Raw genomic sequence first — 72,089 nt, 5'->3', positions numbered from 1 at the left:
CATATCCATTTTGCAGTAATAATTGTACTTTCAGATCTTGGTTATGTCATCAAAACAAATTGAGAATGCTCTTGTTATTTCACTGAAGAATGTGACCCAGAGATGCTACACTTTGATACAGTCATCATCATGTCACTCAGAGAATCTTAAATAATGTCTGGAGAGTTGCAACCTGCTAAGAGAAGTTGCAATGATGTGATTTGCTCAAATCAAGGGATAATTCAGAAGTAGTTGATGGTTGATGTAAAGTTTTCAGTTACAAAATCCACATTTGTTCAGGTCATCTTAACTCTCACTGACCTTGCCAGTACTACAGGGGTGTATTTTTCTCTGAGCTATTTTTAAATAACCACTCCAGTGAACTGAGGACATGATTTTTAATAGCAGACTTACTGCCATACTTGTAATTTCTCTTTTTTCAAAAGAGTCTTTTAAAAAAACCAACCACAGCTATTGTGGAGAATAGTACGTAGGATCCAGGACACTCTGTTTTTCTGTCCTTGCTCTGAGACTAAACAAAATACACTTCAATATTTCCTCATATACTGGAACTCTTAGGTCATGGAGGCTGCAGTAATGTCAGGTTATCAAACATGGTGGAGGACTGTGAACAAGCTCAGTTAGCAATTCCCTGTACATTTGAGACTAATCATAATATCCTGTATAATATCTATAGTATAATTAAAACAAAGGTTTGTTGTTTTTGGTTTTTTTTTTGAATAATGAAAAGTATCTTTTTTCCCATAGATCTGGATGAGGATCTCTTTCCTCTGTATTGCAGGTGGATGGTTCACAGAACTACTTCCCAAAGAATATACCCGAAACCTTATTGCACTGGAGCCCTTAAAAGTAACTACATGTTTCTAGGCATGTGCAGGATGTATGCCAAGAAAATCTACTGCAAAGGCAATGATTAGACATGTATTTACAGATTGTTGTGAATTTTTAATTATTATCTTAGCACTTTTGTCAGATGTTTTATAGGATCATCTCTGGAAATTCTTACTATTCAAGAGCACTGCATACCTTGAGATTTAAAGAAGTGCACAAAAAGTACATTTGGCATTGCTTTGCACCCTAATATTGCTGAAAATAACTCAAGTTTTGACAATCACAGCTGATAATACAGTAGAGCAGAAAAAATTATATATGGTATAAAAAGAAGCAGAGAAGCTAGAATAAATAGAGTCAAGCTTTGAGAGGAGGAGTGCAAAAAATGTGAAAGAGATAAATTTAGAAACCTGACAGGCCATCAACACAACAGTATGGGAAGGAAGAGTGAAAAATGACACTTCGAAGATATGACCGCAACAGCCATAATAAAATGCACAAATGGGCATTCTTCCCATACAGTCTTCTCCTTCCTATATTTTAGCTCTATATGTCAAAACCATGTAATTACTGCAGTTAAAAAAACCCAAAAAAACCAAAGAAGAAAGGCTAGTTAAACTAAAACCTATTCAAGAATATGATATATCACTCTCCAATGGAGAATTACAGTGTGTAGCTATTTCATCTGAGTGAGTGAGAGTCAAAAGGGAAAAAATGAAACGAGAAGGAAATGAAGCTAAGTAATTGGAGGAAAAAGAGATGTCATGAATTGGAAATGAGTTTTGCTTTGAGGTGCTGACTCAGATGCATAGCTCTCTATAAAAGCTACAGTAAGAATAAAAATAGAGCAGAATTTTAGTTATGAATAATAATAAAAGAGACTTTTATTTGCTTCATGTGCTTCAGAAATATCCAATTCTTCTGCTTATGAATAGGAAAATAGAAAAGCTGTGCATTCCTTCTTTCAGACTTTGAGCCTTAGCCTTAAATCTGAAACCTATAAATAGAAAATAAAACATATAATACCAAACTTGCTTATTTCATCTTTATTTACAGCTATTCAGATGGATGACAAAAGAAATGAAATTTGGGTGGAAAAAGGGAGATCACCTATGTGCATTTTTTATAGAGATGATCAAATAGATAAGTACGAGACCCTTCCTTCAGGCTTCATTTAATAAATTTCTCAAAAAGAAGCAGTTCACATGGATGGTAAAGAAAATAATCAAATGCAATGTTAGGGAAACTGTTGGTCATGAATACTTAATACCTTTTGCTATTGTCTTCCCCATATCAGGATTTATAATATTGCTTTTAAATTTGAACTATATTTTTGGACTTTGGTTTCTTTGTTTCTGTTTTCCAAATCTTTTCTCCTGAAAGTTCATTATTATTCTGTCATTGTGTGATATTGTGTCTCCAGCTTTTTTTCCATTATTGTTCAAAATTCCTTTTAGTATTTTTCATCTACTGTGTTATATGTCTGCCAGTTTTACAATCCTATTCACAGGGTGGATTGCACAAAGGATGTCAGGAGAGATTCACCTGCACACAGTTATATTAGCAGGGATAACAGCTGATGGCACACATGGATTGTTAACGGAGAAAGTTATAAAAGCAGGGGAGAAAGCTAGAGATGGAGGGGGGGAAAAAGAAGGAAGGAAGGAAAGGAAGGAAAGGAAGGAAAGGAAGGAAAGGAAGGAAAGGAAGGAAAGGAAGGAAGGAAGGAAGGAAGGAAGGAAGGAAGGAAGGAAGGAAGGAAGGAAGGAAGGAAGGAAGGAAGGAAGGAAGGAAGGAAGGAAGGAAGGAAGGAAGGAAGGAAGGAAGGAAGGAAGGAAGGAAGGAAGGAAGGAAGGAAGGAAGGAAGGAAGGAAGGAAGGAAGGAAGGAAGGAAGGAAGGAAGGAAGGAAGGAAGGAAGGAAGGAAGGAAGGAAGGAAGGAAGGAAGGAAGGAAGGAAGGAAGGAAGGAAGGAAGGCTTTGTAGTATTCAATCAAAGAGCAGCAATAAGATCCTCTAGCAGAGAAGAAATGAACATTCTCTTCTGAGGGTGCTCTTCTAACAAAGCAGGTGATGGTGGTTAAGGAAGGAGGGTGCCTACAGACTTGTGCAAAAGTCACCTGCCACTCTTACAAAAAATATCTAAGCCACTTCTTGTCAGGGCCTTTGGTCTTCCTCAGAACTGCTCTGCCAAAGAGTTCATTGCTCCAAAAGAGATAATTATTCTTTTCTGTGGTTACCAGGAGGTCTTGACTTCAAGAGGCAGCAAAGCTCTGCATCAGTCCTGCTGAGGAAGACCACTAATAACTGGAGTGAAATATTTTCCAGGTATTGTTGACTTCCCTTATTTTCTGATGCTTTTACTTTCCAAGTTGCCTTTTTTCCCCATCACCTCTCATGGCATATTTTCCTTGTCGCAGAGATTGCAGAATGAGGTCCACTGTAGCAACATATCCCTCCTGCACTAGGTGCAGCATGTGCACAAATGCAGACAATTTCTATGACTTGCAGGGAATTATAATATAATTGTCGTTTGACATTAGTCAAACTGCCAAAAAATACACATCTTGGGAGTTAAAACTGTGTTCTTCGAACATTGCTTCAGATCTTCTCTACAGACAATTTCAGGATAACCCCTCCTTTTGAAAGAGTCAGTGTTGGATGTGATTTTGAGGACTTAATCTTCCTGACAATTATTTAAAATATCAAATAAGGGAAAGGGAGGAGGGAGAGAAAAGAAAAAAAAAAAAAAAGAAAAGTGGAGTATTGTTTAGACTGAGAAATATTTTAGTGTTATCAAGTATTTTTATGCTATCTGGTAAGTGGAAATTTCTTCTTCTTTGACTGATGCCTTTTCAGAGTATGTGTTTTATTAAAGATATCCAGTATAGCTGGATATTACAATTTCAACAAATCAGTCCCTCAGTGAGAAACACAGCTGAGAGATAAATTTTTATTGTCCCAAATAAGAGTGACAGAGCATTCTGAAATGTGAAGTCAGCTTATAAGCATTTGGTATAGAATCTTGTTACACAAAGCCTTCTTTCCCCAAAAATGAGGTGCTGGAACCCTTCAAAGTTGCAGTTCTATTTTTGGCTGACTCAGAGCAGGGATTTGAATTAATTTATCCTGCCCAGAAGAACACCTGAAAAAGCAGGCCATGAAGTCATTTTATGTTATCCTCTTGTCCCATGAATATTTAAATAGGCTGTGCAGAATATCATGGCTCTGACAGAAAAGACTGAGGGAGAGCTACCTTTATCAAAATATTCGAGACTGCTTTATGAGCTGTGAATGGTCAGATCCCTACATCAAGAAAAGTCTTGACCTTGTGCATTTCGAAACTTTATATGAATCCCCTGAGCACTGGGTTATTAGACAAAAATGAAAAACTAGGTTACATTTTTTCTTATCTAAAATGTTATTGCTTTTGCTTTTTATTTCAAATATGCCAAAATAAAATATTCTGTTTCAGACTGAACAAAATATTTTGCACGAACCCCAAGTGACTAGGTTTTCTTTTCAGCAAAAAGGAAAAATAATTATACAAACCAGAATGAAAAAAATGACCCAAAATGAAATATTTATATTTCAATCCAGCTTTCAGATAAAAGCATACATTTCTTGAATGGTTCTAACACATAGGTCTGATTTGAAGAGCTGCTGAATATCTCCTCTCTAATTGACTTTAACCCAGGTGCCTCGCCAAAAGCTGAAACACTATGTAGCTCTGAGAGTCACCTCTGGAACATTAAAAAGCTGGCGGTGCAAATGTCAGCAAGTTTAAGTAAACAAAGAGTTATGCTGATTTATAATAAAAAAGCTCCGCATAGTGCTTGTTGCTAGGCTCAAGAAAGTATTCCAAGGTTTGGTTACTTCTTGTTTTAATTTTATACTTTAAATGAAGAAGGTTAATAATTCCCAAGTGAAACCATGGCTGGTAGCATAGAGTAAAAGTAAAAAAGAAAAAAGCATTGTGGCTTTTGCATTTCTAAACTAATTACTCAGTATTAATTCCACAGGCATCTGAGACAGGTGCTTTGCTGTGTTATTGCTACAACAGAGGAATTTGAATGTTAAAACAAATATATCTGTAAGATAAATTATACCTTCAGTTGTACTAAAAACAAAGTTTGATCCTATTGCTTTTATTCTATAATTGCACAAAAATAGAAAATAAATTATTGTGAGTGTGTCAGTGAAGTTTATTACATATTGCTACATCTGCTTAGGGGGACAAAAGTATCTCCTCAGGCATAACCTTCTGGCCACCCTAAATTCACAACAATATATAGATGGCACTGAGGAATACATTAAAAATTAGTAACTAAATTGTGGATAAATTAATGTAATGAGAAAATTAATAATACTGACACAGGAAGAGATTGCAAAGATGATAAAGGAGCAGGCATAACTGCTGGGCATGACAGTAAAATTTAGGCTGTATGAAGTAGATCTTTTAGCTTTTATGCAGGCTTATATACTTAGTGAAAGGACTTGCATGTCTCTCCATGTGATACTTTGGTTACCCATTGTATACAAAGGAAGAGTTGTCTACTTACATTTAAATATGAAGAAGGGACTGAAGAGAGGATAATGCTTAGGATCTAGTCCTGAAAATACTAATCTGTTTATCTAGCGAACATTTGCTTATCTGTGGAGACTGCTGGGAGGTGCAGATACTGCTGAGAAAGATTTTGGGATTCAGAAACACAAGAGAATTGATGCTAATGAAGATGACAGTTTGAATGCCTGGCTGCTGCATAAAAGGAAAGCACAACTGCTTAAATGTCCCAGGCTAAAGCCTTGTCTTACAAACTGTGTTGGACAAATATGAGACAGACTCTGCATGTGATATGATGTTAGCATCTCCAGAAAAAGTCTGAATAATTGAATCTAAAAGATCAGAAGAGAACTCCTTTAAAGCACTCATGACTTTGTGGATGACTTTGAAATGCAATCTGTTAGGACATAAAGTTGCATAAATACTTCTAATCAAATAGAGCTTGTGTATCTCTTCCTTGATTTTTCTTAATTAACAAAGGAAAATTGAATGAGGATTTTAATAAACCCCAGACTGTCTCAGCTCTTTCCTTTATCCTAAAAAGGCAATCAAGATAGATGGAGAAAGTGAAGATACCCTCAGTTCTTTTGTTTTCCAAACAATATTTCCTTCATTGTACCTTATTTGGTTCCAAATGTTTGAATGTGGATATTTTTTCTGGTATCCTGTGTGATAGTTTTGATTCTTTCTGCCCTGCTACTTCTACTATTAGTCTTTCTATTTTTTCCCTTCCTCTTACCTTTTCCACTCCAAAGATATTTGTTGGAATTCATGAATACAAGAGCTATTTAGTTGCTATCTGCAGTTTTCACTAGTGGTACCAGATAATTTTGTCAGAACCTCTCTCCAGCAGTGTAACGTTACAGATGAGGGGTATCACCTGAGGTGTTACTGGTCCTCAGACTCACTAGCTGTGAAACATGCTAAGAAAACATGGCCTGAATCCTGAGACAACCATATGACATTTGGGGTGGAGAGGCCACTGGGAAGACTACATAGCTCCATTCTATTGCTTCTCAGTTAGAAACAAAATAATTAGTTCCTGTCAGATCTCCCCTGAGGTGTTCATTACCAGGCAAAGATAAGGATGAAAACGATGTGCAGTTTTTCTAGAAAAATAAAAGATTATGTTCTTGATTACAAAATATTAGACCTTGTTTGAAAAAGACCCCAGGCTAATCTTAAAATAAACCCCACAGTCTTGGATAATGTTTCTATGGGTGATCCTATAAGCTATGTCCCCATATCTTTTCTAGTGTAGGTAACACTTACGGGGTTGATTTAAATTCTTTGTCTATAATTAATATATTTTTCCTTATCTCTTGTGCCTTCTGTTGCTCACATATGTACAACTGAAGCATCGTTTGACCTGGGGAGTCTTCTAACAGTTCATCTGCTTTCATTAAAGCTGCACCCTCTTGGGGTTTTCTTTCTTCTGGACGAAGGTGCAAATGGATTATCTCCTGGTTTCCCTTATGTTTCCCATCACACCTTTTATTGCCATCTGTCTCTCTCTCTCCCTCCCTTCCACTTATTTTAGGAACTTAATTTTAGTTTTTCATCCAAGACTGATTGTTATAGGGAGGAAGGGAAGGAGGAAGGAAGGCAGGCAGGCAAATCAATCTCTGGATTTACGTTTCTGTGACTGTTTTTACTTATCACATTTTTTTCTAGATCCATATTGCTTAGTACCACAATATTTTCAAGACTGTAGAAGAGGGAATCAATACTGTACTCTTTAGGAGTATTCATTTTACAGGTATGTTTCCATATTGTGGAAATTCTGCATTTCTGTGTACTTCTCAAGGCTAACCCTAAAACTGTAGAACTTGGAAATGTCTTTCAAAAATCAGACAAGACTTGGAAATAATTTTGTGGTCTGTGTTCAGGGCCCAGATACATCTTGATTATACATAAGAACGATAGGCCAAGTTATAGAACACCCTTACAATTTTTTTGCTTTTCTGCCCCCCATATAATTTCTTCTGCAGCCCAGGTTTACTCAACATACAGAGGATTACAGCATTCTCTGTTTGGAATTGCTGAGAACATTTAGGCATAACCAGAGAAACCACATTCAATTTATTCATAACAAAGATGACACTGTTACTGCTTTCTGTGCTTTTTCTAAATTCCTAACCTTATTTGCCCTTTTGGAATCTGTGTAAAATGGTTGTTTTAGTCCAGTAGTTCTTTCCCATTCCCACTAGCCTTTCCCCTTCTCTTTTAGAGTCTCTAAAAGAACCTGCTTTCAAAAATAAAATCACTGCACTGGTTTGTAGGACATGAGTTTTCTGGTGCCAACCAGGCATAAAACTGTTTTCAAGTATGTTACTATTGCAGTATTGTTTATTTTGGATTTATGGCTATTTCCTCATTGAAAACTTCAAAAGGTCAGTTTTATCTCAGTAAGAAACAGGGAAACTTTTGAAATCTCAGTCTGGAAAAAAATTTTCTTGCCCATTTCTATTTTTACATAAAATTTCTCCAACTCTTAAGATTTTGGAGTCAACTAATCTGGAATCAAAAGCGCAAATATCTCACTGACACAGCTATCTCTTCTGCTTAAACTACCAGATGTGAACCTGAAACCAGTGCATGAGGACCTAAATTAAGTTCTAGACCCTAAATTAATGTCAGAAAGCAAAAATTCCTGTTGACAGATCTGCATTATCCTCTTGTCACCTTGACTTCCTCAGACGTCAGGTGATTAATCACATTAAATTCAGGACCCCACCAAAACATAAGGAAAAGCCTCAAATCATCATTATAATGGCTGAAAAAATTATATTTGAACAGCTAAAACAAGAAATATGAAAAAAAACCTGCATTCATGGGAAATCATACATGTAACAAAATCATTACGTTTATATGTAGATTACAATGGCACAGAAAGAAATAAATTACCTCTATTTTCTGTAGAATTTATATACATAACACCAAGAGTAAAATTCAAAGAAACACTTAACAAAGACATTTCTCTTTAGGTTGGGAACTTTACTTGTTTTACAGAAGTTCAGAAATGAAGTTTAAAAAAAATCAGATATCTTTATGTGGGAAGCTGTGCTTCAGTTTAATCCAGGTATGATTATGATTGTAACATTTTGTCATCATCTGAATAAGGGGAAAGCATATTGGCTACTGGAAGCATTTCCTCTAATCTTTTGCCCTTGGAAGTCCCTGACTCCTCTAATTTCTGCTTAGGCTAACTAAAGCTAATATATCAAAGATGCTTATAATAGTGACTCACAGAGCAAACTGCTGCTCATATTCATTACTTATTCTAATCGCTGTCTTCTATTATAGTAAGTATTATACCTAGGCATATGGAGACTGCTGACCAAGAAAAACAAATATAGTCATCCATACAAAATGTTGGTATAGACTGCTGAGGTATGAATTCAATGCAGAATTAATTTTTCCATAATTTCAGAGAAGAAAATCGTACCTTTCACTTGGGGGTGAAGAAGGGAGAGTCAGATGGAAACTAGCAGTAGAAAAGTGAATCCTGTCTAGTTTCTGCATAAGTATTTTATATTTGTACTAAACGAACATGGAGAAGAGTGAATACCTTCACTCACTGTTCTTTACCAGTACAAATTGCTTTCAACAGTTTCAGCCGTTTGAGACCAGTGAGGAATCCTGTTGCAAGGAAGATTTACCTCCAGTGGAAGAGGATCATGTCAAGGAACACTTAAACAAACAGAGTCCAGAGGACCTAGCAGGATGCACCCATGAGACCTGAGGAAGCTGGCCACTGTCATTTGCAAGATTAAACTCAGTTATCTTTGAAAGGTCAGAAGAGCTACAGACTGGTCAGCGTCAGCTGAGACTAGCTCAGCTGCTCAGAGCATGGTACAAATAACACCAAGGTTGTGGGTTCCATCCTTATGTGGGCCATTCCCTTCAGAGCTGGACTTGATCCTTGTGGGTCCCTTCCAACTCAAAATGTTTTCTCTGTGATCTTAGTCCCTGGGAAGGTTAGAGTGGAAATCTACCTGGAAGCCATTTCCAAATGTATAAAAGTCAAAAAGGAAATTTGGATTAGTCAGCATGAGTTTATTAAGTTTTCTGCTTAACCAATCCAACAGCTTTCTATTGTATAGTGACCAGGTCCATAGGCAAGGGCTGACATGTAGCTGACATCGTTTATTTTGATTTTATTGAGGCTTTCAGCATTGTCCTCTATAACGTTCTTACAAACAAACAGACGAAGTACAGAGTAGAAAAATGTACAGAGATGGGCTGAATCAGACAAGAAGAACAAAGCCAAATACCAAAGTATGTGTAAGACAGAAAAGCAGGCCTTGAGACAAGGAAACTGTTATTGAACTGTCAGGCTCAAAGGCTGTCAATCAACAGAACAAAGTCCAGCTGGAGACCACTCACTAGAGGTGTAGCCGAGGGGTTTGTAGCACAGGATTCTGTCTGAGTGGACACTAAGCTGCCCAAGAGACACCAATGTACCCTTGCATCAAAATTCGACAAACTCTGGTTTCATTAAGAGAAATCTTTCCAGTAAGATGAAGGAAATTATGATTCCTCTCCACTTTGCCTGGGTGAGACTTATCTGGAGTGCTAGGCCCAGTTTTGAGCTTCCCAGAGAAAGAAAGACATGGTGTGAGTCCAGGAAAAGGTTACAAAAATTTAGATATTGGAGATTCTGTCACAAAACAAAATAGAGAGGCTCTGTTCAGCCTGAAGTTGAAAAGACTCAGGGGGATTATGTCAATGTAAAAAAATACCTGACCAGAAGAGGATGAGACTATTAGTGGTGCCCTGTGCCAAGAGGCAATAGCCACTAATAAAGTTACTTCCCTTTAAACATTAGAAAAATGTATTCTGTAAATCAAATTAGAATATGTTTACTGAAAACGAGGTCATATTCAGGTTTTCCAGAGAGGTTTTAAAGCCTGCATCCTTAGAGATATTAAAACCTCACCTAACATGGGCCTGACGAACATTTGAGAAGAGGATTGGCCTAGATAATCTTGAGAGCTTCCTTCCTGTCACAGCTGTTTTGTGATACGAGAACAATATCCATCTTAAAAACAGGACCATGAGTCTTGTTAGGTCTTGTATGGGCATATACATAAGGCTTTGATCCCAGCTAGAAAAACAGTTAAAGTCTAAATTTTATTCAGTGCTAATTTTAAAAAGGATATTTTCTCAGGAGATGTTTAGAATGTAGTACAAATAGTTTGAAGTTTCTGGGATCAGATTAGCAAAATTGTACAGGAATTCCATAGAAAAAATGCAGCAGATAATGGTCTGTGGTGTTTTTCTGCTTCCTAGTTTGATGTTAGACACCGCCTTAGAACTTTATCACTCATTAAGAGACCTTTGTCTTCTGTCTTCTTTAAGCCAACAATGCCAGCTTTCAGAACTGTTGAATCTGAGACTATCTTCTTTTTCTACAGTGTCCTTCACCACTTCCCAAGATTTAGTAAGCTTTACTTAACAAACTTCCACTGCATAGAAAGGCTTTTACCACTCATTTATGTGCCATGCATATTTCTCCCTGCCTTTTTCTTTTTTTTTCTTTTTTTTTGCTTTCCCTGAATGATTATATTTCTTTTATATAAAAAGCATAATATATAATCCATTCTGTTTCCCCTTTCCTTCACACACACACAAAGTCTTCCTTCCTTTCTGAGTGTTTGAAAGCAAAAAGTAATGTATTCATCTGAACAGCTGGGTAACTTTCATGTTACATGCAAATCGGTTTAAAAAGTAACAAACCTCGGGAAAATGCAACAAAAACCTACAATAGCTCAAATTGTAGTTCCGATACAAATCTCTCACTGTTCAGAAAATTGTGTTCATTGTCTTCTATTTTTAGAAAATTCATTACAAGAATTTAAAAAAGGAGATGTACTCTTCTGCATTGTAGCATATTCAGGAATTCCATTTTTATCCTGTAACTCTATTCATTTGGGAACATGCAGTGAACCAGCAGGATGAGGCTCATTTCAGAAACATGGCAAAGTAGGACAGTGTCCTACCAATGACAAAGAAAAACATAAATAAATTTAAAGAGGCATACTTCCAGTTTTCTATTGACTTGTGTTCTTGCTTTTATAATACTGTAAAATATATCATTTTTAAATGAGCCCTGGCTAGCAAAATTAAACTAAACATACAAATACTGCATTTTAATGCACAAAGTTTGTTTCTCATGTGGAAATACACATGGAGTATGGACTTTCTCCTTGGAAAACAAACAAAAGGAAATAAATATTACATATACAGCAGTTTGGAATGATGGATTTAAATTTTTTCTCATTATAGTATTGAAAATATTGCCATTTCCCTGAGTCAATGCCAGTGTAATTTGAATATGAATTACAATCATGACAGGTTAAAAAAACGAGGCTAATCTGCCAGACATTGCTATTAAGTAAAGATTTTACTGGCCCAAATTAATTGCTCTCAAAAATATTTCTATTTTCTAAATAAATCCAGACACTAGGAAATGCTAAGCTTTTTTTCTTTTTTTAAGAAAGACATTTTTGCATCCTCCTCTTTTTTTCAGAAAGTAGCATAAGAATTCTGAAGGGGAAATCAAGATAATCAGGTCTAAGTGTTCACAGTCCAAGCATATACCCAGGAGTGCAAATTACCTGGTGATATTTTTCTAATTATTAACCCTTTCAAGTGTGACACTTCTCATAAGTGTAGCTCAGTTCTTCTAGCCAGACTTAAAAAAAATCAGCACCTATTTTTGTCATTGCCATAGTACCCAGTTAATAGCAGTGGCAAGAATGAAGAATTGAATATCTTTAGACTTTTGAAATACTTGTTTAAAGAAATGCGTGTTTTAATGTTTGATTAAGAAATACATTTACCAATGTCATTAGGTTTCTATAGGGAGAAATTCTGTCCAGGTGGATAGGAATGAAGCAACCAGGTTCTTCCATCTAATTTAACTTGTTAAAGTGATCAGCTGTGGCTTGTTCAGGACTATAACCTTTCAAAAATCTGAAACCTTACCTGCTGATCCAGCCAAAATAAAGGGGCAGAGAAGAACTGGGACAATGGTAGAAACCTATTTATTAATATTTAAATAAATATTTTAAAAAGTAAGTTAATCATTATCACTCTTTATGAGTGCTGTATTTTATCCACTACAAATAGTGTAAAAAATGTTCACTGTGCAGACTTCATCTGTGAGCTTTGCATCAAAATGATAGAACATTTGGCTTACAAAATTTAAGAACTGGACTACATTTTTGTTTTTGTCAGAAGCCGTAGAAGCTTCTGATTTACGTTATCTTTCTGCAAAAAGTTTTTCAACAGAATTCAGCAGAATGACTAGGCTGGAAGAGACCTCTGAAATCATCGAGTCCAACCCATGCCCTAACACCAAAAACTTGACCATGGCACTGAGTGCCACATCCAGTCTTTTTTTTTAATATGTCCAGTGATGGTGACTCCACCACCTGCCCAGGCAGACCATTCCAGTACTTAATCACCCTTTCTGTAAAAACTTTTTCTCGATATCCCACCAATATTTCCTTTGGTGCAGCTTGAGACTGTGTCCTCTCGTTCTGTCAGTTACTGCCTTTACTCAAGTTTGCTTTTATTAATAGGCTAAATTTAATGATATTTAGTTTCACTAGATGGGTTAGATGTATTTTCAAGAATTATACCTGCAGTGGCTTTTATTGTTTTATGGTTTTACAGTCACATTTCCTGTAACCTCTGTGTGTCTGAAATGCTTTTTATTACATAGTACCCCTCATTTCTCTAGCAAGACTGGCAATCTGACTTTCACAGATGCCAAATACAGGTACAGGCTCAAACTATTGATCTCCTGCTTAACACTTTTTGTTAGAGGTCAAGTCCCAGATGGAGACTTGTCACAGATTGACGTCCTCTGCAGAGCAGACAGTGTTCCATAGCATGAACACAAATTCAGGTAAGCACAAATAACAGTGGGATTTTTTTAAACAAATTCAAGTCAGTGGCAGAAGCTTCAATTTTCATGACTTGTACTGCAGTTTAGGGATAACCTAAATTATTAAAGGTGTGGTTTATGGAAATCCTATTTAACCACCTTATGATCATATATGTTTTGGTAGCTGTGTTTGTTTTTCTTGTGATTCCTGAGGTGGACACTCAGCTGCACTCACTCCATCCATGTTCAGCATTACGTGAAAACAAATTAAGGATCTATCTACATATTCCCCAGCTTTCTCCCTCTTTCACCTTCTTCAGAAAACAATGAAAAGGCGTGACATTTCTAGACAGTGATTCAAGTCTATTACTCAAGGTATTATTTTATTACCTAAAATTAGGCTGGGGAAGATCAGACCTTGTTGATTAAGCAGCAAGAGAGGTGGTCCTTTAAAAATAAGTTGCTGGTGAGTGACAAACTACATGCTTATTCATTTTATAATAACAACTGTAATTAGTCAGAAGTAGAAACATGATACAGTTCAGCAAAACATTTTGGGTTGGAAAATAATATTTTGGCAAGAATCTGCTTAAAGCCAGTGTAATTAAGTCCACTGCAATTATTGCAGTGGTATTGCGCAGGATCATGCCAAAGGACTTTTAAAGTAGTAGTGCATGCTCAGTCACAGGGGAGTTCTCACTTTGTTGAAAAATAAATACACAAAGTTCAAGATATTCACCCTTCATGGAGAGATTTTTAGACATGACAAGGCATATCACCATTCATATGGTCTCATATTTGCATGAGACCAATTGTCCTTTGAAAAATTCAATTTTCTCCCAAGAAAGGAAAAATTTGCCAAAAAGATCCTTAGACAACTAGCTTAGATGCAGACTATCAGCTTCAGATGTCTCTATACAAAGTGAAATGCATTCAACAATAACTGTTTGTACCCTAAGAGCTTATAACCTCAGGGGGAATTTAAAGGCATTTAGAAGTAAGATTTGGGCTCCTGATTCCCACAAGTTTCTAGCTTCTATTCATCATTGTACTCTGTGAATACCTTCTAGTGGTCATAAAATGAATCACATTGGATGTGTGCTGAATGATCTCCCAGATCATAAATTTTTGTTTTTCAATATTATCAAAATTTCACCTTTTCCATTGCTCTAGTAAATCTCAGGAGTAATGATGTTAATCATTAAGTAGATTTTTTACTTCATTAAAATTTGATGCATTAATGTTGGTGATCTGTTTTTTTCACATGAGAATAAGAAGACATAGTATACACAGAAATAAAACTGTGGGATATAACTGATAATAAAAATCACTTTTTTTTTAAAGTTATATACTCCAAATACAGGTCTTAGATTGCTTATATTTTTATTGAGTTGCGTAGGAAATGAAGGCAGAGAATCATAGAGTGGTGTGGGTTGGAGGGGACTTTAAAGACCATCCAGTTCCAAACCCTCTAACATGGGCAGTGACACTTTCCATTAGACCAGGTTGCTCAAAGTCCCATCCAATCTGGTCTTGAGCTGTTCCAGGCATGGGGTATCCAGAACTTCTCTGGCAACCAGTTCAAGTGCCTTAGTACCCTGACAGTAAGCCAATGAAACAATACCAGCAGGAATTTTTATTTTTTAAAAATATTTTGTTCTTTTTATTTTAATTTGTTTTCTTGAAACCACAATGAAAGAATTCAAAAGAATATATTTATATTCCATGTGTCTGTACTTGCACTTCAAAGATGCATTTTACAGAATAGATATTTAATTAATTTATTAACACTAACTCTGCCACCTGCCCTTCACTCTGAAGCAGATTCTAGCTAATTTACTGTTGAGGTGGATTTTGTTTGTATGTATTTTTAAGTGGCTGTCATATTTCTGTATATCTAAATCATTCACAGTTCGTCCTAGTGAGAAGAGTGGAGGAAAAGCATAGCCAGGTTCCTGCTAAAAGCTGCTGAGAAGGAGGCGTATTGGATTTGGATGTCAGGGTTTTGCCAGCGAGGGCCTACAGTAGTGGCTTCTGTGAGAGGCTTCCCCTGTGTCCAGTGAAACCATTGACAGCTTGCTTCCAGACAGATCTGCCACTGGCCAAGGATGAGCCCATCAGGGGTGGTGGTAGCACTTTCCCTTTTAAGAAGGGGAAAAAGCTGCTGAAGAACAGCAAAGAGAGGACTGAGAATATGTGAGAGGAACAGTCCTGCAGACACCAAGGTCAGTGGAGGAGGTGAAGGAGGTGCATGCAGCCTATGGTAAGACTGGCTGTCTTCCAGCAGCTCATGATGGTCCATGGTTGACAAGGTATCCACCTGCAGGCAGTGAGGACACACCCCATGGGGCAGGTGGATGCTCAAAGGCAGCTGTGGCTCTGTTGGAAGGCTTTGCTGGAGTAGGCTCCTGGCAGCACATGTGGCTCCACAGAGAGGGGAACCCACTGGAGTAGGTTTGCTGTCAGGACTTGTGACCCTGCAGGGGACCCACACTGGAGCTGTGAGTTCCTGAGGGACTGCATTCCACGGAAGACACCCATGCTGGGGCAGTTTTTGAAGAGCTGCAGCCTGTGTCTAAGACTCATGTTGGAAATTCATGGAGAAATGTGCCCTGTGGAAGGGAGCTCACATTGGAGCAAGGGAAGAATGTGGAGTCCTCCCTCCGAGGAGGAAATAACAGAGACAACATATGAACTGACCACAACACCCATTCTCCATCTCTCTGTGCTACTTGGAAGGATGAGGGAGAGAAAATCAGAAGTAATGGTAAGCCTGGGAAGAAGAGAGGGGCCAACCGAAAGTGTTTTAAGATTTGATTTTATTTCTCTTTTTCCTCTTGTCACTTGCTTGGTGAAAAATTAGGTTAATTTCCCCAAGTCTGTTTTGCCCATAATTAGTGAGCAATCTCTTCCTGACCTTACTGTGACCCATAAGTCTTCCATTATATTTTCTCTTCTCTCACCAGCTGAGGAGGGGGGTGGTAGGGTGGCTTTGGTGGTACGTGGTGTCCAGCTGAGTGACCCTATTGCTGGAGAACAGAATCCTGTTGGTTGAGATGAGTTTTGTGGATCTGTATGATGGGAAGAGTCTGGAGGCCATGATAAGAGAGTAAAGCCCGCTTTATGATGAATAAAACATCAAGGCTGCCATTTACTTAGGGTAAAAATCACTCCTTGGGAATATCTGTTCCTGAGCAACAGTCTTCTGGCTCAACTAATATTTTTTTTGACTGTATTTGTTTATCAAAAGAATTTTTGGCATCAGATTCACCGTGTCTTGAGACCTTTCAGACCAATGTTTTGTTTTGTTTCCCGTTTTAAAATACACCAGGTGCATGCAACAATCTGCTTTATAGCAACAAAATCAACAAAAACCCTCCTAAATTTTCTGGTTTCAGATTAATCTTGGGATTTGGAAACAAATAATAAAAAAAAAGTGTTTTTTTTCCAGTAAAATGAATACCCATAAACGAGAGGTTAAAAAATCAAACCGCCCCTGAACAATAAAACATTGACCATGTATCAGAAGCCCCACTATGAGCCAAAAATGCAGTGGCTTGTCAATAAATATTACCAATATACTGGTGGGAGTGATAATGAATTAACGTAGTAATTACTATGGGACTTGAGTTAACAGAGCCACATATAGACAAATATGCAACATAAGTAAAAGTGATAAATTTATTTTAATCAACGTTCAGGAGTTTTATAAAGATTCAAGAAACTGATAGGGTTTTTGGCTATCTGCTCAGTTCTGGCATATTAATAAGCAAACATAGGATTTTCTGTTTCAAATATGAAGAGAATAAATTCATGTGAATACTGGCATTGAGTCCTGCTGATTCTTTTGACACTACACAATTTAGAGTTAAGCCAACCTCCCTGCTGCTTTGCAATGCAAACTGAATGGGAAAATTAAGGGTAAATTACCACCAGCCTGCATGATATTGTGGACAGTCTAAAAATCTGCTCCTGGATGCAAGATAAAAGCATTTTACTTTCAGCAGATGTAACAGGAGGCCATTATAAACACTTGCCTAATGAACCGTGTCCAGCTCCATGAACCATATCTAATTGTGCAAGTTTTGAAAATACTGTGCAGAACAGTCCCTCACAAAGATATGCTGAAGATGGGATTTTTCTCCCAGTAATATTACTTTTTATCTCTGGAATCCTCACCAGTCCAAAACTTGAATTACTCCAGCAAACTGCGTGAAGACTGCCAGCTCTGAGTGTGGGGATACACGATGACACCTGCACTGCTATACTTGATAGTATAGAGAGCAGGTTGCTCTCTGAAATGCTGCTTTCTGGCTTCCCACTCCTCCCCAGAGAATGGCACCCTCAGTTTATCAAAAGCACAGTGAGTCACCACTGTCTCATCCCTTGATAGCTTCTTGCTGAACATTTTTCTTGCAATGCTGTGGAATGGCCTCCTTGCAGTATTCTGCTTCTACAGTAGGCACTGGTTAGAACTTCCCTTCTCTGCACAGCAGATAAAACAGTTTTGAATCGTGCAGCTGTGCTTTCATGAGAAGCCTTTAGACAGGTAACATGTGCAAGATTATGGCATGGACTGTGCCACTCTCTGAGTCTGTTTTAAACATTTTTGGGTTTTTACCTCAGTGGAGGTGGCTGTTAACCAGTTTTCTTCCCAAAGAAGTATGATCAAAGTTCAGACTTAATTTCTGCAAGCAGTTGAATGGGCAAGAGCAGTTGTTCTAAAAGGGGCCCACATTTGCTCTCCTTGTACTAATTTCAGGTTCACTGCACAGTGACAGGCTCAAATCTGCATGAGAATGCGGCCTTGGCAGCTTACCCCAGCCCATCAGGGCTACCTTGCCCTGGCATCATCTCAGCTCTGCAACCAGGACATTCTTCTGGACTGGAAAACCTCTCCCTCCTGCTGAGTAGTGATTTCACAGCAGCCCATGAATATCATTTCACCAGTCAAGCTCCCCCTGCAAATGTCATCCTGTGCTACTGAGCTCTCTGAAGGTTTGCAATCCCCAAGAAGTGCATCTGTCTGCCCGTAGCAACTGCTTGAGAGTTGTCAGTTTGGATAGAAGTCAACCTGCAAATGGGACTCTGTCACACAACTTCACATTTTGCCACTGCTGAGCCATAGACAGTCAGAAGATGCAGACTGCTGAATGTGGAGCTGCACAATGCATCATCTCCTCCTCCTTGTCAGTAGAACTTTGGGTTTAGTCAAGTAATTGTTCATTTCTGCAGTGAAGTTGGAGGCCCTATAAGTGTAGCCTCTTGAATTCCTGACATACTTGAGCATAAAGGATCAGACAATTTCACCACAGTTTGATTTCAAGACAGTGCTGCCATTTTGTAGAGATTTGTCATGTCATAGGTTTCATTTGAATAAAATTGAGCATTATTTCTCTGTTTAGTTACAGTTCAATATTAGTTTCACACTAAGCCTCTGATTTACAGTTAAAACATGCACCAATATTTAGCCCCCAAAAAGGAAAGGAGAAAAACACAGGGCCCATGCATCCTACAGGACTGTAAAAACAAACAGTCATTATGAGTTTTAAAGACAGATAAATTTTTCAGGTGGGGTGAGGCTTTTTTTTTTGGTCTTTTTGCCTCCTCCTAACAGTCACCAAATTTTTGAGAAATTATTTTAAATTATCCAGAATAAACATATTTTAAGTAAGCCTATTTTAAAAATCCACTGATAAGAAAGATTAGAAAGATAACCAGGTGCAATTATTCAGCCATCATTTGGTGGTGACAATAAGAAGAGGAAAGGGGGAAACTGATGGAGCTGTTTAAAGTTCTGGGTTCTTTGAGAATTGCTCTTTTAGATCACACAAATTTGTAATGCTAGATTACATATATATATGTATTTGTGCATGACTGTGTATATCTCAATGATCCTTCTGGGTCCCTTCCACCTCAAGACATTCTGTGATTCTGTGCTATCTATATATGTGTAGGTCTGTGTCAATGCAGAATATTTACTATATTTTTTCTTTTATCTTCAAATATGGATGCTCAGCAGAATGTATAATACATTCTGTTATGATTCATGTTCATATATATATATATAATTTATATTTCTTTTCTTGACTGTTTTCCTGATGAATTAAACTGTTTCTTTCCTTAAAAAAAGTTGGAAGGAGGCATTTCATTATATTTTAAATCTCATTTATTTCAGTCTTAAAAGTATGACAAATGCCCAGATATCAAATGACCTCAAATAAAACTATGTGGGAAATTTATTATTGATCAAGAATCGCTTGCAGAAATAATAGGCTTTCATTTTGTAAAGTAATAAAACACATCCCTCTTGGAAGATGAAGATTGAGCAGAAGAGAAAGGGTGAATTTAACAAGAAAATTCTTTTGTCCAGTCTGACCTTTCTATAGAAAAAAAATTATATTATCCCTTTGTACTAAGTGCTTTCTTTTCCATATTTGCATTCAGAATTGGGAGCATCGAATTGACTTCTTTCTAATTCTCAGGACACATTTTTATAAAAATGAAATGCCTAATTATTTGCATGGGAAAGATGTTTTTAGAGAATGTACAAAGTGATGAATATTTAGCAAATCATAGCTTTATAATGTCTTGGGTGCCATCCAGATATTTTTTAATGTTAACATCTTAAATTAAACAGTGCTTTATTAAATTTAAGATAAGTCTGTGCCAGAACTTGTGACTTGAATGTCCTTCACATTTGGAGCTTCACGAGACTGAGTTTAATTTTGATACCCAAATGTGATATGACACAGTGAATCCATCTGCACAGAACTCTTTATTTCTGTTTGATACTGGAGATGCTCCCTGAGTCTCTATGTTAAGACTGTAAAAGTATTTTGTATCTGGGACATGTCTCTCTCTGTCATCTTTTTGCCTCCTTTTGTTCTGTAATATTTTCCGTGCTGCAGTTTCAAAGGAGGGTGATCCAAGGTGACATCACAGGGTTGTTAAATAATGATGATCCTCTTTTCAGGTGGAAGGTCCTTTGGACAAAATGTTGACTTCTGTTCAGGACAAAGCAGTTTGTCAAGTCATAACTCCAGGGAGTTGGTAACTAAGCAACAGATCAACTGTTGGAAAACTTTGATCTCCTAAAGATGCTCATTTGGGAACCTTCTGACAGGGAATTCTCAGAGGGCTGGTGAGTTATAACGAAGAATCTAGCATCAGAAATCTTAAAATAAAATCTGTCAGGAGACACAAAGGGAAGGAAGGCTTTTTGAGGGTGTTTGGGTTTGATTTTTTATTTCCTCCTTTTGGCTATATGCAAAAACTCATGTTTATTTTTTGATTGGTTTTGTGATTATTTTATATTAAAGGTGATATTTTCAATTGTAAGAAGAAGCAAACTAGTTGGACACATCGTAGATAGACTCCATTTTTCATAAGAAATCCATGAGTAGAATCATGAATCACTTGTGGAACACGACTTTTAGCCCATTACTATATTTCTTGAAGACTTGGTATGGAATAATGGGGTAAATATATATATTCTATAGATTGAGAGATCAAGTTAAATCTTTGTATATTTGTTTTTCCATCATGAATGTCCAAACTAAATTTTTATTATCTATATGATTTATTATATGTTTAGTAGACATTATTAGATATTCTTTTTGTTTTAAATATAACTCATGCTGTTCATTGCTTGACAGCAAGCAGTGAACAAAGCCTTTGCATAAGACTTAAAATTATCTCAGAATTTTATAGAATTTTTTCCTAGGGATGACAGACACATACCTAGAAAAAAGAATGAGAAATAAAACCATAAAAACCACACAACACAAAAATCTTGAAAGAGGAAAATATAGTAGATGGGAATGGATTGACCTAGCAAAAATACATTCTCAAGGCACTTTAGCTTTAAAAGAATCCAAAATATTTCAAGTTTTCATATAGAACAAAGAGAAGAAAACTGTGATGAAAATTCCAAGTGATAATATTTTTTTTTTTTTTTTGTTTTTTTTGTTATTTTTGGAAATATCAGCAACATAATGGACATATTGTCTCTGGAAGAATTCCTTCTTACCTCTGTCATTAGACCTCCACAGCTGTAACAGCTGTACTATATTAATAATGTAAACTGAATGTATGTTGATCATTTCAATATATTATAAAGAATATGAAAGCTAGAGAGAGAAATTTTGGAAATACAGTACTAAGGACATTTTATGGCTGGAAGAATACTTCCTTTCTATAAATAGTCTTGAATCAAGAGAGTTCCTAGTCATGTTCACTGAAGACTTTAGAAAACTTGTTTAAAAATGTAAGAGAGAGATGTGTTATAAAGAATCTTAGAGATATGCCTCTATGGAAGGTAATTCAAAGAGCCAGTCTTTAAAACAGTAAGTTATATAGCATGACCTCTAGCTTACACATATGAAATAACTCATGAGACTGCTTGTACATTTCTAAATATAGAGTAATCCTACTAAATTTGTCAATGAATAATTTGCTGTGTGGATTTCATCAGAAGCTGATGTTTATAGATATAAAGGTCTGAAAAGTCCATTAAAGAAATGAATTTCATTTTTAGTACAATATGAGATGGAGAACTTTACTGAATACTTTTTTGATTTGAGAATGGAATATTTTCATCAAGTTGCACAGTCTTGATTTAAAATGACAAAGACTTCATCACATCTTGTGATAGGTTATGCCAGTATTTAATTTTCTTCCAGGTGGAAAAATGCAACTATTTCCACTCAGTCTGATTGTGCACAGTATAAAAATCTGATCTGTGCCCTTTTATTTCACATGAGAACTCTCTCTTACCTTAATACCTCTTTTGAGGTAAACCTTTTTGGGGGGGAAAATAGAATAGATTGATTTTTAAAATTTTTACACTTAAAGTCATAGTTTATTTGAGTTCTATATTTATGCCAAGTTTTGTTGATTTTTATGTCACATTTGCTCTGAATTTATTTATAATTTCTGCTTTTTGTTCTAGTTTCTCTGTTCTGAAATGAATTTTCAAGCTGACAACAACTTGAATTTTTCTAATAGTCTCACTAATTACATTTACAGAAGTAAATGAAAGAATTTCACTACCTAACTATGGAAGGTTACATTTGCTTTGTAGCAAAACCTTTGGTTTGAAAGTATCTTGCCCATAGGCAATGAATATCTTTTAAAGCAAGATTTCCTTTTCTGCTTCAGATATATACCTATGGCTGCAAAAGAATCTATTGTTCACAAAGCCTAAGGAATTCAGTTTTGCCTATCAAAATGATCCAAACTCATCATTACTTATCACCCTTTTCTCCTGTCATATATGTTGAGTAACAATACAGTCTATTATTCATCACTAGAAAGTAATGTGCAATTTGACAAGAGAAGGATAACTGAAAAGTCACTTTCAGGAAGTGGTATTTCCAAAACCTTTGCACTGATCTCTTGGAATTAAATATCTTTGGTAGATGATCAGATGAGCAGGTAATCAGAAAGGGTAGATTAAATAGAGAAAGATGGATTGTATTTCTTCTTAAATGTGTACAATGCAAGAAGGTCATATGGGATTGTTCTCTTTGCTCCTGAAGGAACACAGGAATCGTGTAGGAAGCAAAGAACAAAGTGAGCCTAGGCTCTCTTACATTATGTATTAATAAATGTCTCTGGGAAAAACAGAATAGTTGTCAGTGAACAAAGGCTGCTCGTCCCTGTATGACTGAGTTGCTTTAGGAAAAGCTTCTGTGTCTCAGCTCAGCCTCAGACAGCTCTAGCTAGTACAGTGTAACCTTGCTAATTTATTAGCTTTTCTGTTCAGAATTGACTAAACTGTAAAATACAGTAAAACATCCTCATCTCAGCTGTGGCATTCTGCTCTTATATTGATGAAATAATGCATGTTGAAAAACAGGAGAGCATCCTGTTCCAAATAGTACAACAGAGTGAGAAAGAAGATAAGGAGATGAGAAGTATCCAATATATGCTATTCTATAATCTTGAGATCTCAGCCAGGAAATCCTTCCTGAATATGTCGTGACTCTTAAATTCTGCAAACTGTATGTGAAAGACAAATGTTCATGGAAAATAAGGAAAAAATCTTGGTCTTCTACAAGGAAAATAGTTATAAAATATTCCTTTCTCTGTGGCTTTTAGAGATGGAATATCTTTGTACATATAAATTCCAAACCAATATGTTAATTCTCTTTGTTGATGTCATTGTGTGAGATGCTTGCCTCTGAAATGCCCCCAGTAACCAGGGGAGGTCACAAGGAGGAGACAGATTTAGGTGGCAGAGTAGTAATAAAGTAATAGTAATAAAGCCACATCTCTTCCCCAACTTGCTGCAGAAAGTTTCTTCTTCATATCTCTGATGTATCAATACCATCAGTGTTGGCTCAATGGGGCATTCAACACCAGGCCACTAGTGGGACCAGAAAAGGCAGAAGACCCAGGACAAAAAGTAGTCCTACAAAGATACATTAATCCTGCCAGCAAGGCAGCCCAATGCATCCATGGCTGTCCAGCTGTGACACACAAGGAATGTCCAAGTGTCTGTTGTACAGCTGTTTCACTCTTTTATTGTGAGTAACGTAACAAAACTTTATGTGCATGTCTAGCAAACTGCCCTGTGGGATTTTTAATGGTTGTTTCCCACTAGTTCTACAGCTGTGACAGTAGCTAACTGAATCTTGTAGGAGTGCAGAATATCTTGAAATACCTTTTACCTTTACCTTGGAAAAGATACTAAATTTCTTTATAAATTCAGAGTTCTACAACTGAACCATATTCTCTGCTACATTTTGGTTACAGAAGATACCCTTGTTTTCCTGTTGAATTCAGACTAGATACCACTTACCTCTTCAGTGGCACGCTTCTTTTTCATTCCTCTCTTTGTTTATTTTACTCTTATATTTGTTCGTTTTACTGAAGAACTGCTCTGCATTTCTGTTTTATGCTGTAATTCTTCCTTACTTTATTGCTAACCCCAGCAGTACATGTAAAGGACTACTGCACAATGAATAATTAATCTGACAAAATTAGCCTCTTCAGAAAGATTTCAATTAATGCCTTTGTTTCATAGAAGTATTTTTGGAAAGTGGCTGCATTTTTCTCTGCATTAATCATGCACCTATGTGACAATTTGCTATTTGTAATCAGGACATGCGGGTTACTTGTGAGAGCCTGGCTAAGTTACGTTTTATTGCTTCTATTCTGCATTTGGCTGTACACACAAAACCTGGCATAATACTTCTTGTATGTATGTGTGTAGAGCCAAATTTCTGCACTGGCAAAATTCCATGGTTGCACCACCAGAGAATTAGGCCCTTTACATTCAGTTTCTGCAACTCTTTGAAAAGAGTTTAACATTTACTCTCCAGTAATGTTCATGCCAGATCAGCAGGAGTGGAAAGAGACACACACGCAGAGCCAAAAACATTTGTCTAAAAATTTGGTTAAGTAGTCATGGACAATTACTTCAAATAATAACTCTGAGTACCATTTGTCATCACTGATCATTAGTAGTTTTATTAATAGAACTGTTAATGTTTCTTGTGTCCAGGATTTATTATGTAGTGAGGACTCTCAAATTTTGTTGAAAAGCTAATGTGTAAAATGCTGTTTGAACCTGTACTTTTTGCTTTTCCTGGCATTCTCTTAAAGATAATGACTGGCTTTGGGTATGTACTAGAGTTCACCAATAACTACTAAAACTTTGGGCTGTAACCGATTTTCTTTTAATAATAACACATACCACGTTACATTGTCTTTTTCATATTCAGCAGTCCTTTCAAATAGTAATTACTCCATAAAAAACAGTCTTACCAGATGGATCAATCACTGTCCCTACCCTTCCGGCAGAAATATAAAGGAATCTTCATGCTATGCTTTTAATTTTGGCTGCCTCACATTGTGGATTGTTTCATTAAACCTGGGTGACATTATGGGGTGCAAACCATTTTTTTATCCAAAAATGGAATATCTCCATACATACAATGTCCTCTTTGTTCTGTGACTCTGAAGTGACAAATGTGAGTCAGTTCAAAAAAAGATTATTTGAGGCACTGTCCCTAAGGTTCAGTAGAAGAAAAAAAACCAGTTGTTTATAATTCCAGCTTCTGGGCTTTGCTTTAATATACCTGTCCCATAATGCTATCTGTCTATTTTATGTATCAATTGTTCTGTAGAGTATACAACAAATTACATAATGCCTGTATATATCAAATTTCAAGAACTGTACTGTATGGCATTTGCAGATTACACATGACATGGCAAGAGGTTACCCTGCTTGTCCATTACATTGCTCTGCATAAAGCACACACCTTCTTATAAATTCAGTGAATATTTATACTCAAATATTTTGACAATGGCAATGAAAATATGTGCTAATATGTGCAGAGCAGAATAAAAGATTGGCTAAGATTTAAAGAAGTGACTAGTGGTTTCACAGATGTAGTTGGAGGATCTTGGCTTTCACTGTGTGGAAGCTTAACATTTCCTAAAGAACTCCAGAAGTCCCTCAACAATATCTGGAGAATAAAACCAGTTCTCTTAACCACAACTGCTAGTAATTTTAGAAATATATAGCATTGAGCTACACTATTTATTTTCTCTACTTATCTGACTGACTGGGATCCACAGATCCTATCCAGTGTAGTTTGTCTGGGTACTCTGACACAGCCAGAGTAAGACATTTCAACATCATTATTTGTTTATTGCTAAATACAAACAATTTTATTAATAATATTTATCAATTTTTTTTTTTTCACTGTGGTAGCAATAATCTCAGTATTCACCTCAGGCAAAATAACTGAGTAAAAAATTATATTGGGATAGAAATGTAAAAGTAAGGAAATTGGCTGACATCATAAATGTTAACTCAAGAAAAGTACACAGACAGCTGATCTTCACCATCGCTGGACATGGAAGCAGCAGGAGCTCATTAATGAGATATGTGCACTCCTTAGACTTGTGTGCCAAAAGGTCAGGACTATCCTGTCTTGTGGACAAAGCATCCTGTCATGGCTGTCCCATGCCATGTGCACCCTTCCTGATTCTGGCCCAAATCTGTGGAAGGGAGCATTACAACTCTCCCCTTGCAGTACAACTTCATGACAATGGTCCATTTCATTGCACTGGCATACCCCAAAAAATGATGTCTCCATGGTTGTAACCCTTGTTTGCTTCCTAACACAAGCTTCCAGAGGAATTCTGTCTGAAGCTTTCTCAGTAAAATGATGATTAGGACAGCTATCACTAAGGAAGTCAATGAATTCACAAAATATGAAGAATACAGGAGAACTACCCTCATAAGCACTGAAAGATGAATGACCAGAATCAGCCAGCTTGGAATGGAAGATAAATGAGGTGACCACACCTTTTAAACTAACAGGGTGCCTGGTTATTTGATGACTTGGAATTGAGAAATCAGCAGAATAATCCTGACCATGACTCTGCTGATAAAAGTGTATCAATATTTAATATCTTACTCTCTTCTGTTTAATCTGTTCTTATATCTAACACATCCTTCTGATGCTTAAATAGGAATTGAACCATGCTTAAAGATGTGCAGCAGACAAAAAGCAGTATTTTCAGAAGTAACTAAATATTAGTAGTTCCTAATTATTATTATTTTTTATTATTAATATTTATTATCTTTATTATTTTATTATTATTATTATACTTAGTATTAATACTAAGAATTAGTATTAACACGTGAAGCCTCTCAATCTTTTGCTAACACTCTCAAATAACCTAGTTATCTACACATCTCAACTTGTAATTATACTCAAAACCTCGCAGGTCTTTCTGCCTTTGAAACATTCCCTTCCTCCTGCATTCCTCAACACACTCTAGCAATTCTTTGGTGTTATTTACCATGTATTATGGGAAAACTTGCACTGTAAATAAAAAAAATATTTCCCCAAACTGAATACAGTCTTACACATAAAATTTTGGTTGATTGATCAGATAGTTAGTACTTTGGTTGGTTGGTTAGGGTTTGATTTTTTTGCAGTTACAGTAAAAACTATTCATGTCTCTAGATCAGAATGTTATTTGGTAATATCATTATATATTTATGATAAGAGATGTCTTGTCCTTCAGATCAAGATCCCTCTTTCTCCTCAAACCCAGAGTTCAGTATAAATGACAGAAATACTCTCCAGTTCCTATAAGTGTTGTCTATAAGTGGCTATATACTTTTTTTGAGTTATTTTGTTATATATGTTTGGAGACAAGATATCATTTGTTGTCTTACAGTAAACAGACTCTTTTTTGTGGGACAGCAATATCTAGAACAAAAATTTGACCCAAATTGTCCTCAAGGCATTCATTGATCTTGCAAAAACTGATAAATCAGGATGACTATAACAATAAACACTGTGGACGCATCCTGCTGAATCTGAGGTGGAATCTCCATCGGAAGTTTCTGAGCAGTTGGGACTTCCATAGCTTTTCTTTTCTTTGTGGAGTCTGAGAGCCCTGTGCTTTTACCTCTCTGCTGGTGCATAAATCATGTCTTTGTTTTCCTTGGCAGCCTAGGAACAGAATCATTTTAAGAACCCTACATGGCTGTTAGTTTTTTTCCTCCTGGGTAAAGTACTTGAAGACCTTCACATGCATAAGCACATTTATATTATGTGGATAGAATTGTAATCTGATATCCTTAGGATATCAAGCTACAAAACACCTTTCCCTAGGAATTTAACCCAAAGATTTTACTTGCTTGGACAATTAAGGACGTTAAGAAACTCTTTACTGAAATTTAAGTCTTCAAAACATAATGATAAAGGAAAATCATCAGTGTTTTTCATACACCACACAGGAAGTTAACACCATTTCTGAGGCTTTTGCTCTGAACTAAGATGAACTACAGAATATTTGTATATACCTTCCTGTTTTATATATATAATCCTCTTCTGTTGGCAGAAGGTAGAGATACTAAGTGATACCAGTAATCACAGTAATTGAATAGACCAGTCTGTAGGTGGCTTGAGATGCTGCTAAGGTTTTAAAGCATGTGAATAATTTCATGAAATTGTTTAAGCACTACTGCTTTGGGCTTTTGCAGATAAATGTCAATTTATTGTGGAGGATGATGTTGACAAGATTTAGAAGTTTCAGAGAAGAAGCAAAAAGCACACAACAAATTTTTCTCTAACTCCTGATCTGAATGTTATAAAGGTCCAAATAGTTGGGAATACTCAGTTGTTGAATTAAAATTATGTATTTATTGGTATATAACATTGAAATTGTTTGATTTGACTAATTTAAAAACACATAAATACCTGAGGCTTCTTACCAAAGAGGTACTATTATTTGCAGGAATGTACAATGCTGCACAAATTACCAAAAACTCAGCTCTGGAACTTCAGAAATGGTAATTGCAGATTGGCACTCGTTTGGTTTCCTAATTGGAAAAAGAAAGTCAGAAACATGCCTTTTTAAAACTGCAACGGAATGCAATATTTAGTTACTTATTACTTTAGGTTCTTCACAGCAACAAAAAATGTTCTTCCTGCAAATTAGCCTATTCATTTTCTTTTTTAGGGTTGCTATGCTGGAATTGGTCTATGAATTCTGTGGTATACTTATTCAAATATGAAATTATAGATGCTTGCTCAAAATCCATATATAAGATGAATACGACAGAGCATGGCACCATCACCTTTTATTTTCTCTGCTTGGGATGGTCTTCTGACAGTCATTCATGCACTCTATGACTTCCCAAAAATGGGAGGACAGAATCAAGTATTTTCTTCATCCTGCATGTCTGTTTATTATTTTTACTGTATGTAAGGAGGGGTAGAATTACACTGCAGCCTACTCTCCCCCCTCATCTGAAATTCCTTGGTTTCTATGGAAACATTGAGTTCCATTGTTGTAGTTGTAACTTGGGGGATGGTAGTGCTACAGAATTTCATAAAAAGCAGAAGCACAAGTTCTCTGTGGCTAGTTGGAAAAGTTGTTTTGATCCATGATGCTTCTATATGGAAATGTGTTCTGTACCAATATCAGAAGTCATCTACTGACCTGATATTTAACACCAAGATACACACTTCCTTAAAATGTTTTTTTTCTCTACTTGGGACTACCTGAAATCTTCAAGTATGTATTTTCACCATATACACAGTATATACAATATGTATTTTGCTGTATATGCCAGCATTTAATGACCCAAACATTCATGTCCATGATTCATCAAATCCATTGATCTCTGCTTGCCAGTTGCATTATTCCCACAGTATATAGGTGATTTGCAGAAGTGTAACTGACATTTCTCAGGGATATTTTGATTTTTTGGCCTGGACTTTCAGATATCTGCAAAAGCTGGAAGTTAATATTAAAAAGTAGTATGGTAGTAAATCAGAACTAAATTGATAACTATGATTGAATGCATGCAAAATAACATATCAGATTATTCATTATGCTGAATGTTAGGATTTTTAAAATTTCTTAATGATTTCTCTACATTATTTCTTTCTGAAAAAAAAAAAATTAAAAAAACAAAACCAGAAAGAAAGATAGTTCTAATGGGGAATACCTCTCTTTTCCAATTGTCAACAATTTTATTCAGAATTTTTGGAAATTATTTCTGAAGTATTTTTTAAAATCTGTTTTAGAAATCTTAAAAAGGAAAGAAAATGAAGAAATCATAGGGCCTTAAACTGTGGATCATGTAATATTTCCAATTTTGCAACAACCTTATCATCTTCATCTAAAACATGAAAATATATAATTCATTTCTTTTTACTGGACAAATATTGCAAAGATACCATCATTGTCCAACTGAAAGTTAGATTGGCCCCATTTCTATTAGGACTTGGTGTAGAAATTGCAAGACATTTTGAGAAGTTAGCACATTCTAGTGTCTTTCTAGAAAAAAGTTTAGTTTTATCTTCCTTATATTTTAACTTTTTTTTTTCAATACAGCATAAATCACTAATTAAAAAATAACTTTTTTAAAAAATGGCATTATTGAGCAAATTGATTAAAAATAAAGTATAATTATAAGCAGAGAGCTATAATGAAGTGACCCTGTGCTCTAACTTTTATTTAGAGAAGGTAAGAAAATGATATTGAATTAATGTCAATACAGGTGCAACCAATAGAGTCATGGGAGAAGCTGTTAATAGTTATGCACTAGGTCAATTTGTTACTCTGCTAAACCCACAAATTTTATTAATGTGTAAGTAATTATACTTGTAACAAAAGATGAAATACATGCTTCTTCAAGAAAAAGAAATTTATTCTGTGAAATGACATCTGAAAATGTGATGGTACTGAAATGGAACCAAAAAGATGAATATAATCCTGATGTATATAAAGATGATGGTAGTACAATAAAGAATATATTCCTTCTGACCTTGATTATGGCACAAATACTCATGGTTTTTTGTGTTTCTGCCTTAGGGAGATATATTGAAAAACTGGAAAATATTTAGGAAAGCACCATGAAATATACCTATGCAGAAAGCCAGAAAATCTTTTGGTAAAAATAAATAGTATTTATTATATGAAGAAAAAAAAATTCAAATAATAATTTTGGCAAACTGAAAAATAATTACCATAATTTAGATATACCTATATATTCCATATATAGGAAATATATGTATTTCCTATAAGGAAAAACAATGGTATAACAAGATCCTGGGTGCTGGAAACAGAAGCTAGGTGTGTTCAGTAGTAAGAAGCAGGGAAAATATTTTCTGAAGTAAAAGTAATCAACAACTAAAAACACTTGTCATGGCCTGAGAGAGATTATTCCCATCACTGAAAATATTTTTATGAAGGCTAAGAGGAATATTAACTTTTTTTAAAAAAATATAGGCTGTAGTTCAATTTTAAAAATTTATTGAGGAAATATCTTTATGAGGAATAAATTAGAAAGTTGTAATATATAAGTTCAACAGTCTCTTTTCATGAATCTTAATCTTAAATGAATCTTGATTGTCTTCAAAGTCATCGCTTCATGCTTTTTCCTCTCTCATTTGCAATATTTGAGCACATGCACGTGCGTATATCATGAGTGCAGCTGTTGGAGATGGCACTGTCCAGCAGTGTCTTACATATGGGAGTTCTCTGTTTGAAGAGCAGTGTTTTTAACCCTCAATTTCTGAAGAAAGTCCCTGAAGAATAGGAAGGTGAGTCAGGAAGAAAAAGAACTTCAGAATATTGAACAGTTAAACAAAAAGTTACCTCTGAAAAGCCCTTACAAGGGAATTGCAGTATCAGGTGGACAGATTCAGAGGAGTGAAGTTGTGGTAAATGGACACAGGCTTCCTTAATTAAGCTCTGATTTTATGTCTGTACATGTGTTCTAAGTACTTTTATCTTAATCAGATGTAAATCACAGGGCGTTTATGAAGGGCCACCTGGGCCTCTACAGCATTCATGACTGGTTGGAAAGCTGGAGCTGCCCTCAGTGCCCACATGGTCGCGTGCCTAAACGCACTGAGCTCTTATAGCGTGAGATGGGCGATTTACTGCATAACATTCTGCACAGTAACAACATCCAGTCCTACTCCTGGTTATCCACTGGGCCTGTGTGCAAGTGCCTTGTCTATCTGGGGAAACAGCCTCCTCCTAACAGCAGCTAGTTAATCTGCTTTTGTGATTTAGATTTAGCCTCCTCTTTCCTCCAAATGAAAAGGCAACTTCTATGCAGAAATCCTTAAATATTTTCAAATGTATTAAATTTTTTGGTGTTCTGTAGTCTGCCTTCAGAATATTTTATTGAGGTTACCACCACCTTCACCATTTCATGGAATCCTCTCCAAATAATCATTGGGGTTCCTGTTACTGCCATATTTCTGTATTACCTCAAAAGATAATCTCGCTGTTTCAATACTAACCCTTCTCCTTCTGTCCTTTTCATCTTAGGGTTTTAAATAGCAAAATCAAAACTTCATGGTGTGTAACTACTCCGAAATAGGCTCCATTAGAAGAAATTTAAAGTTCTCATTTTCCAAGCTGGTGCTTTTATCTCTCCAGTAGCTGTCGTTTACCAACAGTCCAAACCTATTCATGTAACACTGTGGTCAGAAATCATCTTTAAGCTTTTGACAGATGAGCTGAATTCAAGATATACTATTCTGATTTCCTTCTGCAGGCAATTTATATGTCATGGTTATCAGGAAGGTTGTGTATTACAGGAACTTTGGCTATGATGGAGGGCTTACTTGAAATTTTAGCAGAGTCATTGAAAGTGGCATTTGTGGAGTGGTTACAAGATTTTTTTAAAAGAGAACAGCTAAAGAAATTCCAGTATTTGAACAGTAGTCTGAAAAGTTTCAACATCAAGGCTGTCCTGGCACCCTTTCCCAGGATTTCAGTGTTTTTTTAGAACAGCGTTGTTCTATTAGGTAGGTAATTGAATGAGCTATCATTTACTCACTCATAAGAAATATTCATGAAATATACGTTTTTAATATCTTTATAAACATTAGGGCTAATAATATTGTGAGGGGAAAGAAAGCATTTCACTTACTTTTTAATATAAACAAAATGTAAATCCCGTGTGAACAATGACAACTCAGGAAAGTAAGAAAAGACATGAGCATAATGGTCTTGAATCTTTTGTCAGGACCTTGCAGTGTTGGTGTCAAGAAGACCGACAGTATCTATCCCATTTTATGTATTTAATGTCAGAAATATAACATTTAATATAATCTGAGCATAACATATTCAGCAGAACTCCTTAGTTCCCACTGAAATCCCTTTTCAGCTCAGCCCTAGCACTCTACAGTGTGAGAGGCAAGGATAAACTTTTTAAATAAATATTTAAGTGCAGTTATATTATTCCTCTAATTTACTTTCTATGTGTGTGATGTTATGAACTTTACTGTTAGAATTCCACTTGATGCAGGCAAGAATTTACTGAAACAAGATGAAAATATATATCAGCACTCCAAATAACATATTAATAATGACAGTTCCTCTCTTCCTTACAGTGCAGACTATTCAAAACAAAGAAAGACCCTATCAAGAATCCTACATTAAGAATTTTCTTCTGTAACTGAATGTTGCTGTGCTGGTGTGTCTTTCCTTGGGAAGAACAAAGAAATACTTCTGAAATGACCACTTGTTCATAGCATAAGGCTGGCACTCAATTTTCCTGTCAAGTCAGAGCTGTTCATAACCGTTTTCTTTCTCAGATTTCTTCTGTTGAACCTAGTCCTATAAAAGCAATTCTTTATGAAAATAGCACATAGATGCAATTTTTTGTCCTGTAAGCTGCTTTCTTTCAGTCTAGTCCACATACCTCATACTCTCCTCTTACTAGTTCCAGAAACTGATGTGTAATTTTGCTTCTTTGATGTGTATTTTCAGCAAGGTTAGAGATGATATGTTCTGTTGTTCTGTGTCCATAAAATAAATATGAACTGTGCTGAGCTCTACAAACTATTATCCTCATGGATGCTGAAAGCAAAGAGTCAAATACAAGTGTAGCTAGGTTTAGTAGTAAATGTTTGTCAATTATGTTAAATTCATCATTTCACCATTCAATTGTTCTTCCTTATTTAAAGCTCTGGTAGTCTGAAATCACATGTTTTATATTGATATATATTAACCAAAGATCAAGATGACCCACTTTTCATCTCCCCAGTAACAGGATGTCTTCAAAATAGCCTTTGTACTTTGTACTAATCTGATATAATTAAGTTTACTTTCTGCTATAATCTATACATGCTCTAATCTTTCAAGAACTAGAAAGACAATTTCTCAGATAATACAACAGCCTTAAGTATTCAGCTGGAAAAGCTATCTGAATGGAATCTACAGGAAAGGGGGCTGTGTAAAACAGTTGTGCACAAAGAATAGGTCTTGGAACATCATCTGAGGGCATGTGACATTTGTTAGTCTAAGTCTGGAACAGAGTGGAACCAACTGTGTTTGTCACTTTCTGAAATGAAAATCTGTGATGTGGCTACTCAGAGGAAAAAGTGTTCCATAAAAGTGGAAAATTCACTACTTCCAAATCCTCATAAATGAGAAGATTTCTCAATGGAAAAAAACCCCTAAGGCTTGTTCCATCTCGAGTTCCTCAGAATTTAAGTTCAAGCAAAGGTACAAACATATTTGTTGGATTCCAACCTAAGAGATGTACAGCAACTTCTCAGGATGACTACTTTCTCTTGATTTTCATATAACCTGAGTTGGAAATAACAGACAATTAAAAACTATCCAATAAATCTTCTAGCTAGAGAAATGTTGCTGTATTCCAGAATATACTTTATTTATGTATAAAGTGTTCATATTTCAACAAAAAATGCAAATAATGCTGGAGACATATTTTAATTTGCTGCAATCTTGCATTACATTCTTAAAAGAAAGGGGATTGGGCTTTAGAACAAAAATATTCAAAATCACGTATTTCTTTCTGACCTCATGTGAGGAAAAATATAGCTTTTGCAGATACTTTCTGCAGCTCAACATAATTAAAACTCAACATCAGAAAATTCAGATAAATATTCAGAAGAATCATACACCCGTACTTGCCATTTCACAGTCTTCTCCTTTATATCCCATTGCTTTATAGCCCACAGTGCTATCCTGTTTCATTCACACAGAGTCCAAGCCTCTGGTTCTGCAAAGATTAATGGATGTGTACACTCATTGTACTCTCTGAGGTGTTTCATTGATGCCAATGGAGGTGGTTGCAGCACAGAAAGTTAAGACAGGCAGTAGTCTTTTCAGGATCAGCCTCTAAGCCTATTATATCAGAGCACAAAATTAGGTTAGATTTCACTCTTAGTCAGGTTAGTGAAGCCCTGTTGCCTAAACCATTGTGATACAGCTGAAAAAAATAGTGGAATTCAACACAAAGGATAAAACACTTTAAAGGGAAAAGTGCACTGAGGCTTACAATGTTATTATGTAGCTTAGGCAATTAAATCATCCAACTTTTGGTGAAAGTCATTACTCTTTTGAATGATCGTGTGCCAGAACTAAATTTTAATGGCTTATACTGTTGTCTAGAAAATGGTCTGACTTGTTTCAGCCAAGAACATTCAGTTTATTTTCTTAGCTCTAACATTATCTGATACTGAAAAAATGACCTTTAAGTGGTCCCCAGTGCACTCATACACTTTGTTCTAGGAATACAGGGAATCTTGAGTATTGTCAGCTGAAGCAGTTTTTTATATACTTTATTTTTAGCAGCAGCTAAAGTTCATGTTGCTCTGACAGACACTATTGAGATTATAGGAAGATCAAAAGCTGAGGCAGAGAAAACTTCAGGAGCAAATCAAAATTTGAAATCTAGCTTCATATAGAAATAATTATATGTATATATGTGTATATATATACACATTTTTATATGTATGTATTATATAAATAATTATATGTATATTATATATAAAAATTAAACTGCCATTCAAGTTGCACTTATTTATACTATGGTTTGTAGAAGTAATTATTGCGAAAAGAATCAGAAAAATACTTTGTAGAGCATCTTATCTCTGTGAAGTCTGAAGATGAGACAGGGAAAGTTAATCTTTAAAAATATTTTATAAGTTGTGGTCTCAGGTAAAGTTTGGAGAAGGACAGTTTTCCCCCAAATGTACTGTTTAAAGTAAAACTAGGAATGCACTTGCTTGAATTAGTTTCCCTGATCTGGCATCTTCTCTAAAATCTGTCAGTGTTGCCTGGTGGAAAAGAGCTGCTGTGGGCCTGGCTGGATCCCTGACCTTGCAGCTGTCCTGGGTATATTCTTGTTCTTGTCAAAGGCCAAGTTTTCCCAGAGAAAACAGAGGGTGAAAATGTGGATATTTGTTTTTTGAATGTAAAAAAAAAAAAAAAAAAAGTGAAATATTTAATACAGGCCTTTTACACTTTATGACCCATCCAGTGTCTTTGCAACACTCCTCAGAAAGGGGATAGCGGTTTTTTTAATTCATGGAAAGAGAATTGGTTCAGCCAATTCTTCCATTTTATTTCAGAGGTATATCTCTTGTTCAGACAAACCTGGGGGAATTTTTCTTTTAATTGATTTCAAAGGGAATGTAGATAACCAAAATCCAAAAGAAATATCTACACAGTCTATCAGGAGGTAACCATCTATTGGTAGACATTATTTGTGCTGTTTTCCAAACTGGGACTTGGCAAAGTAAGAAATGCATAACTAGAGTACACCTGGGAAACAAAACCATTGTGTGTCACCATGGGGGAAATCTAAAGGAGATAAAGAATGCAGCTTTTCAGAGCTTTCTCATCCCTCACAAACCCATCCTTCCTCTGCCTTCAGTTCCTTCTGGTTAGTTACCAAATAAAACCTTGTGTCAGTATTGTCTGTTTTGGTTTTATTTCATAAAACAGGTTTGATTTTCTGCACTTAAACAAAGGTTTTCCCTCTCCCATGGACATCCCCAGACAGATCAGACACCACACTGCTTGACCCATGCCATGGGCTATCCCTGCTTTGTTCGATACTTGGATTTACAGTAAAATTCACAAGATTTTAACTTCCACCTCACAGCTCTGAAGCAGCTATTAGCCATGAAGAGGTATCTTGGGGCTGATCAACCCCTGCCTAAGAGGCAGCTCCCAGGTAGCAAAGATCCGATTAATCCTAGTAGGCTGTTTTAAATAAAATAAATTTGGTTTATGTTAATCTGAACCTAACCTTTCAGCTCAGTAGAAATCTGTCCCAACTTTCTCTTTGTGTAATATTGTATTTTTATCCATTACCAGTGGAGAAGCTATTAAATAATACTTGCAATGTCTTCACACTTATAAGTTGAAAAGCACTGATTTCTGTATTTTTCTTTTATTTTATCTTACCCTAACTATCTAAGCTTTAAGGTTTCTGTAAATTAGATTTTTTTTGTCTTGCATCTGGAAGAATAAGATGAAGAGCCATGGTTAATAGACAAGTGTTCCTTATTGCTGTGCACATCCATTGCCTTTTAGCCAACTAAGTTTTCATATAACAAAAAGGTAAAATGCTACAGACAAATTTGTAAAAAAATAAATAGTAAATATTTATGTCTTTAATACTTTACTGTTATTAGAGATTTAATTGAACTTTACTACTGAAGTTTATGTTTCTGTTTGTATGTTGCCCATATTTACCCATTATCAGATATTTAAAGAATAACTTATTATGCTCTGAAGATCATGAACTTCAAATAAATAGGCTAATAATACTGTTAAGGTGATAGAAGGTGTTAAAATTTAATGAATGAAAAGCTACAATGAATATTAGAAGTGTATTAGAAAGATGTAAGCGCTTTTTTATATTAATTTAAGGTATTTAAGATACAAGATATTTCCGTTCCTTTATCCAAACTCTAAAGGGAACATATTGTGACTCACGTAATTGCATAACAAATACCAGCACATATATAAGATATTTGTATTGTCAAAGTTGGATTATTTTCAGTACACAATTTATGAAGTACGTGCACTGGGTTAAAACTGTTCATGTGTTTTCTCTATAAGGAAAGCACTTCTGCTCAACACTAGGCAAACTTTTATGCATCTGTAATTATTTTGAGCTGTAATCAATCAGTAAAACTGCAGATTTTATTCAGCAACAACTAAAAGTAACTCATCTCAGTTTTCATTTGAGACTTCCCACTTCCTTCTCCTCTTTCTCTGAGTATCTGTTGACAATTATTGGTCTGTTGATGGGATATTTGGATCTGCTTCTATGCACATTCTATAGAAATGCCTTTCTCAGCTTTCTGATTAAAAAAAATTAATTACCCTTTAAAACACGAGAAACATGGGTGTCAGACGCACAGGTGGCAGATTGCTCTTTGATAGGAGGTCAACGGCTAGAGGGAAAATCTATTCTTTCTGAAAACATTTAAAATGTAGCAATAGCAGCAGAAAGCAGAACTCTTGCTGCATGTTGTGGCAGCTGCTCTTTTCAAAGGGTAGCCATAGAAAGGAAAACTTTAAGATGAGAGAGCTGACAGTAACAGTAATGATGTGTGGCTGAAGCCCTCGCCAGATCTAAATGGACCAAATCCCATATCCCACTCCACACTTGAGTGCATCAGTAGCTAAGGCAACATTTAAGTGCTGATGCAGCACTTAAATTAGTCTATCTTATTTAAGGTCACTTAGGCCTGGTTATTCAACCTCAGACTTGATTGGTTTTAAAATATTTTTATATTTGTCTTGTTAAGCAACCCTAAAATAGGAATATGTGTCAGACATACATAAAATAGGTCAAAGATTTGGCCGACCAAGATTGGTTTTTACCTGTCAAATTATAGAGATCCCACAGTTAAAAAGCATATTTCTTTTTACTTTTCATACTCATTCTTACTTGCTGTTGAAAGAAATGCCTGCATTCAGCCCTAGAGCAATAATGAAAAACAGCTCTTTATAGAATTCCCTGTTGCTGATTTTAATCTTTAAATACACTGTATACACTAGCAAATAGATAAATAAGGGCATTTGATATTGAGACATAGTGTGGAGAGTTATTGTTTCTTAATACTGATGATTCTTAATCCCACAGTACTGTAGAAGTGTGTAAAAGTTTCTAGATGGCACACTGTGGGAATTTTGGTAGCAAAGTTATTTTTATTTGCTTGGTTTTACATCTGTAAAATTAGTTATTATCTTACATAAAATAAGCTTTTAAAGCTATTATAATGCTTATTATTTCAGAGTTTATTAAGAGACACTGCTGGAAATAATGGCATTTAGTCTTATTGTTTGCAGCATTTTTAAATATGAATATTACAACAGTTTGCTGAACAATGATTTGCCCTGAGAGAGACCACTAGAGACCACAAAAAATCCTGAATTAATTTTCAGTCAGTATTCCACCTATATGTCTGCTAAGTGCTTTTTGTATTTTCTTTTTCAATCTCATAAAGGTATATTAGTTAGTTGTTTAATTTTAATGCCTATTAAAATTAATATTAATGATGCCTACTTTTTCAACTTTTCTAATTTTGTATTCACTTACAGAAACACACAATTGTTTTGTAAATTAATACATATCATACTTGTTATAACAGAACAATCATGTTATTGTTCTACTAAGCTTAAATTACCTGCAAAAGTGAAATGCACAATTCAATTAAAAGTTATCCAAATTATTTTTCATGTTATTTAATTTGTATATTCTTCTGAAATAAGAAATTTTACTTAATGGCTAGGTGAAATTGTGTTTGCCTATCCTCTAATCACAGTTTATGTATGTGAAGAACATAACCAGACTACATTAATATAACATAGTCAAAGTACAAGAAAATTACTGTGCTTTCAAAGTTGTTCCACGCTTACTGAGTCAAAGGAAAAATCTGCTATGTTCACAAGGCTTGAAGCTTATTTTTTATATGACTGAAAATAATTGATCTATTGCATAGAATGACCCTTGCTTTTATTTCTTACCATGTTTGGTGGGGTTTTTTTTTACTTTTTTTTTTCCCTTCATCTAATGCAATTTCCAGCACTGACAGGAGATCATCTCTATTGATTGTTTAAAGAATACTTCCTGTTAGGTTGTCAAAAAAGCCAAAGGTAGTCTTTTATTTTTGCTTTTGCATGAATGCAAGCATAGGTGGAACAATAACTATGTATCATTCATAAGAAGAAGGAAAGAAATAAAGGGAAAAACCCCACAGTTTGTAAGATATAGTCCCTAAGCCTTCACTTCTGGTTTTCAAGTCAATTCAATATATATACAGCTTTCAGTGAAACAGAAAACCTCCTTGCAGCCAGCATTCATTTATTTCACTATTAATTGCTGTCCATTTGAAACCCCTATGAAAATTGATTTGCCACTTTGAAATGCAGTAGGTTTGGTCCTACTCTAGTAACAAGGACATATTGTCTCACTATGTGATAGCAGAACAAAATATAATCTCTTGGAAATGATGTCACTGAGTGTTTGTAGCTGTCTGTAGCTGTATGTTAGTGTTTAGAAAAGTGTTATGTCACTTTTCTACTCCTTAAAAAAAATCTGCATCTGATGCCCACAATGTCAATATGCTTGGAAACACGGTGTAAATATTAACAAATGTCAGTTTGAATAACTGCATTAAAAGATATTTTATTCATTAAAAAAAAAATCTTAAACTTTCTAGGAATTATTTTTTTAGATTTTCTGTTGGATGTTCATTTAATGTCTACTATCTTTAAATTATGTCAACTTCTTATGCACTAATGCAATTTCTAGAGAAGTCTTCTTGTTTCTGTAACAGCTCTGTCCCTCTGTTTTGTCCTTATTAAGGTTTACAAGGTCTTCAAGAACGTCATCTAACATGAGTACAATATTGCAGAAGTAAACATGTAGCAAGACAGATGTTTTGCATATGACTTTTAATTAAGAAAATATTTGACTGATTTTATGACCTCCTCAATGTCAAAAAAGAAAATTTTGCCTGAGGGTTAATTAACATGCTGCAGCCTTTATGACATTGCAGCTATTCATTGCTGGATCCTTGCTAACAGTCCAAATGAATTCATGTTTAGGTTTATATTCACTTTTTTATTAAATTAAAAAATCTCATGTATTGTTCTCTACTAAAATGTATACACGATCATGGAAGGCACAAAAATGCACTAAAGATAGGGTTACATAATGACTTTCATTCTATATTTTATTAACTTATAATAGCCGGTGAAATCTTTTATTTTTCTGAAATAAATTTGTGGACATGGTCTATGTATATTCTTTTGCATTTAAAGTTAAGTATTTTTTCTCAGTCACATACTCATGCATTATTCCTCACACAACATTTTCTAAAGATAATTTTGTAAAACAGTGTGCTTTTATGCATATGCCAGAAAAAAAATGTATAATTTAAATGAAATTATTTATATATACATAAAACCAGCAATATATATACAAGAGGATAATATATGCATTCAGAAACAGCATTAAATTTTTTTTTGAATTTATGTATTTGTTATAAATAGTTTAAAAAGCTGCTTTAGGATATTTCAGAGATGCACATTGTTCATTCAACACTGAAAAAATATACATGTGAAAACAGATGAAATAAGGTGTATTAGTTATTTTAAAGTTTTATAATCTACTGTAACTTAAACATTTGGTAATTTATTTTCCTTTTAAATCTCCTTTCTCCCCAGTTCTTTGGACAGTGGTTGCATCAAGATGGTTTGCTCCTGTTCGTGTAAAGGGGAAACCATAGATATTATGATACCTGAATTGGGATTCAGATCCAGTCAAAGGTGTTCACACAAAAGGTCAGTGACTACCTGTCTTTTACGTATGCATGTAGGGTAGATGTCTGTCTGTGCAAGCCAGTTTTAATTCTGCTTAGAGTCAAGGGAGAGCTGATCAGCTCAGGTCACACAATGAGCCAGTCAATCCCAAACAAAATGAACAGCTAGGATTGCCTCCCTTGCATGGAGCCAGCTACACTGAGATGTCCTGATCTTGAACTAAGTCTTACTCAGCTACCTAGCAATAGGGTCCAGGGTTTTTTAAAGCCCCAGATTAGGCCAGAAAACCTCCACCTGCTGCTTCAGAAGGTGGGGATCCTCCCACAGACCTATGTGGTCCCTCTAGCTCTGTGTAGGCACTCCAGGAGTGTTGCGAACGGTGCTGGATCCTGAGCAGGAATAAGGAGGCCCTGCTCTTTTCCCTGCAAATGGCAAATGACCTGCTTGGTGGTTTGAACAAGTCCTTTATTTCTGAGAGCTGCAATAAGACATTTATAAAACCAAGACCCAGTAAGGAAAAGCATTAGGTAAAGGTCCTAAATTCTTTTATGTAAGCCTCAAAGTGCTGCTACATGGTAAGTTGCATTTAACAGTCTAGCCTTGGTTAGGACTCTGTATTAGATGTCCATACAACAATAGAATATCATTGTGTGGAAACCACCAACTATAAATATTATTTTATATATATAGTTGTTCTTATTATTAATAAGAATAATTATTAATTTATAATATATAATATATTTTATATTTTAGAATTATTAGCTACATTATATCAATATACATATTAAGAAATAGATTAATCAAAATTTTTTAATCCCAAGATAGGGAACACCCTCACTAAACCAGCTTGAGAACAAGACAATTTTAATTGACAAAATTTGTGAATGTTGTCTTGCATAGGAACCCAGGCAGTGAGGGGTGAATTGAAATGACTTGAGAGGCTCCAGGTTTTCTTTTAAAATTAGCACTTTCATAACTGTCCATAAAAAACCTTAGTCAAAAAATTGATTTGTGAACACCCTCACAACAGAAAACATTTACATTCCCTCTGACCCTTGAATCAGAATATTTGCTGCCCGTGGGGCAGGAGATGGAGCAGCATTTCATGCCACCATTTGGCCTCAATACTGAGGCTGCTATCAGACTGAATAGTGCCTGACATTCCCTAGAAATGTTTATTGTGGTATTGATGCTCTCTAATGAAAAAGGGCTACAAGGTCAATTTATTTTATGCGGACCAGAAAACAGCTACTAAAGATAACTACTTTTGATCATGTACTCCAGATTTATAGCTACCTACAAGCAGTCAATGATTCTGTATTCACGGCTCATAAAAAATAACATCATCCTTAACACAGTGGAGAGGTCAGGTGAACCATACTTAAGAATGTTTCTCACACATATCTTCAAGAATGCTAATCACTCAACTCTGATTAAAATCAGAGAAGCTGCCCACTTTGGAAAAATTATATATCCTGAGAAGCTTTAAATATGCATGCAATATACTTGCACAAAGATGAACCATTGATAACCGCAGGTGACACAAAAACACTGTCCACACAGTTCTGACTTCTTGCCATGTCTGTTATACAAATCTTACATAATTTTTTAATAAATATTTCAGGTTGTATGACTCAGCACCAAAAAATTGGAAAATGTCAAAGCAAAAGATTCAAATTATGCTTCCATTTAGACATCTATTATCTCATAATGCATTATTATTTTAAAAGTAAATTTTGCCTTCATACACTTTATTTCAGTGAGGAGATGAGAAGACCACAGTTCTGGTGTAGAACACTATTCTGTAAATGCTCATCATCCTCAGCTTTTTAAATGCTTCTTTTCATGACTCCTTTTCAACTGAATGACATATTTCAGGATGGTTCTGTGTCGGAGCCCTGAGAGCACTAACACATCTGAATAGCCCTGATCAGCCCCACTGAGTTCCTCATGGGCCCAGGAGGTCCCTTTCAGCTCATCCCAGGACCTCCAATCCATGCCTGAGCTATGTTGAAAGGGCCTCCAGCTCTCGCTGCATCTCCTGGTGGAATGCACAATGTGGTCATGACTCCAGCCCTGTCTCCTGCTTCTCCTCACCAGGTTCCCTGGCCCTTGTTCATGGTTAGTTGATGGATTCTATTCCCAGCCCCTGGCTCTGCCTGCCATGCTCCCATCTTGGCCGATGGTGCCCCACTGCTAAGGTCACAGTGTGTGCTGGGGTCACCCTCAGTTCCCCTTCCCTTGGTAACATTTTTTCCTGGCTTCACCTTTTTCCTTGTAGGGTGCTGCTTTTGAAATCACTAAAGAACCTAGGCCTGTGTATATCATGAAGGGTTTAGCAAAGCGTTTTCTGAATACTTAAACAGTCATTTTAGGCTCAGTGGCAGGGTTTTTTTTTTATTTCCAGGAGGCTGGAAATGACTACTGCTTCATATGCAGTAATAATCAAATGAGGGTAAAGGAAGAGAAAATATACACAGTTTTCCAAATAAAAGGGAGAAATCAGCCAGTAATTTTCCAAATGTACACTGTCTTCTAGTGTGAACTTCTGTAGCACTTCAGCAGCCCTTTTTACAAATTTTAAATTAAATCTTTAATTTCAGAGTCTAGCCTTTTAAATTTGGCATTCACTCTACTGTAAAGAACACACACATTAAATCATAAGGCTGCCTGATGTTTTTTTTCCTACCTGAGATGAAGTAGGAAGCAGCAGACTTGCTGACATCAGTTTTCATGTTTCTCAACAGTTCTGACAAGCAGATGTGAAAATTCAAGTGTACCATGGTTTACAAAGCCAGCCTCTGACTTGGCCTTAGCAATGCAAAGGGGATGCCTGCCTCACAGATGCCTTCATTTCCTGCATTTCCAATGTCTCTGCACTCAGCTGTTTTAATGCAGTGCAAAAAGAAGAATCATCCACTACACCCTGTAGTACAAGGTTCCCTCACCTGTAGACTAAACTCAAGAGCCAGCAAAACATAATTTGAAAGCAGAATTAAAGGAATTAAAGGCTTGTATCTCCTCTTCTTAGAGATAAATGTTACCAAGTATTGGTGTTATTTCTTTTCAAAAGTCAAGCTGAAATTCAGCTGCTGTGACTGTATTCATCTCTTTGCAGTCTCAGCAACTTTGTCCTGTGTTAATAGTGTGATCTTAATAAATAAATACTGAAGCACAGCTGGTGTTGGCAAGATATCACTGTTAGGTTGCTGCAGCATGCTATCACTAGTGAGTGCTGCTAATTATTCTCAGAACTGGGAAATATAGGGGAAAGGAATGCAGAGGAGAGTCAACAGAGCCTGGAACAAAAAGCAAGGGATGTTTGCCTCAGTCCATAGCGAGGACATCTGAACACCATGAAGGCAAGGATTTCACCAAACTTGATTCTGAATTATTCCCTTACCAAAACAATATCTAATAGCCACAGTGGTATAAAGCTGTAGCTACATATTTGCTGCTTAAAATTCATACCTTTTTTTTTGAGAGGAAAGCAATGGAAGTTGGAGTACTTAAAAAATCTAAAAAGAAATCCAAAACCAAACCCAAAGAAAATGAGCCTTAAAAAGTCCTGACTAAATTAGTGAGCTGGAAGATAAACAATTTTTGTTTTCTCCTCTGCTTTTCTGGCAGTATGTAATAACCTATGTTTGAACACAGAAGTCCAAACCTTGGGTTAGCTGCCACAAAGAGGAAGCACATAGCTTTCAACATTTAGTCACATGAGAGAAGTAGTGTGTGAGCTGCCATTTTTCTAGCTAAAAAAGAATTCTTGTATCTTTATGTTTTTAAAAAGAAGGCAGACAAATAGAATGACCACTACACTTTGAATAGATTCTTCTTGTATTTTGTTTTCAGACTGCTGTCTATCAATACTTATGCTTTTTTGGTTTGCAGGTATGCTAGTGCCTAAATGAGCTGAGCACCAATTAGGTGAGGTAGAGTACAGCCCAAATTTCCTCATATCCTTCTGAATAAAAATTTATTCCAAAATTAGTGGGTAAAATTACTCAAGTATTAAAACTACTGAATGTATTTAGCAGACATGATCTTAACTGTGTGACTGACAGTTTTAGAAAGGATGAATTAAAATTGGATCTGATGGCAGTCTCCAAACACAACTTGCATGTCAAACTAACTTCAGTTTCAGCTACTGTAGAAGGAAAATCACAACACATTTTCTGGCTATATCATTTTCTTATCATTTTAAAAGCATTTGAAGCAAAATATAAAAAGATGCTGAACTTGGAGTTTCAATTATTTGAATTAACTTTCCTAGCTATTCATAGTTTACTAACTTACAGGTGCTCAGAACTCAGATTCTAGAGACAATAGAGGAAAACATGGGGCAATACCGAGAATATTAAATAGAAAAATGAAAATGTTCTGAAAAAGTAATACAGAGGTTAAAGTCTAGGTGTTCAGTTATGTGAGGATTAGAAGGAACAAATTTTATCTGAGTTAGTAGGAAGTGCTTGGACCCTTGCATTTATATGCAGGTAAGTAGAATGGGAATAGAAGAAGGTAATGCAAGAACGAGAGAATGCACCTCTTAACTGCAATCCCAGCAGAATGGAGATGCAGAAGGAGGAACACTGAAGCATTCAAACTATGAGAGCATATATGTTAGACAGCTGTACTTCTCTTTTTTAACTTTGAGATTATTGTGCTACATTTAAAAAAGAAAATCTTAATTTGAGCACTTGAGACAAACTAAGAAACCAAGCCTTGGGAACTTTGTATATGTATGTATGAAAGCCTATGGGGAGCTTGGTCAATCATAAAAGAAAATTAATTAAATTGTTCAGCTTGTGGTTTTGGTTTTTTTTTTCCTTTTTGTAGAACTTATTTTTATGTTTATATCATGCAGAATACTATTGTAAAACATGATACAGAAGTGTGACTTCAGGTGCTACATAATTCCCTTGCTTACAGGCATGGAGCTCCCGGTTTGAATACTCTTGTAACTGTTATAAATAAAAAGTTTTGACTAACTGCCTCTCCTCCACTGAGACATGGAAGATCCCCTCAGGCTGCTAATGTGTTTGGAATAGTTAATGAGTGAATGCCACTCAAAAACCAATCTCAAATCAGTGTTATTTCTTGTTTTACAATTAATGTTTTGGGTTGTTTGGGTTTGTTGGTTTTTTTGTTGTTTTGTTGTATTTTTTAATGGTGTCTGAAGAGAAGTGATAGGACTGCAGTTTCAGTTCTCATTTGGTAATTGAACATTTTTATTTACTGGTAGGCTGTCGCTTTGAATGAGAACACAAACTGGCTAGGGAGTTACCTAGCCAACATAATGTGCATAGCAAGAAACTATAAAAATGCTTCAAAATAGGCCCAATGAGGAAAGGCTTCATTATGATGCCAGAAGAGCTTAGTCAGAGGGGACAGTTTTTTTTTGAGGCAAGGAGAATACTCAGGCATTTAAATGGGTTTTTTTTTTCAGCTTAAGATGTGGATGAGAGCTTAAAAAAACTTTAATTTACAGCACATTTAGTAAAGTTTTCTGAAAGCATGCGTGTAAATAGCGTTCCAAAGTTTGCTATATTAGGAGTGGGATTTCAAGGGATATTTTTAATGTTATTAAATGTTATTTTAAATGTTTTCAAATGTTTTCTCCAAATACACATTTGTGTATACAATGTGTGATACCATGTTATCTATTTGGTTTAGATTTGTCATGCACTGCCCTTTGCAGCTACAAACCACTACCACAGCTGATTCTAAGCCAGAGCCTAAGCTGTGCCTTGGAAGACCAAGTTTCTGTGGAAGACCATGAAGCCATAACTTTCTAAACATGTTTGCTTATTCCTTACAATATATCAAGAGAGATCAGTCAGTAAACAGAATACAGGGGAAGCTGGAGAAAAAAGGAGGAGTTGATCTTTAACATACAAGACGCTAGAGTCACTTAAGGATTGCAACAGAAAACAAGAAGAGAAACACTTCGAAATATGATTCTGATTCAACTGTGTGTGTGTGACAGAGAAATCATTTAACTTTCCATTGTATGTTACTTTTTTTCCAGTGCTGAACTTGGAAATAGCACTTAAGAAACAGATTTTGGACTGACATTTGTCTGAAATAGCATTCTTGGCATGTGGTTGTAGCCAGAAGAAAAAAAATTTAAAAATTGAAGAAAAATGTAGAGCTTAGCATCATTGTGAAGGCAACTTCAGGGAGAAGGACAGAGACAGGTTTTGCCACACAAGATTTCGATGAGCCCACACGTTCAGCGTGGTAGGTCATTGTTGTCTCTGCATCTCAAGAAGGACAAAGTGGAGAAGGCAAAGGATAATTAAAATTATGGAGAAGATGGAACAGTTGATTTATGAAAAGAGAATAAAATATCAGTGATGCTCCACCTAGCAGTGAAGTACGAAAAAGTTTAAAAATCATAAAGATGGCAGACTTACACCTTGGTACATGAGCCTGCAGTAATAAAACTAGATAGCAGTTCAAGAAAACTGTAGGAGTGTAATTTAAAACAGATAAAGGAGCATATTTATTCTTGCTGATAGAAAGTTTCTGGAATCCTTTGCCATAAGCTGTTGTGATTGTAGATCATATAGATGCTTACAAAAAGGAAAGAGAGAAATTTTTGGACAGCAGATCCATGAAAATACAATTAAAATCAGAGGGCTGCCTCTAGCATGCTTATTGCAAGAATTATGGAGGATGGGGAAGCAGGGACAGAATGTTTGGCAGGGAGTGGCCAGGTTTATGGGCTTCCTTTAAATGGTTTCTCTTACAGCTATCAGCTACATTCTTTATTGGATTCAACTCAGACAACAGTCCAACAAAATCTTCAAGCCCTTTCCAAGAGGATATGGGAGAAGGTTATAGAGAAAAGAGCACGGAGGAATCACATGACTACATGTGCCAAGGAATGGAAAAGAGAAGGGAGTGTGAGATTCAAAGAATCAAAAAATGTAAAACCAGAGGGAAGTGTGAGTGCAGGTCCTGAACAAGCAATTTCACTCTTTCCTGATGGCATCCAAGGAGCAGCAGACATTGCCTAACAGAGTAGTGAAGTTGGATGTGTGCAACACTCCCTTCTCCAGCCTCTTTTCAGGAAGCTGTTTTGTGAAAGTGCTGTATTGTACTCAGGGCAGTAGGATCCAGCTTTCTAGAGGGAAAGCTAAGGACACCGCTCTGTCAAAAGCTACAGCCTTTGGCACCAGCTGCATGAGTACGGTCTGGATGCACTAGTGGTGGGCTCACAGGATGGCAATGGTGCATGGATGCTTTGCAGAGGGACAAGAAGGAATATAACTAAGCACCAGAGATGAGTGTTTTCCAGTGTGACGATTCCCACGGCAGTCACCCCACAAATGATGCTGACTGGGGCGGTATGGTGTAAGATGTGTACTATACCTGTCTACCTCAGCCTCACATTAAAGTGATCTAGAAACTACAAGCAAGCATTTTTATTAGCTCAAAGGTTCTTTTGTGTAATAAAGGGAACAAGTCAAATATTTTTAAAGATTTTCATTGATTTTTTTTTTTTTTTAGTTTTAAGCAAGGAATTGCAGGTGATGACATATTAATTATCATACTTGACAGAAATTCCAATATTAACATGAGAGAAAGGTTTTCTTTTTAGGATTCAGTACTAATTGAAGTTCTGAAGCTACCACACTGCATCCAGCCTAAGCAGAATACTCCCAAAGCAAACAGTATTTGCATTTATTGAAGAACATACCAGTTTCTTTAACATATGTTTACAGATTTCAATGACACTTATCCAGTGTCACAGCTGGTTCTTTTCTCTTGTCTGAGATTTTTATGAGATCATGACAAAATTATGACAAATTACCTTCTACTATTATTTCCTTTTCTTGACAGCAGTGAAAAGTTATTTGTGCAAGCCTTGGCTTCTCACCTTTCCTTTCTGCTTCATTCTCCAGAAACTGGAGTATTGGCTTTAGAAAAACAGTACATCTTATACAGATGTGAGGTAGGTTACGTTTTGATATACTTCTGCATGAAGAGAAAGATGAGGTTATTTTGTATTTTAAGAAATGGTTTGTGGGATAAATATGTGGTTTAAAATGATACTATGTACATATAATATTATCTCAGCTTGATATTATAGCTCAAAAAAAATTATAAATGTGTCTGAATTACAAAGATTTCCTGTTTTTGAAGAACTGTTTTGATGACCTAGATAATTACATGGGAGCCTGAAATGAGTACTGATTTCAATATAATTATCCATCTACTCCTTCAATGCTCTCCTTCATACACAATAGCTATGGGCCTCAGCTGCTTCAAACTATCTGCCACTGAGTTTAATTAAAATCCTTGCTAACACAATGTGCATCAAGAAATTCAAAACTGTGGATCGTCCTAGCTTGTGAAAATTCCCCTGGAGACCTAAGTCTTCATTCCCAAAGCTCCTTTTAAAGGGAGATGATAATAATAATAAAAATAAATATTAGTGGTCAGGAAGTGAAGAATTCAATGGTTACAGACAGAGAAGAATCTGGTATATTTTCACTGTATTGCATAACTGTTCCTCTCTTCAGAACTTGTGTTGCCTTCTTTTAAGCTGGTAGCTATGTCAATAACTTGACTACAATCTGACACTCTTGAGAGGTAATATCAACTCTTCTGTTTTCCCAAAACTTCTGAGAAAGCTGAGAGATGAAATGATGGATATGATATCTAGCAGTCCTGAGACTCCTTTCACTGCAGACCGTTTCAGATACAAAAGTTGGTGCAGTCTGTGGGTTTCACTTAATCAAGTCTTGTTGAAGGCAATCCTTTCCTTGGTGTAGTTAAGAGCCATTGACACGGGCAATTGCAGGCACCAACAGCAATGCATTCCTGAATGTCTCCACTCTCTCATCAAGAAACCTCAAGTTATTGAAGGGGACAATTGCCTCCTGTTGGGCATTGCAAAATTCTGCACGAGTACAGCTGCCAATACCGTAGACAGGGATGCTAGTGATAAAGACAGATGTGAATAGGGCCTACAATTTAGTCACTGGCAAACCAACAAGAAAACCACTGGATTTTCTGAGAGGGGCTAGAGAGAGAGGACGCGAGAAAACACCTTTGGAAATCACTAAATGAAATTAGATTTTAAGAGAAATCATTGAAATAAAATCACCTAGGTAGAGTAGTTGAACAGATTAATGGAAATGAATAGCATGGAACACAATTTCTTAAACTACCCTGTAGGTTACAAAACCTTTACTTAAAAGGTAGGGTGATTTAACGTAATCTGACATTACACTTTCAGAGAGGAATAAATATAGAATCGGGTTAAACTGTATGAGAACATAGGTAGTCTATGTAGTTTTACAAAAATTTAATTAATTTAGAGCAAGATATATGAGCATACATGATGGGCAGTGGTCTAAATGCAGATATGGTTCTCAATATAACTCTACATGTTAAGGGAATAAGCTTGCCTAATATCTATGAAAAACAGTTTGATTCAAGTCTCAGCAGCAGCAGTAAATGCAATAGAAGTTTTCTTTTCTTTATAAATGATTACAGGCAGAAAGAAAGATAGGTATGGTAATAAATGAATTGAAGCAGTAATAGATACTGACAGTTTGGAATAAAAGCTAGAAAGGTGGCTGTGTGCAGTAACTAAGCCATGATTTCACATTCTGCAGATTTTATGCCAGTGCTCATGTGACTTCTGAGATCTGTAAAATTTATCCTTACCACAACATTTTTTTCCTCCTTCACTGAATTTATTCTTGATATTTTCCTTATGCTGACTGACTGAAATTAGTTTCTCAGACAAAATGAAGTTTCTGGGTGAAAGAGAGAATTAAAAATTCTTCAGAAAGGATTTGGAACAGTTTGCAGCACTGATAGTTCTAGTTAGAGATGTACACATGCCCAGAGGGCCAAAGGATTTGGGTGGAGACTGTCAAACTGAGCATAACATTGAGAGAAGAGAAAAAATTCTGTTTTGGGTTCCTTTGTTTTTTCTACTCCTCTTAAATAAAGCTGAAAAAAGCAGTGAGGTATTTATTATTTGCCATTTATACACATACAGACACAAAGGTATATATATAAATTATACGTAATACTATGGTACATACATTAATGTGGTACTTACTGATTAACAAAAAACAATGAAATTGAACTTTAGGTTGCATACAAAGCTCCTCTGATACAAAACGTATTTAAAATTCAGGTGGTTTTCAAAATACTATACAATAAAATGCCTGACAAAAGTTGTAAATATTCAGTTATGTCAATTGTTCTTGAAGTGGTTTAATAAAGTTCACAATAGTTCATTAACATTTTTGAAATCTTGTTCTTCTGAAGATTTCTGGTGATTTGTTATGATTCTCTATGGAAGACAGAGTAGAGGAAGATTGGGAAGAAGGGAAGAGATTCCATATGAAAGATCTTCCTGATTTGTGGTATTGACTGCAAATTTGAACCTTCACTCATAAACATGGAAGGAGATATAGTTATGTTTTGCTTTGTTCTGTGGTAGTGGTGAACATGCATTGTAATGTCTGTCAAATATATGCATAGATTTTTATAAATGTAAATTGTCCATCAATAGTTCATGTGCTCCCTTAAGCACATCAGTAATTTATAAACAGAGAGTTGGTAAAGAGAAAATAAACAAACAAACAAACAAAAATCATATCTTTATTTTTGTTTTGGGTGTTTTTGTGTGGCAGTTGAATTGGATTATTTAATTTTCATGCATTCCATGAAGTAAAGTATATGATTTCTTTGCTATGATTTGAAGGACCATTCCAAATAGATTGCTGGAACTCAGAAAAACTGTCTGATAATTCAGTACTGCAATATTTCAAGTCATAAGGTGAAAATATTTTTCTTGGTAGAACTGCTAATTAAATCCAAGCAACTGAATAGTCATAAAAATTATGGCTGAAAATAATTCATCCCATATCTTTGAGAACAACTTACAGGCAACATTTATACATTCATTATTTCTCTAGTCCAAGTTAACATTTTATTTAATTAAAGTTTATTACAAGCTAAATATTGTTTTCCACACAGCTTTTACATAACATAAAATGTGATAAACAGAGACCCTTTTGTTCGACTAAACATGTAGATATGATATTCTGTAATATTAAGTTCTGTAAAATCAAGATTGTTACTTACCCTGTACCTACTTACGATAGTTACTTACGTATGTATAGTATCTGATGCTTGTATAGCTACTGACGTTTATTATGTCCTTGCTAAGATTCCTTGAATTCAAAAAATTACTGAGCTAAGCCTTTACAGGGAATAGTGAAGAAAGGTTACAGGAAGATAAGGAAAAGACCGAACGAGCAGACCCATAGACCGATGAAGGAGCATGCGTAGAAAGACCCGAGGAAGGACACGTCATCGGGGAAGCCCGGAGAGCCGGACTGATTAAAAGGAGACACACGAAAAACGGAGGCACGGCCGTGGAAAAGCGGGATCGCTTTCCGGCTGTCCAGCGCTGTATTTTGCTTATTGCTTGCTTGCTATAATTAATAAAATTTCCCTTTATTAACTTTAAACACTCTCTCGAGTGAATTTATAACAATTTGGTGCCCGTGACTCGGATGCAATTAGGAGGACGGATCGCGGCACTTCCGGGAAGGCGCCTCCGCTAAAGTTTAGCGGCCCGGGGGGGGGCCGGGTCCTCCCTCGATTGCACCGACGAACCTAAAGTTAAAGCAATAAGCAAAAGGAGACCGGTCGACCCCTTAAATTCTGTGCACAGAGTCCGGACGAAGACGCGGGACGTGGGACGCGTGAGTAGTGTAACGGGGATCTGTCTGGGCGGGGTCGGGATCCCGGAGTGTGGTGAGTGTGTGTGAGTCTGAGAGGGGAACCGGTAGCCGGATTCCCCAGGCGAGAGCGGACCCCCTATTAGTGCGGTTCCCATTGGCCCGCGAGGACCTGGGCCACGAACGGGGGGAAGCGAAAGGAATTGTGTGATTGAAAACACTCCGGAAGAATGGGACTGGGGAGAAGCAAGCCCTCTGTACCTGTTAAACTCCCACCAATACCTAAGGATAGTCCGTTGGGCTTTATACTAGATAATTGGGAACATTTCCCGGGGACAGAAAATAAAGATAAGGCAAAAATGATTCACTATTGTGTAGTAGTATGGGGAGGAAAGGAAATTTCAAGGAAAATATTTTGGCCTATATTTGGATCATCTGAAGAGTGGGTTAAACAAAAGTTAAATTCCTGGGTAAAAACAAAGATCCCTTTTAACCCAGAGGAGAGTGCTTATGCAAAAATCTGGGTAGAAAATCCCGATGTTCATTTATTTGAATTAACAGAAAATTCAGAAAATTCGGGGGAAAGGAAAAGAAAGAAAAAGAAATCCCGAAAGGAAGATACTATGATAATGCCCCCTCCTCCATTTGTGCCACCACCACCTCCCCCTCGAGCACCTCCCCCTCCCCCTCGAGCACCTCCCCCTCCCCCTCGAGCCCCCTCCCCTCCCTCTCGAGCCCCTTCCCCTCCCCCTCAGAATTCTGAGGAGGAGGATTCAGACATGCCAGACCTGTCAGAAGTGGGGCCAGTCACCAGGAATAGAGCCAGAAGGAAACGGGAACATTTATTCCCACTAAGAGAAATGCCCATGGGTGGCCCCCAACCTGGAATAGGGTTTATATCTGTCCCTCTTAGTTCAGGGGATGTCAGAGACTTTAAAAAGGAGATGGGGCGTTTACTGGAAGATCCTTTGGGGGTTGCAGAAAGAGTTGATCAATTTTTAGGACCTAATATATACACATGGGAGGAATTACAATCTATCCTAAATATTCTATTTACTGCAGAAGAGAGGAACATGATTAGAAGGGAAGGCATGCGTATTTGGGATGCCCAGCATGCTCAGGGACCATTGGCAGATGTAAAATGGCCCCTCCAGAATCCCCATTGGGATCATCAGAATCCAGCCCACAGAGCAAATATGCAGGATTTGAGAACTATTATAATTCAAGGAATTAGGGAGGCAGTCCCAAGGGGTCATAATATTAATAAAGCATTCAATGAGAGGCAAAAGAAAGATGAAACTCCCACGGAATGGTTGGAAAGGTTAAGAAAAAATTTTCAACTATATTCCGGAATGGATCCAGATACACAATTGGGGCAAGCACTGCTTAAAGCACAATTTGTGGCAAAATCCTCGGAGGATATTCGGAGAAAGATAGAAAAATTAGATGGGTGGCAAGATAGGGGTTTGGATGAGCTTTTGAGGGAGGCCCAAAAAGTGTATGTCAGGAGAGAAGAAGAGGCTCAGAAGCGGCAATATAAAATGATGGTGGCTGCTGTAAGAGAAGGTGGAAATCAAACATGGAAAGAGAAACAACAGAGATCGATTAGAAATTCAAAGGAGGGACAGAACACTAAAACTTGTTTTTACTGTGGAAAGAAAGGACATATTAGGAGAGAATGTAGGGTGAGGATCCAGGATGAAAAGATGTTTAAAGAAGACTAGGGGTGTCAGGGGCTCTTTATATTTATAGGGGACAAAAAACATCAGAAAGAGCCCTTGATAAAGTTAAAAGTGGGTCCCCAACAAGAAGAAATAACCTTTTTGGTAGATACTGGAGCGGAAAAATCAACTATTCAGTTTTTACCTAAAGGATGTAGTCTATCCAAAGAAACTGCCACAGTAGTGGGGGCAAAGGGAGAACCCTTTAAGGTGGGGGTTATTAAAGATGTGATGATAGAATCAGATTCAAAAGTCGGGTTGGGAAATTTTTTGTTAGTGCCAGAAGCAGATTATAATTTGTTAGGACGGGATTTAATCATTGAATTGGGAATGCATTTAGATATAGTTGATAAGGAGTGGAAAATAAAGCTATGCCCTTTAAGAGTAGAAGATGAAGACAAAATAAATCCAGAAGTGTGGTATACCCCTGAGAGTGTGGGACAGTTGAAGATAACTCCATTCTCGGTCACTATTAAAAACCCAGAAATCCCAGTTAGAATAAAACAATATCCTCTGTCACTTGAGGGACGAAAAGGGTTGAAACCAGAAATTGATAGATTGTTAAGTAAGGGACTATTGGAACCATGTATGTCACCTTTTAACACACCCATATTACCAATAAAGAAACCAGATGGGACTTATCGCTTAGTGCAAGATTTAAGAGAAATTAATAAACGTACAGTGGCACGGTTCCCCGTAGTAGCAAATCCGTATACATTATTAAGCAAACTGGGACCTGACAGTCAGTGGTACAGTGTTATAGATTTAAAGGATGCATTCTGGGCCTGCCCTCTTGATGAGGCTAGCCGAAATTATTTTGCATTTGAATGGGAAGATCCAGACACAGGGAGGAGACAACAACTGAGATGGACAGTATTGCCCCAGGGATTTACAGAATCTCCCAATTTGTTTGGGCAAGCATTAGAACAAATTTTACAGGATTATCAGACGGACCCAGGAGTGACCTTGATACAATACGTGGATGATTTGCTTTTAGCTGGGAAAGAGGAAGAAGATGTAAGGAGAGAGAGTATTAAATTGTTAAATTTCCTGGGTCTAAAGGGATTGAAAGTATCCAAAGCAAAGCTTCAATTTGTAGAAGAAGAGGTGAAATATTTAGGTCATTATCTTAAAAGAGGGGAGAAAAGAATAGATCCTGAAAGAATACAGGGGATTTTATCACTACCAACTCCTAAAAATAAAAGACAGATACGTCAAATTTTGGGATTAACAGGGTATTGTAGACAGTGGATTGAAAATTATAGCAGTAAAGTTAAATTCTTATATCAGAAATTGACACAGGAAGGATTAATAAAATGGAGTTCAGAAGATACAGAAAAACTCCGGGAACTACAAGAGAGTTTAATTCATGCTCCTGTTTTGAGTCTCCCAGATTTGAGGAGACCCTTTTACTTGTTTGTAAATGTAGAAAATGGAATTGCCTTTGGAGTCCTAACTCAGGAGTGGGCAGGGAGGAAGAAGCCAATAGGGTATTTATCAAAGATTTTAGACCCTGTGAGTAAAGGTTGGCCAGCCTGTCTACAAGCAGTAGCAGGATGTGCCCTACTGGTGGAGAAAGCTAGAAAAATCACCTTTAATAGCAACTTGAAAGTAATATCCCCCCATAATATTCGAGGTGTGCTACAACAAAAGGCGGAAAAATGGATTTCCGATGCTAGACTTTTAAAATATGAAGGAATTTTAATTGAAGCCCCAAACTTAATATTAGAAACTACAACTGTACAAAATCCGGCTGCATTTTTGTATGGAGAACCTGAAAGTGAATCTTTGATACATGACTGTATAACTACAATTGAAGAACAAACCAAAATTAGACCTGATCTGGAAGAAGAGGAATTAGAAAGCGGAGAAAAATTGTTTGTGGATGGGTCCTCCAGAGTAATAGAAGGAAAAAGGAAAACAGGATATGCTGTAATAAGAGGACCAGATATGCGAGTTTTGGAATCAGGTCCATTAGACAAATCTTGGTCAGCCCAAGCCTGTGAATTGTATGCGGTATTAAGGGCATTGAAATTACTAGAAGGAAAGGAGGGGACAATATATACAGATTCCAGATATAGTTATGGGGTGGTGCATACGTTTGGTAAACTGTGGGAAGAAAGAGGTTTAATAAACTCTCAAGGGAAAGATCTGGTTCATCAAAAACTTATAATGGCAGTTTTAAAAGCCCTGAGAAAACCCAAGAGGTTAGCCGTGGTTTATTTAAAGGGACACCAGAAGGGAATAGACTTAAGGAGTAGAGGAAATAATGCTGCCGATCAAGAGGCAAAACAGGCAGCATTACGAATAATGGTCCTAAAAGAAAAAGGGGGGGAGGAAAAAACTTTAGAACATAAAGATAATGACTTGAGAATTAGATTTACTGAAGAAGAAAAGTTAAAACTCCCAGAGACAGGAGCAATAGAAAGCTCAGAGGGGAGATGGTTTCTCCCAGATGGCCGGGAAGTACTACCAAAAGCCATAGCACAAAGAATATTAGAAAAGATACATCAAAAAACACATTGGGGCACACAGGGGTTAATAGACTATTTTGCAGCAAAGTATATGAGCACAGGTATTCGAGATTTGGCTAAGCAAATTACTAGAAGTTGTCTCCCATGTTTAAAAACAAATAGGAAAAATCTTAGAAAATTACCTTATGGAGGGAGACCCTTAGCAAAAAGACCCTTTGCAAATATTCAGATTGATTTCACAGAACTACCAAAGGTAGGGAGATTTAAATACCTCCTAGTCTTAGTGGATCATCTCACTCATTTCGTGGAAGCTTTCCCAACATCTAGGGAAACTTCACGAACAGTTGTAAAAGTGTTACTAGAAGAAATAATTCCCAGATATGGGGTACCAGAGACAATAGATTCGGATAAAGGTCCCCATTTTACATCCAAAATAACTCAAGAAGTTTCAGAAGCATTAGGAATAAAGTGGGAACAACACACCCCTTGGCACCCTCAAAGTTCTGGAAGAGTAGAAAGGATGAATGGAGAAATAAAAAAACAACTCACTAAGCTAGTGATGGAAACAAAATTATCATGGGTTAAATGTGTTCCACTAGCCCTTCTGAATATTCGAACCCAGCCAAGGGCAGATTTAGGAATTTCCCCTTTTGAGATGTTATATGGTATGCCTTATAATATAGAGGAAGTCCAAACACATCCAAATGTAAGTGATCAATATATCAATAAGTATTTAATAAAATTAATGCAATTTAAAAAAGCATTGTGGGAAAAAGGAATGCTGGCTCAGAGACCACCATTGGATTTTATATTACACCAGGTACAACCTGGAGAGTGGGTGTTGATAAGAAGCTGGAAAGAAAATCCCTTAACACCGAAGTGGGAGGGACCGTATCAAGTCCTATTAACAACAGACTCTGCAGTTCGAACAGCTGAGAAGGGGTGGACACATGCCAGTCGGATAAAGGGACCTGTGAAGCCACCAGAAGATAAGGACTGAGAAGCAGTTAGCCCGGCTGGGAACTTGAGACTTAAAACAAAGTAACATCCAAGGACTATTAACCGGTTTAGAAGCTTATGAATAGTAACTTTTATAAAGGTTTTTATATAGAATATAAAATACCCTCATCTAGTGGTAGAGAAATATATAATAGGAGTGTTAAAATAGGCTGTGCTTTATGTCAGAATTGTTATCCTTTTGTTTGTTTTAAATGTATAGTATGTGAAGAATATTGGTGGACCCACTGTCATAGAGGCTACCCACCGAGAGGGGTGTGTAGATCTTGCTACATAGCCCAGAGAAAACTCACTAATTGGGCCTTAATAACTAGAATACAAGCAGGAGAATTTGAAAAAGGATCAGAGGAGTGGTGGACTATTTATGCAAAAGGAGTTAATCCCTTGTATTATTGTTATCATCCAAACGAACCTTCACTTTTTGTAACAAACATAGTAGCTGGGTTGTGTAGACAGAGGCTCCCGGAATTAAGATGTAATATCCCTTTAATAAAGCATAAAAGTTGGAAAAAATACATACAAAGAATTAATAAGAGAAGGAGTAATTTCCCTCCCGAAGAATACTCTTGCTGCCGAGAAGATGGTACACCCCGTGTCCCGCAGCAAACGGGTCGACGATGGGAGAGGCAGAGGAGTAATAAACTGTGGAGGGAAACACTCCAATATACATGGGACCAAAAGGTCATGGACCTGGAAATGCCACAAGAATGGGAATGATACAACCCAGCAAAATAATTTTTGGGAAATCCAAACTGACACTATACAAAAGAAAAGCCTCTATTATAGCAGGGGAAGCCAATACTCATTTAAGAAATCAATAATAGTTACAATCTTAATTAGCACATTTGACATTTGTATAGGCAAGACTCACGAACCCTTTAATTGGTCTATAATTCGATGGGAAGACCAGGCTATTATCCAATCACAGATCGTCTCTGGAGACCCTAGCTTTCAAGTTACACTGGACTCTCTTATTAAATGGAAGAGTACTAGTCATATCCCGCTCGGGAGAGTACTATATATGTGCCCAGCTTCTAATCCAGGCAGAGGATATTGTAATTACCCTGGGGAATTTTACTGTAGATATTGGGGCTGTGAAACAATTTCCATGGGGTGGAAAGTACAAAACCCAGATAAGTATCTAAAGGTTGAACGGGGTCCACATGGATGTATAAAGCCCTGGATAGGCCCCTCGGGAGAAGTAACATATACTGGGACTTGCAAATTTCATTACATCAATATTACACAGTCCCAAGACCCTGGGTGGTTATTGGGACGAACCTGGGGTCTCAGGATATGGGAACCTGGAAAAGATCGGGGAGTGCACATTCTTATAAAGAAAGAAATAGTTCTACATGATTCGGGATCTGTTGGGCCAAATCCAGTGGTATGGGGAGTAATAGACCCCAAAGTAAGAGATCAGAGTAATTATTCAGAAAAATTAGAAAATAACACACAAGTAACAACTACAGTAGAGACACCCCAAGAATATGGAAATGAAGTTCTTTGGAAAATATTGCAAGCTACCTTTAAAGTATTAAATGATACACACCCAAATTTAACTAGAGAATGTTGGTTATGCTATAACATTAACCCACCCTTTTATGAGGCCATAGGTTCCACAGCAGAACCAAAAAGAGTAAATGGCACTAATCCTGCTGCCTGTTTATGGAAATCGGGAAGAGAAAACACTCCAGGAATAACATTATCTAGAGTCACTGGAAAAGGTAAATGCGTGGGAAATGTGCCCCCAGATAAGAAACATTTATGTCAGACAAAATTACAGGTTAAAGATCCTCGTAAGCCAGCTCAGTGGCTGATTCCAGCACCTAATACTAAATGGGTTTGTAACACTTTAGGAGTAACCCCATGTGTTTCTGTAACAGTCTTTAATGAAACTTATGAATTTTGCATACAAGTTATAATAGTTCCCCGGATTATTTATCATCCTGAAGAATATATGTATACACAATACCAGAACACAGAACACCATTTGATGAAACGAGAACCCCTCACAGTATTAACAGTAGCCGTATTACTAGGTATAGGAGGGGCTGGATTAGGAACAGGTATAGCATCCTTAGTTCATCAACACCAGGGACTTAAAGAGCTTAGAATTTCAGTAGATGAGGATTTAAGGAGAATTGATGAATCCATAAAAGACCTCACAGACTCCCTAGACTCATTGGCAGAAGTGGCTTTGCAAAACAGAAGAGGATTAAACTTATTATTTTTACAACAAGGGGGCCTGTGTGCTGCACTTAAAGAAGAGTGTTGTGTATATGTAAACAAAAGTGGGATAGTAAGAGAAACCATGGCTAAATTACAGGAAGGACTGGAAAAGAGAAAGAAAGAACAAGAAATGCAACAGAGTTGGTACGAATCCTGGTTTAATTATTTTCCCTGGCAAACAACTTTACTATCTACTATAGCCGGACCACTGATTTTACTAATTTTAGGACTTACTTTTGGCCCTTGCATTCTTAATAAAGTTATTAACATCGTAAAAAGCAGGTTAGAGGCAGCTCATCTTATGTTAATACAGACCAAATATGAACCCTTAAATGGAGAAGAAACCGAAGATTATCTAGAACTAAGTAAAAGGGAATTGCAAAGATTTAACGAACAAAAGTAGGGAATAGAAAAAGGGGGGATTGTGATAAACAGAGACCCTTTTGTTCGACTAAACATGTAGATATGATATTCTGTAATATTAAGTTCTGTAAAATCAAGATTGTTACTTACCCTGTACCTACTTACGATAGTTACTTACGTATGTATAGTATCTGATGCTTGTATAGCTACTGACGTTTATTATGTCCTTGCTAAGATTCCTTGAATTCAAAAAATTACTGAGCTAAGCCTTTACAGGGAATAGTGAAGAAAGGTTACAGGAAGATAAGGAAAAGACCGAACGAGCAGACCCATAGACCGATGAAGGAGCATGCGTAGAAAGACCCGAGGAAGGACACGTCATCGGGGAAGCCCGGAGAGCCGGACTGATTAAAAGGAGACACACGAAAAACGGAGGCACGGCCGTGGAAAAGCGGGATCGCTTTCCGGCTGTCCAGCGCTGTATTTTGCTTATTGCTTGCTTGCTATAATTAATAAAATTTCCCTTTATTAACTTTAAACACTCTCTCGAGTGAATTTATAACATAAAATATTGTCTCCTACAAAGAAAAGTGGCTTTTGTTATGAATTATGTCTTTGGCTTTCTGTAGGCATCAAATCATTATCTACAAAATAGTCCTCTCCATTTGTACGTGTCAGAAACCTGTGCATGCAAAATCAATCAAGATTCTTATCACACTGCCCTGAATCATGTCTTTATTAGATTACTTCGGAGCTGGATGAGTCACACTGCAAGACAATCACTGCAAGGTGGGAGAGCTGCACACCATGACATTGGCTGGATGCCCTGCTCAGGGCTTCTCCTTTCTCCAGCACTGGCAACTTCAGGTGCTGCTGCCTTCTAGGCAGAGCAGCAAACCTACAGAATAGATTTCAATATGGCAAAATGATCTCTTTTTCTTCTCTTTTCACATACTGAATCACCTCATAAAGAGATAACTGCTCAAAGGCGTAGGTTTCTTGATTTCTCTTTCGAGTGACTTCTAAAAGCGTCTTAGTGCTTTGTTTTTCACAACTTGATAAGCTTAGGTTTTAATACTTGAAAACTGCGAGCTGTACGAAAAGTTTTATAAGGCCTAGTTGTGAGACAACTCATAAACTCATAAACTGAGCCAGACGACAAATAAAAACCAAGCTGTAAGGAATCGCAGCTGTTGAATTAGGTGGAGATCAAATTTCAGCTATAATTATGTGAGATTAATGCAAATTTTTAGACATGCCAGAACAAGTGGAATTAATCCTTCCCCTAGAAAATATTTACCCTATTTAATACTTTTTATGTGACACTTTTTAAGATAAAAAAGGGAAAACAGGGATAATCACAAGAACAGAAGTTAAATGTTCTAAATTTCTACCATCAGAGCACTTACAATTGAAAAGTCCAATACTCAGACTATTGTATCCTTTTAAGTAATAAACGAACTAACTAATGTATTTTAATTGTGTTTTTTAAAGATTACTGGCCATGTTCCCAGATTTCACTATGGTAAGTGAGCTACTGATCTTTCACAGTCATCCAATACGTGTCATAAAATATTTCTGTTGGTGCCATAGACTTTATATGTTCTGGTTGTATGACTGTGAGGATGTTGGGTGTAAAGCCCTTTTTTGCATAACATGAATTTACATGCCTCCTATTTATGTCTATTTTGTCTCACTCTTCATAACTGCTTTATTTTGTAATTTTTCTTCAGGAAGGCATTTTTAGGGCTTGAGATGCTCCCTTTAGTAAAACCAGAGCTTGCTTTAGATAAATAGGATTTACTTTTCCTTTCAAACTTAATTACTTTTCAGAATCATGATCAATTTCCCGCCTTGCTTGCTTGAGGGGAGTGACACTGTAGGAGACCCTTATGCATTTGCTTTGTAATAAGCCTTTATTCATACACTTGAGGCTATACAATCAGCTCCTCCACTCCAGAGTGTGTGCCTGTGTGTGTGGCTGCAGCCGCAGGCCTGCAGATTGGAATGCTGATGACTGGGACCAAAAGTGCTGAGGAATGGCTCTGTATGGAGAAAAGCAATAATCTGGCTGTGAGTGTCCATGGGTCTTAAGATGTAAAATTAAACTACCTTTGATAACCTCTCTCTATTTTTTTTTTTTTTTAGTAGAGATTTCCCACATAATGCCCTACCTAAAAATTTCATTTTAGGGTTCTCTTTTTTACTTGTTTTAAAAATATTGTGTAATTTTTTCTCTATAATAATAAATAATAATAAAATTATAAAATAAATAATAATAAAAACACATAGTAATTCGATTGTTCAAATAAGGAGTTTTCTTGTTGAAACAATCAATTTTATGTTTCAACTTTATGCTTGTCATTTTTGTCTGCTTTAAAATTAAGTCAGTTTTAAAACATTAATTTAGTTCCCAGGGGATAGAAGTTTATGGAGAGCTACAAGCATTGTCCATAATTTTGCTATGACAGTAATATTTCACATGATCAAGAATCCAGTTATATTCACATTAAGTGAAACCCCTTCTTTTCCCAGGACATGTGTGACCACTTATTTGGGGTGGGGTGAAGGATCACTAAAAATATTGCAATCCTACTGGAAAACAATTTAGTTTGCACACTACTTCTAAAAAATTAGCTTCTTGACAATTTTACTTGGTATCTAGAGTGATTTCATGGTTTAAATTATTTAAATGGACCATAATGTAACCATTAGCAGAAGGAATAGTATCTTCCTCTTCACCCAAATGTCACTTAATAGAAATGGATAAAAAATGGAGGCCCATATTCAAAGGTCTCTCCTCAAACATTTCTGGTCCTTAATCAAACATGTTATCTTGTAGACTTATTTAAGTATTGGAATCATGGAATGGTTTGTGTTGGAGGGAACCTTAAATATCATCTATTTCCAACCTCTTTTGCCATGGGCAGGGACCTCCTGCCAGATCAGGTTGCTGAGAGCCCAACCTAGCCTGGCCTTGAACATTTCAGGGGTGAGGCATTTACAGCTTCTTTGGGTAACCTGTTCCAGTGCCTCACTACCCTCATAGTGACAGAGTTGAAGTAAAAGTAAAAAATTTGTAAGAAGACAGAGTAAATGATCCTTCAGTGCTTTTTTCCACCTTATGTCAGAACTGTCTTCTGTAATTTCGGCTGCTTGTCATCTCAGTGGGAGAGTAGGATAATAATTTGTCTTTATAACAATCTCAAAAAAGAAAAATTATTTTGACTAAATTCTAGTATTGTGCAAGCCAAATATCTAAAACAAACATTGGGTTAAATTTAATTTTCATTGGGATTTCTATTTGAAGGCCTGTAGTGCCTTACATACAGGTTGCCAAAAGGACTTATTTTAAACAATTCCTGTAATCTGTCTTGGATCTATCCTTGAATCAAAAACTTCAGAAAAGGTCTTCAGAAAATTAGAGATGGAAACAGGGCATTTATTAAGTACAAGTGGGGCTTTTTTTTCTTATTGATCCATCTACACTTACCAAAAATTTTAAAGCTGAAGTTTTTACTCAACAATGGATAAATTCTATGGTTTATCTATCATTTATCTTCTACTAAGTGTGCTGTGGCAGGAAGCTTTTCCTGTTGGCTTGGTCTAAAATTAGTGTGTGCCTCAAACCACGGGGTGTGTTGTCTCTAAAGATCTGACAGTCCAGTCCAGGCACATCTGTGAAACCAAATGAGTTGTTTTGTTCTTCACAGAAGGGTGAGGGCTGCGTAACACCTTTACTAATTGTCCCTTGCAAATCATGACAACTTCAAAGGAGCAAGCATTTCTCCAGGAGGACTATACAAAAAATAGAAATTAAAGATAAAATTGACTGAGCGGTACAGCTTGTCCATTTATTTCCAGTGCCTGCTAACTTTCGCATAGTTTATAGATTAGAGAGGTCCATTCAGAGTATCTTTTTGTTAGTCAATTACAGTAACTCCACCCTATTTTCCAGATTTACTAAAGTTTAGGATGGGCCTTACTAATAGGTTTTTAACCTTTTAGTCTCTATTTTCATTACAGTTGTGTATGCAAAATCTGGTCTCTACTGGGAAGACTCTTGTTCTAAAGCAAAGGATCCTGGTCCTTGTGTACAAAACAAGTGGATTTTAGTCCAACAGAAATATATAAACAATTACTCATTTATAAACTATGGGGTTTTTTCACTCACGTATGAAGTGTAGTAAAGATACCCTTGTTTTGGTAAGACTAAGTAGTTATTATTTACTTTAATACAAGAAAAAGTGTTTTGCTTAAAACTAATTAGTATAAAACAGACCAAGGGATTTTTTTCATTGAGGTCCTTAAAGTATGTTTACTGGGTATAGCTACATTGATATTTGTACTTGATAAATTTGTGCAACTTCAGAGGGTCAACTATTCCTTGATTCAAAAAGTTTTTCATGACAGTAATAAGTACAGAGAATGTTTTTAAAATATGATAATGAAATAATGGTGCAAATGTCATATTCATGGTGACAACAGGAGAATGAACCAAAACCTGCAAGACAGAATGATATACAAACAAGTTCTTGTGACATGGATGTGGAACAGGAATTTGTTTTGCATTGCTATCCCTTTGTTTCTGCCTATGACTAGGACCTCTTTTTTGTTTTAATGCAACTTTTTAAAATTTCTATTAAGGTAAGACAGGTAGACTATTAAACAATACTGAAAATCAGCCGCAACAGGGGGAAAAAGGAAATAAAAATGGAGAAAAAAAAAAAAAAGGAAAAAATAAAAAGAAGGAAAAATGTATTTCCAGCATTTCCAAGAGAAAGAGCTCCAAGTGCTCTTGTTTTCCATTTTCAGTCATTTAAACTACTGTCTTGGAACAATGGATCTTGCTATATTTTGAAAAGGAGTTAATTGAACTTGTATAAATGAAATTCCCTGACTGCAGCAGTGCCTCAAGCTAGCTATGACAGGAAGACTTAGATCATGAGAATTGCAAGCAAATTTCTAAATCAGTATTTCTAAATTTGGTACCTTCTATTATTAAAAATATATGGAGACATTAGAAAAAAACTTAAAACCAAACTTCTTAGTATTTCCATTAAACAATATTTTTTTCTTTTGTTTTGTTTACATAGCAGTCATTTTTATATTGCCACTAGTGATTTCATTTTCCCTTCTATAAATTAATGGGCAAAATATAAAGACAGGAGAAAAGAGATAATTTTATTGCTTCAACCCCATCATTGTAGTGTGGGAACTCATCAAAGTCCCATTTCCTCATGTACGGATATTGTATGTTTAACCTTATCACTCACATTATGATTACAGAAAGATATTTTATAATTCTTTGAGTAACACTTTATCCTGTGGCGTATAACAGGAGACTAAAATGAGATACTGAAGGAGAGCTTTTTCTTTGGGCTCTGTCAGTCAGTCTAGAATTCTGTCCAACAAATTTGTTCAGTGAGGAGGACGGGGAAAAAAAAATGGAGGTCATTATTTTTGCAAAAAATGTTGAAAGGGTTGGAAACTGAAAAGTCATGCAACAGGATACTCCATGTATATTTATATTTGAGTTTTGATACTTTTGGCAAATATGTTTTTATTAAATGCTATAATGTAATGGAAGAAAGTTTTTGATGAGTGTTTCCAATGCATTTGATTTCATAATATAGTAGGAATGCAAACAACTTATTTTTTTTTTTGTGCTTATCTAAATTCTCAAGTATAGTGCCACCAAAGTCCATAGATTTCCTCTCATCAGCATTTCTGTCACTAAGCATATTTGACAAATGACCTTCTCCATTTTCAATTTTTTCGGTTGTGAGACAAATCATACAATACTTAGTACAAATACAATTATTGTTAAACCGTATGTCTAGTGTATTTTTTCTCAGTAAGACCTGAACTTTTCTTGTGAATAATGAAAAAGTCATAAAAGCACTTTTTCAGGTTATCAAGAGGCAGATGTTTATGTGAAAAACAGGGCAAACCTGCACCTCTTTTTAACAACAAAGAAGGAAATACTTTTGAAATTCCAATTCACAAGTATCTATTGACAATTTTCAGTGTTCACATTTCTTTTTCTGTGAAATGACACGACACATCTTATTTTTCAATATTTCTATTTCTCAGTATTCAAAGTGATATATCTAAATTCTGATTTATTTTCTCATGCTGAAAATCTCATTCTTATATTTCAGGACTGGACACAGGGAAAAAAAAAAAAACCAACAAAACACAATGAACATCATAACGGGAATTCACCCAGGTGAAATCAAATGTTCAAAAGTTCTTAAATGTTTGAATCTCAGCTAATCATCAGAGTTAATGGAAAGGAACAGGAACCTTTTCAACTGAATCACTTCTTCAATTTTTTATAGCTATTTTAGGATGAGATTAATCATTCTCCTGAAATTCACACATTTCTGCACACAGAATATAAAGGCTGTGTCAGATGGCTAATACTAAGACATCTAACTTTTGGACAACTGAAAATTAGGCATGATGAACTGCATCTATAATTGGCTGGAGTGGGAATTGTTTGAAACTTAGGAGCCAAAATGTGTTCAATTTTCAGTCTCCCTGTGGGCCACTGTGGGAGAGAATGGCAAAATCTCCCCTTCCAGTAAATTGATCAGACTAAAGAATGTTAAATTTAGTCTTTACAGAAATAAAAAAAGGAAACATGAAGGATTGAGCCATTGACTTCTCTGAACTGTTAAAAAGGATGTGAATTGAGTATATCTTCCAGTCTCTGCTATTTGCAGCAACAGAAATTTCATGAGAGAAATTCTCCATCCCCAGTCATATGCTACATAAGCCAGGAAATGACATCTTATGGTGTTCCAGAAAAGTATTTCTAACACAGTGGAGGTTTGCTATACTTTTCTAGTCAGATTTGAACCCAATGATTGGTAAAATTTTGTGTGTGTACACATAAATGCATATAAAACATGTACATACATATGAATAAACTGTATTGTCTCTGAATTTTGGACAATATTCCAAGATTAATGTGTTACTTTACAATGGGTTAAATTGCTGATGGCATAAGTTGGCCATTATACTGAAGAAAAAATTTGCTATCTAAGTTCAGAGTGATAGTCTTGCTGAAAGAATAGTGCACCACTGAAAATAAGGAAATGAATCTGTATGATGTTCAGGACCCAAGTTAGGAACTTCACATGATATTGCAGACTCTTGTTCCATGTGAAGAGGCAGACCAGTACCCACAGGTATCTCTTACAGTGTTAAGCGGGCTTTGATGTTCTCTGTAGTGAGGCTGAGAAGTTTCAAAAGAAAAATTTTCATCAACTTGTTGGATGTCATTTCAGTCTAAGTCCAAATTAAGATTGTGAGTGTGTCTGTTTTGGTAAATTAGAAGTTGCATTTATTTCTTGCTCATTTTATCATTTGAATAATTTCTATAGCCAGTCTTCTGCTTGAAAAAAAAAAATCTGTTATTCTTGAGAAATTCTGAGGTGTGCACATACTCTGTCTGACAAAAGAGAACAGCCTTAATTGACCTTCGGGAAAAGCAATATGAAATCTGCTTCAAATTTTAACTCCTGAGTGTGAGAAAGAAATGGCTTATGGAAAATACCTGAGAAGAGAGGAAAACCCTGATCTATGACAATGGACGGGAAGGAACAGGCTCAGTCTCTTCTGGAGGTCCAAGCTGCAGAGTGGGCAAGGCACAAGCATACATTATGTGGGAAGTGTTCTACCTTAACAAAATTAAATTAGATCTGTCTTCTGTTTCTGTCTCTGTCTGTGTAAACAACTAGTTATGGTACAGGGTGAAACAACAACAGCATAATCCACACCAGTCTTTACAGAGAGGTTTTCCTCTTTTTTTTTTTGTCTTTATTTTATGCCCCAATTCTCTGCATGCTGTGTGGCATGCAGTTGTCTGTTTAAGAAGGACAGGCAACAGACATATGGGTTGTCAGTAAAATATTTTGTGGAGAGGATACAGCTGTTTCTAGTTTAATATCTGCCATCTGAAAGCGTCTGTATCGCACAGAAAAGGCAAAAGAGAGAAACATCTCTGGGAAGCATACCAACACTGTTTCTAGCAAATCATTTCTAAATCTAGACATGTGCTATAAACTGATAAACATCCTTTAGTTATTGTCCTGAGCAGACGACTTATTCTATTTCAATCTTTTCCAGCAGTCTGACTACTTGATTTCATTCTTTATAACTAAACTTAGTACTGATTGACCCAAGAAATCAAAGAGATGCCTCAGGTACTCACGTGAAATATATATTTTGTATAATCTAATTCTACCTCTGTGATATTTTCCAACCTTATGTCCTTCTCTTGAAGGGACTTATGGAGCTTCAGATCTGTGATCTTCCCATCAGTAACTGATATATTATAAAGGACATCTGTCGTTCTCTTGATCCTAACCACTGCTAGTGGCTGCTAGCCAAACAGACATCAAAACCAGCAATTTTTCATTACCTCGTTATTATCTCAGAAAGCTGGAAGTCCTGCTCAAAGGCATGAATTTAAAAGATGCTAACAAAATCATAAATGAAACATTTCTCATTGCAGAATATTTTATGGCTGCCATATTTGCAGATAATTCTGTTGTCTAGAATTATGTAGGGATGGGTCAGTATAGATCTTATATTCATAGTATCTGCAGAGATCTGCCCTCAGCTGAGGACTGCAGAACAGTCTGTAAGATTTTTCATCTCTATAGGAAGAGTTAGGTGCCTTGGGGTGAAATGAAAGGAGCTGTAATTCTGATTTCAGACCTAGCCTACAGATCAACAGGACAGACACTGGTTAAAAATCCACCCCGAGAGGCACCCTTGGCACTTCCTTTAGGGATTAGGGTTAATGTTGTTATCAGGTGATTGTTCAGATGTTGCAACAATCTCCCATGATGCAGAGGACCTATTCTATAAGACTTGCTCAGCCATGGAGAGAACAGACCATTTTCCCCCCATGTTACAGGCATGCACATAATTTTTGAGGTGAAGGTACAACTTGACCTGGAAAAGGAAGTGCTCTCCCTACAGAAACTGGGTGGCTCTCTCCCTGAATGAAAGTGCTGATGGTGGGCCATTACCTCCTGGGGTTAAGGTGATGCCAGTAGTACAGACGCAAAAGTTTGAGTGCCTTCCTCACCTCGCGTCACTACAGCCATGACTTGGGCTCAGCCTCATCCTGGGCTGCCTACCTGCAGCTTGGAGTTCTGTGCACATGCTTGTGCTTGTTTGATGGCTGTAGAGGTTGAATCATAGAACCACAGAATGGTTTGGACCTTAAAGATCATTTAGTTCAAACCCCCTGCCATGAGCAGGGATGCCACCTACTAGATCAGGTTGATCAAAGTCCCATCCCACCTGGCTTCGAGCATTTCAGGAATGAGGCATTCACAGCTTCTTTGGCAACTTATTCCACAGCCTCTCCAACCTCTAAACCTACTGTCTTTCAGTTTAAAACCATTGTCCCTTCTCCTATCACCTTCTATAAAGTCCCTGTTCTTTACTTCTTCACCAGTGAAACCCACTGTTGTAAAATGAAGATGGAAACTACAGGTTCAGGTGAGCTGACTGGCCCTGCTGTCCACTGATGATGCCTCCTGACAGCTTAGGTAGCAGAACTTTCATGTCCTGACCCCTAAACGGGAGGTGGCTGTCCCTCTGAGGGGCACTGTTCTCTCAAGAGCCAAGGCTGCTGTGGAATGGACACATGCTTCACCTGTGGCAAGTGCCTAAAACAGAAGGAAGGCACCTCTGAGCAGGGATTTTTCTGAGAAGAGAGAAGAGGTCTTATCATGTTATTGCCTCTTCAGACCTGGTCTCTAAGACTTCAAAAGCTATTTAAATTTCTCTCTTAGCAAACATCTTTAAGAATGCTATTGTTTAAAAATTACTTTGAAAATCTGCCACATTTTGCTTGGCCATTTACAATACCGTATTATTTTTATTTTCTTCTTTCTTTTTTTTTTTTTCCATCTTTTAATAGTTTATTTAACAAAATTCAGATTTTATGGCACAAGGTATCAGCAGTTTGTTGCATTCTAATCCAATTTATCGTGCTGTATTTACAGTGGGCTGTTAAAATTAAAACACCCCCTGATCTCCCTTAACGTAATCACTGAGGTATTGCTATAAAAATGCTTAGACTGATACAGCTGATTTAAGTACATTGGAATTACATCAGCTGTACTGGTGTCAAACTGCACCTACACAGATGCGTAATTCTGCCAGTGGAAACTCACAGGAGGTACTGATTCAGTATGTGCTGAATGCTATAAATAGATAACATCCAGTTTGTATACAGCCCTCAGTGAAGAGAGGAGGGCCTATACAGTATTTGAAAGCAATAAGATGTAATATCTCTGTGTTTATTTGGCTTACCTCCCTTGGGTAACTGCCAGTTTTAAAAATTAACAAAGAAAATGCTTTGGTTTTGCATGTTTAACTCTGAAAGCCGTATATTTCGTATCTGCTTGGGGAGTATAATATTCATGAGAAAATGAACTCAGATTTCTCTTTTGAGGCTAAATGATGCTGGTGATGGATATTTTACTGGAAAGAGAGATATATAACGCCAGTGACCTGAATACTCAATACAGGGTCAATACATTTTCTTTGTCAAAGATAAAATATTAGTTTTAATTCTAATTGGACATGCTGACATGCAGTTAATAATATGTAATTGTTCAAGATTTGCCAAGTGGGTGACAAACTCCTCTGCTTGCATTGCCAGTCAAACTCTCTGTTCCCATAAGGCTCATATGGATTGATAGGCTTTAAAATTTGTGTACTACATCTTTTGTTCTCATCCCACAGCTGATGCAGTTGCTACTTGTAACTAGTGTTTGTCTCCAGTATGCGTGCTAAGAAAAGGTGGACTCCCAGTAGGCATTTCTTGTTGACCTTGGCCAATCTCTGGCCTTTCTGGTGGTGGAGATCATTTCTCCCTCTGTAGGGCCCACACAACTGCTGGCAGGCACAAGGCAGGAAATGGGGACATTGGTATTATTTGTCCTCATTTTTCAAACCTGCATAATTTTACTGACTCTTTAGTGAAGAATGTGATCCAGCAGCTGTTTATATAGGAGGTGACAGCAAAAAACAGCACAGGTATGGTGAAACGCTGCTCACAAACACAAGATAGGAGGAATACCAAGAGTGAGATGAAAAAGGGTTTTTTTCCT

Source organism: Poecile atricapillus, chromosome 3, assembly GCF_030490865.1.
Source record: "Poecile atricapillus isolate bPoeAtr1 chromosome 3, bPoeAtr1.hap1, whole genome shotgun sequence".
In the NCBI taxonomy this organism is placed as follows: Eukaryota; Metazoa; Chordata; class Aves; order Passeriformes; family Paridae; genus Poecile; species Poecile atricapillus.
Note: the sequence above shows the minus strand (reverse complement) of the source record.